Below are 72,089 nucleotides of genomic sequence, written 5' to 3'. Positions count from 1 at the left end.
TAACAATGCACTTAGTTTGTTTAATACCCAGGAGCAGAGAAGAAGATTTTCAAAGAAATAGTGCAATCTAACTATAAGATCTAAATAGCATCGCCCTACCACCCGAAACTTTGTCCCTTGGGACACAAATTTCACTATTTTTGAAGAGGAACTCTTCCATAATAACTTCATCATAACCTTCGATACAATTACATTGTCAGTAAATACAACCTATCATTAAGGTCAAGATCTAGTAAATGAAAGGTGCCTTCAGATTTCTCAAATTTGAGAGACAAGTTCTTTCAATGATCCTTTAAAAATATAGTTTGGCGAAATTAGGTGTATCGGGGCATAATTTTTATGTAAACTCAACGAAAAAAGATACTTTAAACTGTTATTTTCAATGAAAAATGAAGGAACTCAGGAATATATATGGGATTTTTTTTCCTTCTCAGGAAAAGAAAATGTATCAATATTGCCTACAGTCTCTTAGAAAACAGTTTTTCATATCTTCTTGACCTCTTCTTTAAAATGATATTAATTTGAATATACATGTAGGTATCGGGGATAATTTTGACATGATTTCAAATTGAATTCCATTAAATGTTTCATTTTCTACATAATTCAATAATAGCTGTAAAGTACGGGAAAAATTAAGTTTAAATCAATTATGACGTCATAATGGATCTGGCACCAAAAAGACAGTCTAAACTCATTTAGTAGATCTTGACCTTAAGTCAAATGCTGACTGACGTTTTTCATACTAATTGTTAGGCCATTATTTACACACTGAATTGTTTACGAATTTTTCCGTTTTTCCCGATCATGACAAGGAGCACATGGCGAGTGTGACCGGTCGGCAGGGATGCTCACTCCTCCATGGCACCTGATTCCACATCTGGTGTTTTTGGAGGTCTGTGTTAGCTCTGTTCCCGTTTTGTATTGTTTTTCGGACTTTGAGCTTGAATTCTGTTCGTTATTTCCATATTTCATTGATCAACATAGCCATGCACTTAAGGTATTCAATGTATAACGACCATATTTTGTACCTAATAAATCAATGGTCCAATATTTCGAATCATGGTAGCATTTTGAAGGTGTTATCAAATAAAAATACTCCACAAAGGAATATACAAAATTTTGATTATTGTCCAATTAATTGCACCGTGAATTTTACATTGAAGTCTATGGGCAGCATATGCATAATTAAGATATTATAAAAAGTAATTTGAACTTCATACAAATTTCTCGGTGAAAATATGCATAATCTCTCTCTTTATTAAAATATGAAATAAAATTAATCTTTTACCATAGATGTTTTGACAAAATTAAAATCTTTTCATCAAGGGCAGATAGCTCTTCAAAAAAGTTTAAGGTGCTTCTTACATGTTATCAGTCATGTGAATTTGGTTCATTTCACTTTCATCATTATTTAGCAATGCATATTTAACTAGTTTAAAATTATTCAAAATTGTTCAATATCCCTACGTTATACATTGAATTCAGAATACCTTAATTTATTTGATAAATACCCAGGAGCTGAGAGAAAAATTAATGTATTTTCATTATGTAATCAGTAGAGCCCTGCCCGAACATCAGGGGCCATGAATTTCACAATTAATGCATTTTCACTATATAATTAGTAGAGCCCTGCCCGAACACCAGGAGCCATAAATTTCACAATTTTGGGTAGAGGCAGCCTTGCTCATCAAAACGATATATTTGGTTTGTTTGATTAATAGACAGGAGCAGAAGAAGATTTTCAAAGAAATGCATTTTCACTTTGTAATCAATAGAGCCCCCCCCCCTTTCCCGCAGAAACCGTGACCCTAGGGACACAATTTTGGAAGAGGAACGCTTGATCATCATAACTATGCACCTAGTTTATCTGTTATATATACAGTGGAGAGAAGATTTTTAAAGAATTTATGCATTTTCACTATATGATCATTAGAACCCCGCCATAACTCCAGAACCTCTGACCCTGGGGCCAGAGGACTTAATTCTTATTACGATCATGCCAACAGTTGGACTGCTTGATGTCAAGGAGTAAAGAAGAAGGTTTTTAAAGATGTTACTAATTTTGATGTGTTAAGCCCCACGCCTAAGGCCCTCGGGAACAGGGACAATGAAATTCACAATTTTGTGTTCCCCTTCACTCATTAAACATTTTCCAGAAAGCAGCAGTGAATGCCTTATGCAAATCTTTAATTTTGATCTTGGTAATGGTTCATTTCAAAACCATGGAGCAGATGATCAATATACGCTACATATTGTTTCTTTAAACCAATGACATTCTAACAAATATACAATGTGGTTTATATATATATATATATATATATATATATATATATATATATATATATATATATATATATATATATATATATATATATATATATATAAAACCCGTAGTACAACCGACCAGCCAGTAAGACAGGAAACCAACATTCGAGATGTCTTTGTTAAGAAAAAAGTGGATGCCGTATCCATATTTTTCAATGTAGAAAAAGCGTACGGAATTACAATGAAATATGGCATATTACGAAATTTTCAAAAAATTATTTTGGACTCCAACAACAAAATTGTATGACAAATGAGACTTTCGCTTTTCCATTGTCAACTTTCCTTATTTATGCAGTAACATTCCGCTTTCACATGTACTTGCATATTGTGTTTACGTCTTCCAACTTATTCCATACTCAGGAACATGCTCCGAGTACGATCATTTTTTAAATCGAGGCAGGCTACTGACAGATAAGTTGATGTTACAGGGAATTAAACAACCTCGTTTAAAGTAAACATTTCGTTAATTCTATGGTCTCTTTTTTGACCCTTTTAACAAAATATTTATATAACCTATCCTATATTTTGGCTCACCTATTTCATACAAATTGTTCTTGTTTGTTTGTTTAAAATCCCTTTCGAAAATTTTCCACTCGTATTGAGACGCCACAAACTGCCGTTTGAGGGCTTCAGATTTAAATCTATGCTTTGCACTCCTGGCCATTAAGCAGTGAGGGATCTTTTTCGTGCGAAGATCTACTACGACTCGGGACCTCGGTTTATACGGTCTCATCCAAAGGACCGTCCGGTCTCCACGTCCTCCAGTGGGATTCGATCCCGCAAAGCAAAGATCAACTCCTTACTCGGCGACACTAAAGCAAATGCTCTTACCACTGCGCCACGCGGGCAACCATACCCTTGTTGTGTTTCCTACAGAGCAGAGCGACACTTTGGGATCGCTTGCCCGGCTTCTGTCTGTCACAACTTATATTTCGAGAACTGTAAGAGTTATGGATTTGATAATTTGCACATATATTGTTTGGCATTACTCCTTCTGAAATACCATGAAATCGCGGAAATTAACCCAACTGTAAATAAATCCTTAGCCGAACAAAAGAAAACAAAAACATATCCACACATTTTCAAACAGAAAGTAGCCGAAAAAAAATTATAGTCTAAACATCCTACAATACACAAATTTATACAGAAGGTTTGAAAGACAAAAATAAAGTCTCTGCCGTTTCAGTGGTTCATTTTTTTTTCTGTAATGGATATATGCCAAATACTGTTCTATATGTAAAATTATCTGACTGTTTGAGGCCAAATAGGGCCGAAAACAGTCTGATAATTTTACATATAGAATTGTACGAGGCATATATCTTATTTAAAACATTGCCATTTAAATGTCCAAAAGTTACCTGCATGGATTTATTAACTGTATATTGTTTTACGTCCCGTTCAAGAATTTTTCACTCATATAGAGACGTCACCAAGGGCTTCAAATTTAGACTTTTACTCGCCACTCAGGGCCATTGAGCATTGAGGGCTCCTTATCGTGCCAACGCCTACCGTGACACGGGTCCTCAGTTTTTTAAGGTCTCACTCGAAGGACCGGCAACTTTCACTTTAAAGTGCCGAGCGCTTGGCGAATGAACAGTTGCAACCTATTTCTTTATCGATTTAGGTCAGTAGCGGCCGTGATTCGAACACACGACCTTCCGATCACGGAGCGAGCGCTCTTCTGACTGAGCTACCGTGACGGTCTCAATTCTTTGAATTTGGTTGCTTAGACATTACAAGTTAAACTTTTTATTTTTTTTTTTTTTCAATTTAAAGTCAATCGGATGGGACATAGAATGGTGCCCCCTGTCGAGGATTACAATTCCCTTGGCAGCAAAAAAAAAAAAAAAAAAAAAAAAAAAAAAAGAAAGAAAAATTCGCTGGTTTTCGAAGATTGGTAGGATCCCGGGAGGCCGCCAGAGAAACCCGAAAACTTTCAAAACCTACGTAATAGAGTAGGATTTCCCCCACAGCCACCTTTCTTCCCGGAAACTCTAGAGTAGGATTTCCCCTCGGGGGAAATCACACACCTGAGCCAAATCCCCCCTCTTTCTTTCCCAAAGTAGGATTCCCCCTACCTTGTACTTATTATATAAATTATGTACATTAACCTCTGATAGCAAAAGTAATTTGGCTTAAAGTTGAAATGAAAGTTAACAGTTATATTAAATGGGAAAAAATTCAATTATAGTGTGAATCGTAAAACATGTTTCGAACCATGTAGTTTCAACCCAAAATTTTAAGGAGTAGTCCACACCAAAAGCTTACTTACGGGACCTTCATTTTGTAAATTGTGATTTCAGCATTGAAGACCGAGATAAGCTCTTGATTATTTCTTCTTCTTATTATCATCATTTTTTAATATTTTATTTATCGGGGAAAATGTAAATATTGTTTTGCTGCAAATAAGACACCAAAGAGCTGTTAATTTATTCATAATACAAATATCTCAATAAACATGCCAAGAAGAATCAGATGGACATTTTACTGTTTTTCAAATTATAAATTAATAAGGGAAACTAATTTAACATTTGTGAATGTTTTGTTTATCCAATAAATGCCAGTTAAAGAAAAGAAATATTAAACATATTTAAAAAGAAGTTGAAATTAAATTGCTTGATTTATAAGAGATATCATTTTAATATTTAAAGCATGAATTTTATCCAATCTGGTTTGAAAGAAAAACGTTTTCAATTTAAAAAAAGAAAAATAATTGAATTCATACCTAGAAGCAAATTTGAAAGAACCTATATTCTAAGTGGGGGAAATCGCACTCTATAACTAAAAAAACAGAGCAGGATTTCCCCCCAGAAAATTGAATAGGTGCGGGATTTCCGTAGAGGAAATTCTGGGGGAAATCCTACTCAGGAGCCAATTTTCAGGGGTGGGTGGGTGAATCCTGCTCGAGAGTTAGTTTTCCGGGGGGAAAGATTTGAGAGGGAAAGCCTACTCTACAAGACCAGTAATAGATATTACAGACATTTTTACCGCCGGATAATGCCTGAAATATTTCCAACTCGATGTAAAACAATAAAATACTAAAGTGTCCATCAAGACCCACGGGCATAATTGTGTGTGAGATGGGGTTGGGATGTGGAAGTAGGTCGTGAAAAGGTGGTAGAAATTTATAAAACAAGAGAACAATAGTTACATGTAAAACTTGCAGTTTATTGCTAAAATTATTGTTTTAGCAACTTGTTTCTCTACATGTTACAACCATGTTAGAATTTTTCCTAAATGAGGCTCTTGAGTCATATGCAGATCTACAGAACATCATTTTCTTTAGCGCCCTAGTAAAATTACGACCACTTAGACAATAAAGTATGAAATTGATAGAATGATTAAGGTACATAAGCAACTCGCAAATTGTCCTTGCTAGAAAAAGAGTTGCCAATCTAGAAGGAGTGACATTTTCATTGAACAAAACGCCTGTCATCATTAATATAGCCATAGGAGAGGTAGATATGCAAAATGTCACGGATACAGTTAGTAGCATAATTGTCAGTTTAGTATTCTTGTCTGAACGACTGTTGCCCTCGAATCTTTTGTTCTGCTTTTGTTGCATAGATCGCCTCCGCCTTGATGCTGTGGCGACTTTGATAATGATTACCGCATTGAGCAATGATATGACGAGAAGAGGAAAAGCATAATTGATAATGGCGTCCATCCATGGCCAAACTTCTGTTAAGAAATATCGATATCTTTCCAAAGCGTCGCACTGGGTTATTCCATACTGGTCAACTATTCCAGTTGTTAGCAGAAAATGTCCATTAAAACCGATGCTGAAAATAATGAAACACATTATAAGGATATGTGCTTTCTTCTGGTTGCATAGTTGTTGTGCTAAAAGAGGACGACAAACGACGATAAATCGTTCGGTAGTTATTATTACGATCAGCCATACAGAAAACATGCTAAACACGTAAGCAAAAAAATTCCAGGTTTTACAAAGCACATTTACACTTCGGAAAACATCTTTTCCACTGACTTCGTAAATCCAAGTGGAAAGCAATCCGAAAATCAAAACCCCAGAGTCTGCCAAAGCAAGGGCGGATAAATATGTATTTACAGTGTTTCTCTTCGTGCGTCTGTACCTCAAAATTACAATTGTTAGAATATTTCCTATTATCCCTATCAGTAATAAAAAAGGAGGAATGTAAACTTTAAGGTTGTGTTGCAATTTCTGGATCCAGGTTTGGAAGACTATGTCGTTGGATCCTGAAATTTCCTTCATATCTAACACTTCCTGCCACTTGTTATTAATATTTTCCAACACAGAAGACGATACATTATTGTTTTCTATGTAATCATGTAGACGTTGTAAAATTACAGACGTATTCTTGTAATCATAAAGAATGTAGTTTTCTATTGAAGCCATCCTGCAAAGAAAATAAACCTCAAATAATTGACTTGAAGTTCAATCAAGGATCAGTTAAATACTTTTTCCCCAATATTATAAGCTCAGTAATTTACATATATACTAGGAATGGCAATTTGTAAACGGTTCACCTAATACTCGGTCGGAACGATGGTAAACGGTTAGAATATCTCTAATCGGTAATTGGGAAAAAAATAAAATATATGAAAATTTGAACGTAATTCTTCAACTTAATTTAAAAAAAGAACTCTGTGATAATTTAGCGTTTTCACATGCATATCTATTTAAGCTGATCTGAAGGTAACTATGGATCGTAACTATGGATTAAAATCGAGGGGTAATTGGTCAGTTTGTGGAGCGTTAATCACTGTTAAACAATACCATGTCATTACACCGATTGTCTTGAAATTCTTTAATGATATTAAATAAATTACCCGTTGAGCACTGTGAATTGGTATGCCCATCTTAGGCCGTTATCTATTAAATTATTTTATTAGGCAAATATTGTAAATTAAGTGAAAGATCAGACATAGTTTTGATTATGATGACCATGCAGAACGAACTTGTGTGACGTCTGTTCTGGAAAATTAATGATGCCTAATTTCTCAAGCATGTTTCATGGTTTTCTTACTTTTTTCTTGTTTATTGAAATTGAAATTAAATATATGTACAGTTTACTGATAAACAGAATATTTTTAACTTCCAACGTCTTTTTAGTTTTTTCGTGTCGTGTATATGAATAGAACTACTTGAAAAAAAAAATCAAGAAAATGTATATTTTTATCGATTAATCCGTCGGAATGCGGTTAATCGATTAGCAATTCTGTATTCAATTGCCATCCTTAGTATATACATAGTTTTATTATCAGGCATAAATTTTTAAAAAAAAAATCGCATCTCATGCTCTTAAATTTCTCACTGCCTTTAATATTAAATTAATACAAAAGGTAATTGCAAAGTACTTTATAAGATTTAACATTAATCGTGATATGTAAATCCATATTTTGCAAATACTACAAGTTCATTGTCCGTTTTTATGAAGAGAAACAAAATAAAATATCCGTTACATAATAAATCATGTTTGAACCTACCTACTGTTGTTCATCTTGCATGTTTGTTGATCTGTTTTCACGTTTATTTTTATATTCAATCTAAAGTCACATTCTAATTGGTTGACTGGAAACTTTACTTCTTGACATTCTCCACGAAGTCAAACAACATCATGTTAATGAAAAATAAGTAATGATACTCAATTATTCAATCAGACATTTATGGTATTTAATTTAATCCTGTAATTCCCCATCACATGAACATCATGAAACAGCTGCTTGGGACTAATCTACAGAGGTGAGGTTGGAATTTTCCTCCCAAAGTACTAGATGAATTTATCCTACTTCTAGATTCGAATAAAGTTTATTTTATTCCACATTTTTTTAAATATCAAATACTGATTCTATCAACCAGCACTCTGTGGAAATTAATGTAGACGATACGAAATTGTTCATTTCAGGGAAAGAGGATTGAAATAGTGTGAAGAAAATTTTAGACCATGATGATCTAGCGGGTCTATAAAAATGAAAATTGCTGCATCCATTTTGACATCCATTTCATAAACTACTGTTCAAATACAAGTCTACAAATGTACATCTCAGTGACTGGTCATCTTCAGAACTGCTAGAAAAATAAAACATAATACAAAACATAAATATGGTCACAACATTACCAACTTTATAAAAAATTATTCCTTCGGATTGCTATTAAAGGGTTGTTTTTAATTAAAAGAAAATAAAAAGAAGGCTATCCACCGAACAAAACTGGTTCAGTCTTAGTTGACGAAAGGAATATTCTGTATGTAATGAGTCTCCTGCATACCACATAAATTCTGTATAGTTTAACAATTTTATTAACGGACTAAAAGATGTAAGCTAATTAACATTATGATTTAAAAAATAAGGATGTCAAAACAAGAATATTCTGTGATTTCAAAGCATGAATAGAAAACAAAAAGAACAAGCATTCTGAGAGTATTGCATTAGCAATACTAGTCCCCTACCGGCAAGTGTATTCTGGTTCCGTTCCCGTTAAGAATTGAAAATGCCATAATTCCGTCAAAAATTAATGAAGCGGGACGAAATGCAAACTTGATCTATAACTAATCAAGGTAAAGCCACATACCAAAAATCAGCTCAATATCTACAAGCGTTTAGAAGAAAATTGCGGAAAACCCAAAAAATTGAAAAGGCCGTAATTCCGTCAAAAATCAATGAAGTGGAACGAAATGCAAACTTGATCATCAAGATACACTCACATACCAAAAATCAGCTCAATATCTGCAAGCGTTTAGGAAAAAAGTGCGGAAAACCAAGTGGGACAGACTGACAGAGGGACAGACAGACAGACGGACTCAGAGAAAACCTATAGTCCCCTCCGGTTTCACCGGTAGGGGACTAAAAACAAAAACAAATAAACAGGACGAGCTGATATTTGTCAAGTAAAAAAAAAAATACTTTATGAGCAATAAATGGGATCCCGTAACAAGGTATATGTATGTACATGTATGCCACAAAACACCAATTTGGATTCTTGGTCAACAAGTATCCTTTTTTATCTTCCAAAATGTACCACATTTCTTCTATCTTAAATGCATTCAATTTTAATCGCCGTGATATGGCTGAAATACAGCCGACACGGCGTTAATCAACAATCAATCATTCAATTTGAAAATAAAAAGTTGGCGAGAGAAACAAAGAACTATGGGTTCTTTAGTTTAATAGAAAGAAATTGACATGAACACATCATGAATTTACATGTAAGGATGCCTTATAAATTGTACATTTATAAAAATCCACAACTTTTAAAATATGTGCAGCATCTCAGGTATAATTTTCCTAACTTTTAACTATTTTGTTATGCAACATTCTCCGAATTTCAGTGATATGCATAAAAATCCTACATGTAGCAACTCAGTATCAGTTAAAACAAATGTTAATAATTAAATATAAAAATGATAAAAAGAAAGAAGAAAACAGAAAAAATGAAAACCAATTTAAAACTTTAGCGTATGACATTTTTGTGTCGCCCGCAGAGCAAAGCGCACTTAGAGATCACTTTACCCGGCGTCTGTCTGTCACACCTAATATCTCGAGAAGTGTAAGAGATATGGATTTAATATTTTGCACGTATATTGCTTGGTACTATGGCTTTTTTAAATTACCATAGTTAGACCTTGACCTTTGACCTATTTTTCAAAATAGCTCATAGTGCCGATATACAGCATAATTTTGACATTTAAGAGGTAAGTCGATGCTATTTACCATGTGCATTGTTTATCATAAGACATTATGAAAATACCAGCATTACAATCCACTTGACCTTGAATTTTGAACTTCTTTGCAAAAAATACCCCGAACCGTTTAATTTAACTTGTGACTTCTGAAGAGAGTCAGGATTTTGATAATTAGCATCCATATATGTTTATTAGCTCATGATACTGTACTTTGAAACTGTATCACTATGATATTCTGTTACCTCACAAACTTATATTTAAATACGATGAAAATACATCGGGATCGGTATTCCAAAAAGGATCGTGTAGACTGACAACTGCAGTAAAGACAGACTGAAATCTCTATTGAAGGATTGTTGGAAACTGATACAGTATGACACTCAGTTACTGCACAAACTTATATTTAAATACTATGAAAATACATAAGGATCGGTATTCCACAATGGATCGTGCATGTATATGTAGGCTGACAACTGCTGTAAAGATAGACTTAAATCTAGATTTATTTTCATCTTTAATGAAGCAACAAAGCAGGCGACGCATGCGTTCCTTGGAACACTAGTTTATGTATAATGTCTCAATGCAGCATCTCTCATTTTACAACCCAACCGCCATCCCAAAATCAATCTGCAAAACAGAATTCTGTTTGTGAGGAGCAATATCCTCCATAAAAGGTTAAAAGCGCATTGCTCTTACGATGTTATATTTTTAAAACTTCTTAACAGAATGGATTAAATTGCATGATAAACAAAGCACATGTACGTGATAACTTTCTTGAAAATTAGTGTTAAATGAAATCAGGTTAAAATGTGAAGAGGGGGTGGTTCGCCTCTTTCTTGCGTCCCCAGGCGTTCTCGCACGTATCACTATTTATGGATTCGGTAAACATGTATATCTGCATAAACCACGCGTGGTTTGATTGTGGTTTAGTGTGTCTGGCGATGTCAATACAGTATTTAAATAAGGTGCAAAGTCATTGTTTTAATTTTTTGGTCAAAATGAAAAGATATATATGATCAATTTTGCACTGTCTATCGCATTTAAACTGATTAAAGTTTAAACGGTGCAGTTAACGGGTCGGGGGTGAGGGCCTATCCCCACATGGGCAGGTAACTTGCTGTGCTTGAATAATCATACAAAAGGGACAAAGGAACCAATGTCGGACAGAATTTACAGCGGTCGATCGCAAAAATACTCTTTTTAAAGAAAATATATAATGCTACGTTCCCACTGTCGTGCGGTCTGTTACGAATCCACGATTGATCATTCGTAGTTGATCGCAGAATTTTTATTGATTTTCATGCCAAGATACGAATAGATGCGTTTTCATGCGATTCGTTTCGCTTTGATGTGGTATGGTCACGATGGATAAATTTCATGTGACGATCTCTGACAATCTGACTACCCTTTCAGATAAGATGGATTACATTCCAATAGGATTATCAAGATTTAGCTGACAAAAGAACCTCGATCTGTTACGAATATCACGACCCGAGTCCCCGATTTTGAACGATCTTCTACGTTTAATTACGTACTCTTACGATATAATACGTTCATCACACCCCGTTGCGCTAATTTGCAATAGAACAACACGTTAATTGCAATGTCTATCACGATCAGTATCAAGATGAAACACGGTTTGAGCTACGATTGTACCCCGACAGATATATATTTTTTTTATATATAATCTGATTACATTCAGTCCATTATATTTTATTTATTAAAAAAGTAAACACAACAAAAACATACAATCAATACGAATGGCAGGAGTTGAGGTTGATGACAACGTGGTATTTGCAGTGCTACTATGTTCATATGTTATTGCTATCGAAGAAGAGGAAGAGAAACAGATAGACCATGTACAACACCATCAAAGAAGGGTTAAAAGAGCTGATTGAACGGGTTCAGGTTCAGCAGGAGATGGGATCGCCCGCCTTTTTCCTTTTTTTGCCCCTGTTTCCCTTTGGTGGCATCTTCAAAATATTTTGCAAAACTGGTATCTTCGGTGAAGGAAACGCATTAAATTTTGTCCGTTCTTTAAGTGAGTTTAAGAACGCGTAAGCGTCCGTGACAAAACGTCAGCACTCGTATCTAATCGCGTTTAGTCTAGTCTGTCCCTATCAAATCGTATCTGAGCGGAAATAATTCGTGTCAGCTCGTGAGCAGTAGGACCACGCATAGCGTCACAGGTAGTGACAGAACGTAAGACATCCCTACGAATCGCAAACCAGCGGGATGTTTGTCCTCTCCGAGGTCGATCCCGATGACCACGATATGAATTATAATGAAAGCCAGATTAGATGCGCTTACTTACGATGCAGTTCAGTTTAGTGACGATGTAATACAGTCTGACGCGATGATAACGATTAGAATCTGATTGTGTTAATTGTAGAAAAAATTTTTGACAGTCAAGAAAAATTTCACGATCAACACGAGTGAACACAAGATTTGTTATACGGTGTGATACGATCGCTACGATTTGTCCACTTTTGAGTCCCCGATTTCAATCGTGGTGCCAATTGCGATGGTGAGAACGTAGGATAACAGTTAATGAAATAATAACTTGACTCATACTACCATAATTGTTCTTTGATAATTAAAGTGTAACCACTTTCATTAATGAAGCGTTAAAGTTGGTATATACTTATTCGATATCCATTGGTGTCGATTTACTTAGCTTGCCGTCTTTAGCAACAAACTTAAACAGTTAACTGTCATTCATATCAGGAAATATAATTTTTAGTAGTCCTTGGCTTTGTATTTCGTCAACAGATTTTAAAGACATAAGCCCAACCATAAAAAAGACAAAGGAAAAAAAAACAGAATTAACATAAATTTAATGTTTTGCATGCAATTTAAATGTTTACATTCACTTTCTGTTAATCATGAAAATAAAGAACACCTTTAAATAGTTGCTATAAAAAAATAAAGTGTCAGTTTCATGGATTGCGATTTTTTTTTTGTTCGTCTTGTCGATTTTCATCAAATTTTAAAATCTAGAAAAATTGTTAAGTCGTACAAAAATTAGATTAAAAATTAACAAAAATTAGATCAAGAGAAAATTACCCTCCTTGCCTTGAGGAGCTTTTCGAATTTTTCCACTTCATGCATTTTCTACCAATCACAAAAGAGAGGAAGTGCATTGTAAGAATCACTACTGTAATGATTTTCCCCTTAGATTCCAAAAAATCCCCTGACGTTCCCCTGTCTGTCCCTGACATTTTCCTGTCTCCCCCTGACTTTCTCCTATGATCCCCTGTCGTTGTCCCTGACTACCCTGTCTACTCCCTGACGTCCCCTGACTTTGCCCCTGTTACCACTGTCTAACCCCTGATGTCCCCTGACATTCCCTGACGTCCCTGTCAACTCCCTGATGTCCCCTGACTAAGTCCCTGACCACCCTGCAAACCCCCTGTCGTCCCCTGACATTCATTTTGACCAGGAAAAAGGGTTAAAATATGTTTTGTTGCTATTTACTTGTGAGAAATACGTTACTCTTGGCAATTCTTAAGTTTTGTGAAAATATATATTTAGTCAATTGTTTTTTGTTTGAATATCTTGAGTAATTTATTTCTTAATATGATTGTATTTGATTGTTTTAGTTTACTACATGTAGCTTAAGATAATTTTTTAGGAGAATAAATGCCAGTTACTTTGAAAAGAATGAATTACAAATTTATTGTGTCTTGTTATGAATGGCAAGTAAATATATTTATATTTATTTATATGTTTATCTATATATCCACATGTATTTATTTATTTGTTTTATTTATTTATTGACTAATTTATTAATTAAATCTGTTCATATATTTCTTTTTAGATATATTTTCCTTATTGAATTATTAATTAATTGATAAATATTATATATTTATTTAGTTTTTAATTCATTTTCTTTTAATTAATTAATTCTATTTTATTCAATTTATTTGTGAGTTTCGCATAAACAGTCGTAAGGTAAAACAAAATATGCTTCAAAGTATCTTTTAAGCATATTTACATTTCTTTTAATTCTTTTAATTTCATGATGGGTATCAAAATAATTTTCTTATTACACACAATCTGAATTCGGAATTTATTTTATTGCTTCTTTTACCTTGGTAAAAAAAATTAAAAATTTTCCTCAAAAACTGTCATGGCTGTGAGAGTAGTTCCGAGCTGTTGATGGTTGACCAGTGACTCTGGGTACACAGATCAGACACCTATTGTTCTTTTGACTGACCACTATACACTGTTTATTCTGTGGCAGCACGACCGTATCCACTCTGCAGGTGTTCTTTCTTTCACAACCGTGACAAGTTTTTGAGGAAATTTTTATTTTACCAAAGTAAAAGAGAACAATAAAACAAATTCCAGATTCAGATTGTGCATAAGGAGACGATGATTTTGATACCCATCATGAAAATATAAGAATTAAAAGTAATTTGAATATGCTTAAAAAATAGTTTGAAGCTAATTTGTTTTACCCGGAGACTGTTAATGAATAACTACACAAATTGAATTAAATAAAAATTAATCAATAAATTAAAATAAAGGAAATAAATAAAATAAAATAAATAAAAAAAATTAAATTAATATATTAATTTATTAAAAAATACATGTAAATAAAACAATTTCGTAAAAAAATAAATTTGATAAATAAAATTAATAAATGAATGAAAAAATAAATAGATAAATAAACGGACAAAGAAATAAATAAAAAAATATACATCAATAAATCAAATTCAATTAAATTGATAAATTTACTAAAGAACTTCAAACACATTATTACATGTATGTACAAAATCAATATTTTTATTTATTTCTTTTTTTACTTATTTATTTGTATATTTTTCTATTTATTTATTTTTTATCTATCTGTTTATTTATTTATTTAATATATTCATTTCTTTGCTTTTAAATATTTGTTTTATTCAATTATTAATTAATTAATGTTATTTCTTTTCTTTCTTTCTTTATTTTGTTATTCATTTTATTTTAATTAATTAATTTTTTCAATTCCTATTTATTTTTGTAGTTCCCCATAAACAGTCTATGGAAAAACAAACGATGCTTCAAACTATTTTTAGGCATATTTACATTTCTTTTAATTCTTTTAATTTCATGATGGGTATCAAAATAATTGTCTTATTACACACAATCTGAATTCGGAATTTGTTGGCTTCTTTTACTTTGTTACGAAAAATAGAAATGTTCCTCAAAAACTGTTCGGTTGTGAAAGTAATTCTGAGCTGTTGATGGTTGACCAGTGACTCTGGGTACACAGATCAGACACCTATTGTTCTTTTGACTGACCACTATACACTGTTTATTCTGTGGCAGCACGACCGTATCCACTATGCAGGTGTTCTTTCTTTCACAACCGTGACAAGTTTTTGAGGAATTTTTTTATTTTACCAAAGTAAAAGGGAACAATAAAACAAATTCCAGATTCAGATTGTGTGTAATAAGACGATGATTTTGATACCCATCATGAAATTATAAGAATTAAAAAGTAATTTGAATATGCTTAATAAATAGTTTGAAGCAAATTTGTTTTACCCGGACACTGTATATGAAGAACTACACAAAATGAATTAAATTTAATTAATCAATAAATTAAAATAATTGAATAAAATAAAATAAAATAAATAAATAAAAAATTTAAATAAATCCATTTGTTTATTGATAATTAAATAAAACAAATAAATAAATCAAATAGATAGATTGAATAAAAAAATAAATATACAATGGAGAAAAAAGAATAGATAAATAAGCAGACAAATTAATAAATAAACAGGTACATGAATTAATAAAATCAATAAACAAACAAATAAATAAATAAACAGATAAATAAATAAATATATATATATATTTACATGTCATTCGTGCTACACAAGACGCAATAAATTAGTAATTTATTTTTTTTTAAGTAACGGCATTTATCCTTATTAAGATTTATCTGAAAAGCTAGTAACAATCAATAAAATAATATTTTGAAAGATTCGCTAAAGATATTTCAAACAGAAAAACTAATGATTAAATCTACATTTTCACAAAACTTGAAAATTGCTAGGAGTAAGGTATCGATTTTCTCACAAATAAATAGCAACAAAACATATTTTAACCCTTTTTCCTGGTCAAAATGAATGTCAGGGGACGACAGGGGGTTTGCAGGGTGGTCAGGGACTTAGTCAGGGGACATCAGGGAGTTGACAGGGACGTCAGGGAATGTCAGGGGACATCAGGGGTTAGACAGTGGTAACAGGGGCAAAGTCAGGGGACGTCAGGGAGTAGACAGGGTAGTCAGGGACAACGACAGGGGATCATAGGAGAAAGTCAGGGGGAGACAGGAAAATGTCAGGGACAGACAGGGGAACGTCAGAGGATTTTTTGGAATCTAAGGGGAAAATCATTACAGTAGTGAATGTAAAATACTTCAACTCTTGTATACCTTCATCCAAGAAAGACACTCTTTTGTTAAAGTGCAAATATATTAGCTCATTGCCTGACGCCACGTGCGTCAGGCAGTATTAGGATTAATTTTTTCAAGATCCGAAACTAAGCGATCATTCTTAATGAACTAGATTTTCTGGAAGCTGATTTACACTGGAATTTGTTACCTGCATTTAAACAAATACAGTTTGCAGAAGAAATAATCGTATTACTGATGCAAAATAATGATGTGTTTAATTCCTTCAGTTTTTTTGGCATGCACATGTTTATTCTTTGCGATTCTTTGTACGGGCATGTCCGTGTAACATTTTTTCTGCGTTTCTAAACTACTGGATCAGTTCATTTGCCTTCTACGAAAGGGGTGACACAATCATTTCGCGCCAAAGGTCACATGTAAATCATCTTCACGCCTTTTTCTTGGATTTTTCTATTGAATGGGTGTAATAACTTCTATGGAAATAAATAATGTCATTATCTCATAAAAGAACACATTGTATATGGGCAGGCAACACTAACGCAATGGATTTTCTGATTATTCTTACTATTTATCCCATAGGCGAACTAGTCCAATCATAAACAAGCTCCCTCGACCTAGTAAATGGGACATCCCTTCTTGATTCAGTCCGTTTCTCAACTTTTCTTTCAATATTACATTTATTAATAATGTACGTTACAAAGTTAGGTTTTTGAAAAAAGCTTAGAAAGTCAGCCAGTAGCATATTATTTCATGCTTTATGATGAACATGGATAGTGACAATAGTAGGTCAGTACCCATAGAGGAATGGGCTTAACTCCCGTAAGGTTCTAAGCAAAGAATCGGCAAAATGAAGAAGACATCATGATCTGTACTATAGTTTTCATTTCATATAAAAGCACGTTATTATAATTATGAGAAAGGTCCTGAAACCGATTGAAAAGAAAAGCTAAAAAATTTTAAAACTGCACATAAAGATGTATTTTTCAACTCATTTATAATACATGTATATGGTAAGACCATCAGCCCGTGAGTTTCGTCCGGGGGGGGGGGGGGGGGATTAGTATCTTGTTTTGCTCTAGCTATAAAGTGTACAGTGTACAATTTTGTCTCAAACACTTCAAGAAAAGGCATTTAAAACTGTTCATAATTTACTTCAACGTCGAGAACGACGGAAAACAGACCAGTCTATAAAAAGAGGCCATCTCATCAATCTATCACTGACCAGAGAAGCGCGCCCTCTAGTAAGAGAGTACATGTAATATGAATTTCTTTAGAATCATCTTATTATTTTCCCCAAAATTATAATCTACGCTATCGCACTTAGAGTTTCATCCCAACGTAACTTGTCAGCCCATGGGCTAACTAATAAATGATTGAATAGTGGCATGTCTTAGATATTCGTTAATCTGCAGTATTTGGTTATGAGATTTGAGAAAGTTATTGTACATCTTGTGTAATGAAGTATCGCAACTATGTCGTTCCTTGATGACGGAAACGTTTAGCACCTCCCTTGCTTATACGTTCCATAGATATTGATTGATTACTCAGGCAAGCTTTTTGAAAAGCTATTACTTGTTTAATTTAACATTTGATAATAATCCAAACTTTTTATCCATTTATGTTTGAATCTTGCGTTGTTATTATGCCCCCGGATCGAAAGATCCCGGGGGTATATTGTTTTTGTCCTGTCTGTCTGTTTGTTTGTCTGTTTGTCTGTCTGTCTGTTGTCAACTTTAACCTTGCCCATAACTTTTGATTGGTTGGAGCTATGACTTTCATATTTCACATGTGTATTCCTTGTGACAAGACCTTTCTTTGGGTACCATCAGATTTGACCTTGACCTTGGAGTTTGACCCACTTTTGCAAAATTTTATGAGACTTTAACCTTGGCCATAACTTCTGAACAGTTGGAGCTTGGGGTTTCAAACTTCACATGTGTATTCTTTGTGACAAGGCCTTCTTTTGGATACCAACAACTTTCACCTTTTGACCTTGACCTTGGATTTTGACCTACTTTTGAAAAACTTTAACCTTGGCCATAACTTTTGAACAGTTGGTGCTTGGGTTTCAAACTTCACATGTGTATTCCTTGTGACAAGACCTTCCTCTGGATATCAACCACTTTGACCCTTTTGACCTTGACCTAGGAGTTTGACCTACTTTTGAAAAACTTTAACCTTGGCCATAACTTTTGAATGGTCGGAGCTAGGGCTTTCATACTTCACATATGTAATCCTTGTGACAAGACCTTCCTTTGGATACCAACGACTTTGACCTTTTGACCTTGACCTAGGAGTTTGACCTACTTTTGAAAAACTTTAACCTTAGCCATAACTTTTGAATGGTTTATGATAGGGCTTTCATACTTCACATATGTAATCCTTGTGACAAGACCTTCCTTTGGATACCAACCACTTTGACCATTTGACCTTGACCTAGGAGTTTGACCCACTTTTGAAAAACTTTAACCTTGGCCATAACTTTTGAATGGTTGGTGCCAGGGCTTTCATACTTCACATATGTAATCCTTGTGACAAGATCTTCCTTTGGATACCAACCACCTTGACCTTGACGTTTGACTTTTATTTAAAAAACTTTAACCTTCGCCATAAATTTTGAACAGTTGTATCTAGGTCTTTCAAATTTCACAGGTGTTTTCCTCAAGACAAGATCTTTCTTTGGGTATCAACATTTTATATCTTTTGGCCTGGATTTTGACTTGCATTTGAGAAACTTTAACCTTCGGCATAAGCTGCCATACGGGGGCATCAGTGTTTCACAAACACATCTTGTTTTTTATGCCCCCGGATCGAAAGATCCCGGGGGTATATTGTTTTTGTCCTGTCTGTCTGTATGTTTGTCTGTCTGTCTGTTGTCAACTTTAACCTTGCCCATAACTTTTGATTGGTTGGAGCTATAACTTTCATATTTCACATGTGTATTCCTTGTGACAAGACCTTTCTTTGGGTACCATCATATTTGACCTTTTGACCTTGACCTTGGAGTTTGACCCACTTTTGCAAAATTTTATGAGACTTTAACCTTGGCCATAACTTCTGAACAGTTAGAGCTTGGGGTTTCAAACTTCACATGTGTATTCTTTGTGACAAGGCCTTCTTTTGGATACCAACCACTTTGACCTTGACCTTGGACTTTGACCTACTTTTGAAAAACTTTAACCTTGGCCATAACTTTTGAATGGTCGGAGCTAGGGCTTTCATACTTCACATATGTAATCCTTGTGACAAGACCTTCCTTTGAATACCAACGACTTTGACCTTTTGACCTTGACCTAGGAGTTTGACGTACTTTTGAAAAACTTTAACCTAAGCCATAACTTATGAATAGTTGATGCTAGGACTTTCATACTTCACATATGTAATCCATATGACAAGACCTTCCTTTGGATACCAACCACTTTGACCCTTTGACCTTGACCTAGGAGTTTGACCTACTTTTGAAAAACTTTAACCTTGGCCATAACTTTTGAATGGTTGGTGCTAAGGCTTTAATACTTCATATATGTAATCCTTGTGACGAGATCTTCCTTTTGATACCAACCACTTTGACCTTGACCTTGACGTTTGACTTTTATTTAAAAAACTTTAACCTTCACCATAACTTTTGAACAGTTGTATCTAGGTCTTTCAAATTTCACAGGTGTTTTCCTCGAGACAAGATCTTTCTTTGGGTATCAAGATTTTTTATCTTTTGGCCTGGATTTTGACTTGCATTTGAGAAACTTTAACCTTCGATATAAGCTACCATACGGGGGCATAGTGTTTCACAAACACATCTTGTTTCTTTTAAAACATCGGCTATATTCATGGCTTAACAAAGAAATAATCAAAGAAAACGACAGAAAAAAGAAATCAAAGAAAAGGAAGATACTTCATAGATCAATAATTATATAGGGTTTGGTGGTGTAATTTCGACTCCTGGCTAATTCGACCGTCGATCCGTCACATGATATTTTAGCATTCCATTGATATATGGGTTCCTGTAAAAAAGGAAAGTGAAATATTTTTTGTGTCTTGATTTGCTAAAATATGTCTTGAACTATTGCTAGATGAGTCATTTGGTACAAAATATAACATTTTTAAATACGATTTTCTAAACACTATCTCTGGATCACCTCTCCATGATTTTAACATGTAATTTAGGAGTATATTTTAATTCAAAGAAAAACACAAACATTTGTATAAAATGGAGAGAAGACACAGAGACCATAAAAATGAACCCTTTTCCTTTAAAAAAAAGTTATGTAAATGCGGTGCCTCAGTCTCGTTTTAAATGTAGCGATGCCAGCACGTAGTGTGTGTTACCAGTCCAAGGCAATGAGAAATCGATGTTTTTTTGGTTCGATCCTCGCACGCTTTTTTTTCTTTTCTTTTTTTATGAACAGTCGTCTGTCCGTTTTATTTCACTCACTGATTTATTAAAATTTTAAGATACTATAAATTTTGGTTCAGTTGCAAGGAGAGCGAAAACTTTTTCCACAACCTAGTGAAATTTTAACTCTTTTATAATAGCTGTTTATTATTTATGTGAAGTGTTACTATGTTAACAGTTAATGTAACTTAAATATTCCAAATTGACAAAGTATTTCAATGTAAAAATAACATTTTCTAGAGTGTGTGAAGTCTGTCCAGCTGTGGTCAGCTACCGACCAAATTGTCTGCTTGACTGGACATTTAAGGAGGTTCATTTCACCCACAGTTTATTTTAGACTAGATGAAATCCCGCGCAAGCGCGGGAAATTGAATTTTTACCACTACCGACAGAAAATATATTGTAGTTTCTACTGACTCCCTACAGGCTTTTAGCAGGAAGAAATACTTTGTTCAAAATCCCGCATGAAGTAGATGAACATCTCCACCCTCTCCTGTTTTGTAAAAACTTGAAAAATAATAATTTCATTAATTGACGTTTATTGTGAAATCTGTTATACTATGTAATTGATATTGTACTTCAGATGCTCTTATTTCATTTCCGTCAAGGAAAAAAGCAGCGAATATGCACATTTTACTGATAAATTGATTTGGGGGGGGGGGTGTAAAAATTCATAGGTACTTGGGTATTGGTGTATAAATATGTATGTACCTTATTGATATGTAAAAAATGTACTTTACTTTTTTTTACATATCAATAATGTACATACATATTTATAAATCAAGATCTAAGTATAGGATTTGTGTATAAATAAGCTTTTAACGCCTTATGAATAGGCCGAGTATTTGATACAAAAGACTGTATTCAGAAAAAAAATGAAGCGTATTGATTAAAGCACAAAATTTTACAGCTTTAATTTGAACAATGTTTATTCATTAATTTTCTCTTTTCATGTAAATAAGGTTTATTACGAAGCACAAATTGTACTTCGGATTCGTTGCCACGGTGCTCTCACTAAGGAATACATGTATATACAAATTTTACCGATAAATTTATTAGGAACACCTACTACATATATGTAATAGTCTTTCGATATATAAATATATTCACAACTTATAGTGTTTTACCATTATTTCAATGACCATTCACACAAAAGCTTTTTTATTATGTTCATGCAGCTATTTCTTTTTAACATCGGGCTCGATGCTATATGATGTTCTAGAAACTTCCGTCAATATTAAGATCGGTGAATGACGAAAATAATTTGCACATTTCCCTTTTTAATCGGTTATCACAACTTATTTCTTTTGTATCATTTAAATCAAGTTTTGATAGAATAATTCAGTGATGACGTTTTATGAAATAAATAAACGATTGCTTGTCAGTTTCATTAAAAATTGCCAGTAACTTAGATCCGCCAACCGGAAACGCCACCGTACTCACGTTTTTGCAATTTCATGGCTGTTTATAGAAAATGAAAGTAGACTTTGAATTTAATGTACGATACTTACTATGCGAGTGAAATCTAAATATAGTTTACGGACATCATCTTGTATATAGTGTACACTGCTTGAAAAAACACCTTTACAAAACTTTACTTGCCAAGTAAATCTCTTTAAAGGTGCTCAAAAAAGCAAGGTCATCTTTGTATTAACTTTACAAAAAGTAAAGGTGAAAAGGTAACCTTTACTTAAACGAAAAGGTAATTAAATTTAACCTTTCACCTTTAATGCTGCATTAAAGTTGAGATATATATATATGAAACTTTTTTAAATCCTTATTTAAATACTGGCCTTTGTTTAATACACTCTACTTAAAGATTTCAACAAATGGTTTTTGACTTTTAAAATAAATAGGTGCCTGGTGTGTCTATTGTGATACCCCAAGGTCATTTTTGTTAAACTCGATCTTACTAAAAATGCACAAATTTTCAAGCGTTATATCAATTTCCAGTTGTATTTAGTATTAGAGATTGTCATCTATAAAATATAAAAATTATACTATTTTTGTATACTATAAATGGACAATCAAAAATGTAAAAATGGTATCAGATATCAGATTATAGATATAATAAACTTTAAAATTCCCTATGACGCTGATATCTGATAGATGGAGAACTCTTTTTTATTTGCTTTTAGTGTAGATATATTGAAACCTTTTCTGTTATAATTTCTGCTTCATAAATATCTACCAAAAACAGTTACAAGCATTACAAGATTACATCTTTTACTTGAACAGGCAATAAAATGACAAAGAATAAAATTAAAAAGGTTAAAATACAATACAATATTATTTATCCTTTATGGTGGATGTACATGTGTTAAAACTTTGCAGTTTAAATGGAACTAAAAATGCCATACTCAGTTATTACTCAAGATCACTGACGAGTAACTACACAACATAAATCAGGCAAAGTACTAGCATTTCCAGCTTAAACTATTAAAGGCTATCTAATAAGTATTTATGTACAGGTTAATAATGTTGACATCTTGTAAGCATAATGGTGCAATTTACATATTCACAAAATAAACAAAATTGCTTAAACGCCTATTAGAATATAGGTTCAGATGTAGTTTTGCAAGATGAATAAGTAAATGCGTGTGTCCAGCTTGACGCAGTGAGCCTGTTTGAGCTTGACTTTATACTTGGACTAAATGTTACGTGTATTGTGTCTGTGGTAGGAGATTATGTTTGCATACGTGTTCATCTTCACACGCCTTGGAAAATATGTAACTAGTTGTGGTAGATGCTTGAGTGTTTGCATATGTGTCCAGCTTCACACATTTTCATGTATGTGCTCGACTTCACACGCCTTGGAAAATATGTAATTGGTTGTGATAGATGCTTGTGTGCTTGCATATGTGTCCAGCTTCACACATTTTCACGTATGTGCTCGACTTCACACGCCCTGGAAAATATGTAATTGGTTGTGATAGATGCTTGTGTGTTTGCATATGTGTCCAGCTTCACACATTTTCATGTATGTGCTCGACTTCACACGCCTTGGAAAATATGTAATTGGTTGTGATAGATGCTTGTGTGTTTGCATATGTGTCCAGCTTCACACATTTTCACATATGTGCTCGACTTCACACGCCTTGGAAAATATGTAATTGGTTGTGATAGATGCTTGTGTGTTTGCATATGTGTCCAGCTTCACACATTTTCATGTATGTGCTCGACTTCACATGCCTTGGAAAATATGTAATTGGTTGTGATAGATGCTTGTGTGTTTGCATATGTGTCCAGCTTCACACATTTTCATGTATGTGCTCGACTTCACACGCCCTGGAAAATATGTAATTGGTTGTGATAGATGCTTGTGTGTTTGCATATGTGTCCAGCTTCACACATTTTCATGTATGTGCTCGACTTCACACGCCCTGGAAAATATGTAATTGGTTGTGATAGATGCTTGTGTGTTTGCATATGTGTCCAGCTTCACACATTTTCATGTATGTGCTTGACTTCACACACCTTGGAAAATATGTAATTGGTTGTGATAGATGCTTGTGTGTTTGCATATGTGTCCAGCTTCACACATTTTCATGTATGTGCTCGACTTCACACGCCCTGGAAAATATGTAACTGTGGTTGTGGTAAATGCTGGAGTGTATGCAAACGTGTCATGTTTCACACAGAGAGAAAAGTTTTGTGTTGTCTTTTCTAGAAGATAATGATTATTTAAGTATACTCCAAATAAATCCTCTAAAGAAATGGATAATCATAATGAGTTACATACTAAGTTCCTCAGTGCACAATATACATAATTTTACTGAAAATTAAACTTGTGCAAAAACTCTCTTGCTGAATAACTTTCATTATTATAAATGCTTGAATGTTCATCTATATATTTTCAGATATTTTCTAGTCAGTGTATATATTCTTGATCAAGATGGCATCCACATTTGATTCCCCTCTCTGTCATCTTTTCTTGGTCACTAATTAATTCAACAGTAGGCTGGGTACTCAGATCTCTCAGGTGTTGGACAAAAGGAGTGCTAATAAAAAACATAATCTCCGAAATTATAGAGAATAACATCCATTTCTTTTCCAGGTTTGCATTAATTAGTTATCTTTTGAAATTAAAGCACATCTGCAATATCCTTGAAAATTTGCCAAGATACCTAAAATGTTTGTAGCATGCTTTAACTACTTTAATTTTATTTTTGGAAGTTTAGAATAATAGAAAAGTGAGTTCAAATATAAAAATAAGATGTAAAAGATCTTAATAATGAAGATTCATTTACACAATGTGATAAACATTGAAGTCAACTCCTCACCTGACTTGCTTGTAATTTATCTTCAAAATGGAGTTGATTCTGTGATGATCACTTTCAATCATTTGAAAAAAACTTCTTCATCTCAAACTATCTGAAGGTCATCCATCTTCCCAACTGCCACTCACCCAAAGTGTACCGAGACTTCTGACCTGTATAATACCCAAATTCAAGATTAAAATTAAAAAAAAATCTCTTCACTATATTGGTCTCTAAAAAATGTGAGAAAATAATTTTAAATACTTTTCTAAAGATGGAATAATGTAGTGAGTATCTAACAATGTTTAAAAATATTTTGATCTCTGTACAATGATAACATGAAAAAGTCATGTCCCTTATATTTGAAAAAAAACTTCCATTCTTAAGGACATTACCCAACATGGAAATAATGTACATTTGTCTCTGGCACAACCAATCCACAAGAGACCTCTCCATACTTAGCACCATGCATTAGTTCTCCACTCTTTGTTTCTACAAAAGATAAATTATGAAAAGGTAATTTTTTGACAGCTAAGTCAGATTAATTATTTTCCAGCCAGTGATGAACAGAATATTTGATTTCCTTAAAAATCAGGGACAGATTATTCATGTTCATCTATAATGAACAAAGTTTGACACCCCCCCCCCCCCCATTGCCACTACAAAAGGAAAAAATAAACTGACTCAGAAACTCTTATTGCAGTGAGGAAAAGGCAATAATGGAATCAGACAAGGAAAGATTATTATTCATTTTTTCAGTTGAGATGAGATTATATCTTTTAAACATTTTTACATTTTTGAGGTTAATATATCTTTAACCCCCCCCCCCCTCCCCGCATCAAACAAAAAATAGTCGCCCCTTTATTTAGCTGTCCTAAATCTATAACAAATTTTTTATTATGATGATATTTTTTCATTTTAATTTATTATATCCTGACACTGATACACAGTGGTAGTAGATGCAACAAATTAAGAGGTGACCCCTCTTCTTCCCTCCCTCCCCTAGATGTTTCGTCTGAAATGTTAAACGACTCTTGTTCAATATCTTGAAAGACAGAAAACAGTTATACACAACAAATAAGCACATTTTCATTACCTTGCAGTCAGTGTCGAGTGACACACGTAAACAACATCCCGCAATCTCTTTCAGTCTTTATTTATTCTTGGCGGAATTTTGTAGCCTTGTAGACTGGTTCCCATACATTGCAAGTGCCCTGAATAAGTCATACGCTTATAAGTTTTGTTTATAAGAGGTAATATCAGTAATATGTCCCGTTCATTTGACAACCTTTACTTTAAAATACTGAATTATATATTATCGTATTATACAGATGTTTCCACCTCAGTATTGTGTAATCCTCTTCATCCAAGTCTTCTCGAATACAAAAAGAACGATCTACTTTTAATAGTAACCCAAATATGGCACTGTGTATTCGGTTGCAGGTTGCACAACAGTATTAAATTTCGCTATATATTCTTACCAAAAATGCGCAACTTTGAGTAGGTGGTATTAATTGAAAACAAACTTTTGAGAAGTTTCCTTTTCAGATCTTGTAAAACAATTCTTTATAAAGATTTTAGTACCAAAAAATACATAGCCATCCAGCAAGGCACGCAAGTTTGTTTCGGTCGAAGTCGAGCAGGTGCTTGAAAATCAAGTCCAGGGCCTAATCACTCCCCACTCAAATACAGTATATAGAAAAGTCAGCACGCCCTAAATTATAATGAATCTAGTCAATACAGGAAGTTTACATATTGTTTTTCATCTCATAAAAAAATTCAGCTCCAGTCTCGTGTTAAAATGTCCGAATCGGAAGGGAAGATTCAGGAATTATTTTGCGTCAGCCATGATTTGACGTGAACATCAAGTGAAATACTGTTATGACACCTGCAATAAAACTTAAAATTTTTGCTTGCAACTATAATGCTATTTTCCCGAACTGTAATGAATATTCAATGTAATAAAGCAAGTTTCATAAAAATCCGTCTCAAGGTAGGAAAAATATTGGCGACACTCGGTGACAGGGGTGTTCGCGGTGAACACGGATTTCTAAAAATATGGCAAAAGTTGAACTGTATGTCATGATCTTGCGCCTTGAACTTTTGTTATTTTTTCGTCTCAAATTTTTAATTAATGCATGCTGATTCGCATAAGGATTAAAAATTATTTAAAACATGTTTGCTTTTTATAACAGGGCGAAAGAAGTAGTCTTTGTCATAAGGAAGGGGGGTGGGGTTAAAAAGAGCATTAAAATAATGCATATTATTGAAATACCATGGCGTTTTCTGCTTAATTACGATTGTTTTGCCTAAATAATTCTTTTTTCTACCCAGATTTCTGTATCTGTTACCACTGTGTTCCAAATTTACCGATATTTACACAAATTCAGAATTTTTATTTTGCTCCGGGTTTAGTCTAAATTCTTTAAATTTATAGAATTTGAAATTGTTTGTGAGTAAATAATGTTAACGAGTGTGATGGCAAGGTATTTGTTAAAGTGTCTTCTAATTTTCATGCATTTCTCTAAACCCGATACATCGAAATCAGGCCCTTGTGTGGTCAAGATAAATTATTTTAGAGGAAATCTGGACTAATTTTCTATGCCCCATTAAACGCGAACGGACAGCAATGACGGCCAAAAAATGCCATTATTTCTCATTTTCCGTCTAAACTCACGAAATTAAACCTTAAATTATAGACTACAATATTTCTAAGTATAAAATCTGGTTTTACTGCAGGTTGCACAACAGTATTAAATTTCGCTATATATTCTTACCAAAAATGCGCAACTTTGAGTAGGTGGTATTAATTGAAAACAAACTTTTGAGAAGTTTCCTTTTCAGATCTTGTAAAACAATTCTTTATAAAGATTTTAGTACCAAAAAATACATAGCCATCCAGCAAGGCACGCAAGTTTGTTTCGGTCGAAGTCGAGCAGGTGCTTGAAAATCAAGTCCAGGGCCTAATCACTCCCCACTCAAATACAGTATATAGAAAAGTCAGCACGCCCTAAATTATAATGAATCTAGTCAATACAGGAAGTTTACATATTGTTTTTCATCTCATAAAAAAATTCAGCTCCAGTCTCGTGTTAAAATGTCCGAATCGGAAGGGAAGATTCAGGAATTATTTTGCGTCAGCCATGATTTGACGTGAACATCAAGTGAAATACTGTTATGACACCTGAATAGCCAATCATTTCAAATTAAGTTGAGCGGGTCTCATCGGATTTTCTGATATTTTTGACGAAAATATGCAACCAGTGATCAGTTGACTTGATACCTTTTCATCTACCGGTAGAATTAAGGAGGTTATTGCTTGGAAAACTGCTCGAGCTCCGGGGCTGGCATGCACTGCAGGTTTGTTTACGTTTTCCATCTGTTTTCAGCATACATTGTGGAACATTGAAACAGATGAAAGTCAGGAAAAACTACGCTAAATATGTATTTTAGATAAGTTACTTGATAAATTGGGGATGATGTTCCATTTTTTTCTGTAAAGGATCGTGGATTAAACAAGACCAAGAAAAACAATTCTAGGTCACAGTTTTAGAATGTTTAGCAGTTTACCTGTTTACATTAGTGCTAGAAAAAAAATAGAAGCCAGGGTAGGGGCAATGTTCTTAATAGAGGGCAAGTTAGTTTATATTTTATAGATATAATTTTGTATTCTAAACCATGTCCATTTTTCAAAAACAGGTACAGTGAAATCAATTATGCAGGTTCTTGAAGAAAGTCATGGATGACAACAATGTATGATTTACCAGACCAAGGGATACCAATGTTTTTTGACAGTACTTGTACGTATTAGTTTTTTAAAAAAATCAATAAATAGTATCATAAAAATGTTACTTAAACAATTATTTACATTATCAATTACTTGACTTGTTCAGGAGTCAGTATAATTATACATTTCTGTTTTCAAAAAATGTGTTATGACTTTTTCCAGGCTCCAGCTACTCAGCTTACTGTGAGAGAGTTAACACCTTATTGACAGATCTTTCATGAAGAAGAAACACTTGAGAAGGGTTCAATAGTTTAATTTTATAGATGGCAAGTATTGCTTGGACCTAAAGTATTCTTTAATTGTGAAGAAAACAAACGTAAGGGTGTTCGGCAATTCATAACTATTGACTGTGATTGTATTGTGTATTTTTAAAATCATTCTTTGGCATGCTTCAAACTCAAATGTATTTATGAAAACATTGACTATATTTCTCCAGATGTATGAAATGTTTATCAAAGTATGAATTCCATTTTAGCATGTTATCTTCAAAATGAGGGACCTCTCAAATTTACAATTCCAAGATCAGGAAATAATTCATGAGCAGCAACATGCTACTGGGAGAAAGGTACATATATCATAAACCATAACTTGAGTATCATACTATAGCTGAATAAGCAGCAACTATTGGTCCTTTTGTTACCTGATTACTAAGAAGGAAAATGGAGTTAATTATATGTGTTCAGAAATTATGCATAGATACTGATGCCAGTACTTTTTCACAAATTATCTTGCAAGTAAGACAACCATTTTCCAATTCTGCAAAAGTATTTTAGCTACAGAAGGTCACGAGAAATCTTATATTACTCCTGCATTAGTATATTTTGTAAATAATCCTTTCAAAAGAAAAATTAGGTAATGATAAACAAAGAAATTACAGTTATTAAATATTAATCTTACGGGTAAGATAAGGGCTAGTGGCCCAGTCCATTTATATCATAAAATAAGTTAATAACAACATGTTCATCTGTTTGTATCTGTCTTATTTAATAAGATTAACATTGTCTTTTTGGTAAAAATAAAGGCTGACATTAATGGTTCAAAATATTTTCTTTTTGAGGTTAAAGGTCATGTATGAAATTTTTATCTATTAATGTGGTTGCATCTTGTTTCAATTTTGATTAGTCATGATACTGTGAATACTGATATCACAGTTTATTTGAATTTATAACACAGATGCCTATGAAAATATTCATATTCATGTCACTGAAAATATATATTTTTTTTCTTTTAAGGAAAATAGTAGAAGACTGCCTGCATGAGAATAAAAGTTTTGGACTCTGGAAAGGAAGATGTGACAAAATATATATTTGGACAGTTGTTGATTTCCACAGAAACACATGTCCAGTAACAAGAAAGTGGAGCACAGTTTCATGTCAGTTCAAATCTTTAAATTCAAGGATGAACAATTGGTTCTTTATAAAACAAAATGACATGTTTGAAAAGGATTTTGGTGAAATGTACTCTGTCCTGGATACTTATTTATGTGTATGGGATTTGCAGGATAGACTATGAACAACAGATACTGTCACGAAATTTGATGTTTTTGATTATATGTTTGTATAAAAATGTTTGGTATAGTAATAAACAAAGTTTAATTCAATTTGTTGTTACTTAGTATATTAAGGAAGGAAAAGCTTATTTATCATATGCACAAGCTTTATTCAGAAGAATGGAAAACAGTAATTATTAACTTTTGTGGCTATTAAAGATGGTATTTAATTAAATTTAATATTTGTAATTATCAGATTTAATGTACCCCAAATACTGTGTTTATTGTTTGTAAATATTAACTTTACTTTTTTGTAAAGTCAAGAAAAAGTGGGACATTACATCATATTTAAGTGCATGTAAAGTTAATGTAAAGGTTACCTTTTCCAACTTTGACTTTTTTCAGAAAAGCCAATTAAAGGCATTGTAAATATTAAATTTACATCATCTTTACTTGTTTTGTAAAGCCAAATTTTCATGCAGTGGTATTGTTAGAGGAGTAAGTAACAACCCTGGTGCACGCGTTTCGGAGTTTATTTGCAAAATTTATTAATTAATAAGTATAGATATGTATGTCATGAAGTCTAATATGATTTATTTCATTTGATAGAACTGAATGTTTCAGAGATCTATGTGATACTTCGTTACCTGCAGAACTGTAGCGTCATGGTTTTATATTTTTGTCTTTGACCATAACGCTACATATTCCGTAATGCAAATATGGTGCAATTTACGGCGCATGATTTTCTGCGCACGGTTTGGGGATGTATTTGTCCACTTTCCAACATTGGTCGATCAACTACCTTTCATTCTCTAGTTCTAGAAATATTCTTTTACCAACCTGTATATTTTATCCACCTCCTAACCCTCTATAGTCATCTCTACAGACCAATAAAATCACTTGTTTTGAATTTTCTGCCAAACGAAGAAACGTTATTATTAATAACGAATTCAAAAATATTTTTGATAGGTCCTAAATGGGCTTCCGTATTGATCCATATATTCATCTGCAGAGTTTTGAAGCTAAACATGTATATATTACTAAATTACCCTGTCATTTCTTTTTCCTTTGCAGCAGCAGCTGAACAGCTAGTCTGGACAACAATTTCACTTGCACATCCTTTTTTTCTCTCTCTCCTTTAGAGTCGGGGGGGGGGGGTATTAAGTGTAGACAATAAATTCGACATCTTCCTTTCACCAATGCCACCATGTAAAATACCTGAATCAAACACAGTTTATATGAGCCATGTTTTTATGTCATGATTTCGTAATGCATTTGTATTCAAATAGTAGATGTTTGTAGATTAATTTATCAGTTGACATAAATTATGAGTGATTTAAAAAGTAATATAACTTTTCATTGTATTATTTACACGGATCATATCATAAAACAAAGCTTTAATAACTTTTACCTAAAGCTAACTTGGTGTTTACATCCCAAACTCTTTTTCCGCTTGAAGACTCATTGATCTCATGTCTTTTTCCTGTCGGTACAATGTTGATGCCATCACACAATGTACACCTTATATGTATAAAAGAGAGCGTAACCCATATAGCGTCTCTCATTCACAATATCTGTGATATTCAATGGAAAGACTCACGATTATTCCCTATATTGAGAAGGACATTGAAATACCCACGACGCATGAAGAGTTATGTCTAAATATACAAAAAGCTACGTAGATGAGTGTGTTTACGGCGGGTATTTCCAGCTAGATATAGCAAAACTTTACATTTTACGTTTATTTCATGCATAGTTTTTCCTAACGTAGGAACCGAATGGCGACTTTTTAGTGAACGTTAACCTTTTTATTTTATCTATTTTACATGTATGAGTCACTGTTGCCGTTTTGTACGAGAAAGGCTTGAACAATAAAAAGAACATGCAATGGCCAGTGCACCTTGCACAGCATTTTGAAAGATATACGGTGAATATTTTTTTAAATAAATAAAACTGTTCCCATAATCACACTGTTTATGCTACATCCAAGACATTCCATTTGTTTCAAATCAAATCTTGGCCACTGAATAACAGACCAAAAATAATCAAAATGAGTAAACTATGTGAAAAATAAATTATTTAAAAACAATATTTTCCAAGACATCGCCTTTCAACTAAATAATAGCATTATGTCATTAGTTTTAGGTCACAGTATCAAGGAAGACAATTTAAATCTGCATGCGTTTAAAATATTACTCATTAACTTCTTGACACTCTCTCTCTCACTCTCTTTCCCTCGCTCTCTTAAAGGTGCTTGGACACAGATTTGAAATTAATATTTTCTCAAATTTTCTGTATAATTTCATGACTTATATGTTGCTATAGCATTTCATACTAGAATATAATAAAAATGTTTCTTCATCTCGAAGTTATTAAAACTTCGAATTTCTGGACGCGTTGGATTGACACATCCTTGCGGTTTCAAATATTTTAATTTTATTCTTAATGCTTAAGAAAAGTGGCAATTTTGTTGTGTATTAATGAAAAATATTAAAACTATAACCCAGAAAATTCAGAGTAGAAATGTTCGAAAGCAAAACCCACTCACAGTATTGTAAGTCCGTGCTCAGTGGTGTGTGCAGAGTTTTGAACAATTGAACACACCCGGTGAATCGTAAACATTAACAATAACAGAGCTCGTGCACTGCTTACAAAAACAGTTTACGTTTCACGGGTGTGTTCAATTTGTTAAACTCTGTACACATCACATATCACGGACTGACAATACTTGTGAGTTGGTTTTGCTTTCGAACATTTCTACTCTGAATTTTCTGGATTATAGATGTAATATTTTTCATTAATACGTAACAAAATCGCTTCTTTTCTTAAATATTAAGGATGAAGTTAAAATTTGTGTAAGTGCAAAGATGTGTTAATCAAACGCGTCCCGGAATTCGTAGTTCCAATAATTTCCAGATAAAATAAGTTTTTAATTATACTTTCGAGTGAAATGCTATTGCAATATATAAGTCGTGATATTATACAGAAAATTTGAGAAAATATTAAGTTCAATCTGTGTCTAAGCACCTTTAAGATAGATATTTTATTGCACTTCCATATATGAAAAAAGTGAAGGAAAAAAAATGCAAAAATGACCCATTCCAGGATTCGAACCCATTCTCAGGTAAAATAATTCGTTAGGAGTCCACCAGCATAACTACTAGACCATTTCAGACACTCTTTAATTTTGCGGGGTTTTTTATGTACATATTTTGCATTTCGTATGTACAACGTATAATAATTTTTATTCAATTTTTGTGTTTTTCATAAATATGCCTCTTTGAAACAAAAATCGGAAATGGCAGTTTTGGAGAAAATTCCTGTCTCTTTGTGCATATATCAAATTCATTCCGTTTCAAGGAGGTAATTTATCAGAACAACGGGGATTCCCTATTTTAAAAAACAGAAAATCTTATATATTTTGATATGTAACTAATTTACACTTCATTTAATGGCAAATTGGAAGTCAATATGCAGCTTCTAAATATTATTCTACATTGTGCTGTATATATCTGAAAAAATTAACATCGTTTTCAGTAACTTAAATTTCTCCTTTTCATCTGCTACACATTTAGGGAAAATAACAAAAGAACTGCAACACCCTCTTTGGAATGACAGACAGAACAACCCTCTAACAGTTTATCAACTAAGAATCCCAGTTCGACTGTTCTTCTACCTTGCCTCCAACTAATCACTGTCGAACTGTCCTTGTTTTCACCTACATCTTCTTCACTGCTAAAAATGTGTCCGTCACGGAAAGCAGAAAAGTCATTTGACGAGGCACGGTCTGGTGTTTCAGGCACACGTCCTGCACTATCATTACCTGTTTCAACATCATTGCGCTTACCAGCATAACTGTGATCAATATTGATATGCTGACTGTCTCTCCCCTGGACACAGCGTTCAACAAAGTCATCGTTGCTTTTCTTTCTTGCTGTTGAAACGAATCTATTGAGGATGATCTCGCTCGCTTCATGTTTTAATAAGTAACATACTCTTTTCTGATTTTCACTGTTAAGAGAGTTCTAAAACGGGAGATCACTCATGAATAATTTTACTAGGGGCATATTACGCGAAATGATTGTTTTATAAGTGAAAAAATCCATGATTTAATCCTTTTTCTCCGGATAACCGTGACTTGCCAATGTCCTTACGTTTTTAGACCTTGTGCCCAATTCCAATGTATGAATTTATTGCAATAAAATATGTTCTAATCAAATCAACCGTGAAAAGCTATGCATGTATTTCACGAATTTTAAAAATTTAATTTCTTATCGTCTAACATTATTTTTTCATTGAAACGTTTTATTGCATAAGGCATATCTTACATTAACAAATAGCCATCCAGAAACGTTCATGTACAAGTTCATGAAATATAATTTTCAAATATTTTAAAAAGTCATTATGTTTCTTGGAAAATTTAAAATGACGGGTCAATTAAAAAGTTTTTGATAAGTATACACATGTAATTACTTTAAGAATAGTGTTACAAAAATTAATAAATATTGTTTATTCATTGTAAATAAAGCCACTTTTTCCATTTATAACAAATTTTCAATTTGTTATAACAAATTAGTAATTTGTTATAACAAATTAGTAGTTTGTTATAACAAATTATTAATTTTTTACAACAAATTAGTAATTTGTTATAACAAATTACTAATTTGTTATAACAAATTATTAATTTGTTATAACAAATTGATAATTTATTATAACAAATTGATAATTTGTTAAAACAAATTAATAATTTGTTTAAACAAATTAAAAAAAAAGATACCGCTGCGGCCCTAATACGCTTCCGTACAGCGGGCCCTGTCTATGTCCCGAAAAGTTCTATGACATCCCTGCGTTTCTTTATGTGATTTCAGAAATATCAGAATCGACTTAAGTATAGGGAATATAAAGTTTAAATATTAACATACCCAGTAGTGTGACGTCTTTAATTTTAACCATTTTTATTATACAATAATGATCGTCCCTGTAAATCACCACATTGAGCATGTGGTTCCTTTAACGACATGTATATAGTCTACTCATCTTCAACATTTTGTAATGATTGGCAGAGAATAATATACAAATGTTAAACTGAATGCACTGACAATCAGGTAGAGGAAATGATGGCAAACTTCGGGCTCAATTTACGTGCTCTGAACCGTGTGATTTCAGCTGTATGTAAGAGCACCGATTCATCGCTTCTGAATTCCTTTTAAATATATTATTTGCCTTTTAACAAAAACTTATAGAAATCGAGTCAGGAACTTTTCAATTACAATCGATCGAATATGATGAGCTATTACGCATTTATATATGTTTAAAACATTTTGATGATTTTATATTTGATCCTAAATTTCAACAACTAAAATGGCCGAGAAAATTAATTTTTTCAGGTGTAAACTTGTTTTGATAGTATTTTTCTGTGTTATACATATCATCAATGGTAAGTTCTTAATTCATTACAGAATCGGTAATCAAATTTTAGATAAGAAACGTTGTTTGCTTATATATTATGTCTTTATTAACAATGAAATTTGTCTTGCATTAATACTGGTACGTGCTAACGCAGTGTTCTTTAATCAGCATTCAAACTATGCCACATCAAAAAAAAAGGCATTAATAATTTCAATCAAATTATATGTAACGATCTGACTTAAAATAGTCAAATTCTTTTCTATTTTATTCACATGCATGCATATGAATGCTGATTAAAATGTTGGTGTATAAAAAAATGTTAATATTGTACTTGGAGAATAGTGAGCTGTTTTTATGCCAAAAAAAAAACAATAATCCTTCAAGACGTTTTCTGTCGAAAATATATAATTTTATGTTCTCTCCTTCTGTGTTAATGAGTCCTAATTGTAGGCGTTCAAAGTGTGAAAGTCAACCATAAACAATCTTATTTTTCAAAAGGTGTTGTAGTTATGTACCTTTTGACTTACCTAAATGAAAGTTCGTTTGATTTAGCAGAAAAAAATTGGAACTTACGTATATGCAAGGAAAATATACTATCTTTTGTAATAACAGGAACAACATGTGCTTCAGATAGTAATGTATGAAGGTGAAAGTCCTGTATGTCAAAGAGTCATTCTCGACAAAACATTTGTATACAGTGAATTAAATATGTCAATCTTTAAATAAAATGTTTGATCAGCTAGTGAACTATCGCCTTCTTATAGTATGTAATAAATAGAGGATATAAATAATAATAAATAAACCACAGTATTTCACTGTTAAAAATGTAATAAATACTGTAATTTTTATATGGGTGATAATAAATCGTAAGTGTAAAAACCGCTAGGTTAGAACATTACGTATCGACATTGAAGATTAGTATACATAACACGATTTATTACATTTTCAACAGTGAAATACTGTGATTTATTTATTGAATAAAAGTGATATTCTCTCACAGTGTGAAAGGATATCAAAGTAAGTAAAAATAATTTATGGCTTGTCATAAGATAGTGATAGTAACTATATATAAAAGCGTCTTGATAGAGACTGCCAATTTCTTCCTAAATATGCTGCAATAATCCATATTACGTTTTCAATCACACAATATGCTAAACTGCATGTATGATGTGTCAACCGCTCAACTATGGCGTCACTGTCTGCGGCACCGTGTTAAGAAAAGACAGGGGCAAAGGGAAAATCAAAGAAAATGTAATATTAAAACAGAAAAATCAATATTTTGTATTGGATTTGGAATTTATTTCACTCGTGAGACAGGATTTTTTAAAAATCTTTTCACTCGTGTTTCGCACTCGTGAAAATATATATAAAAAAATCCTGTCCCACTCGTGCAATAAATTCCATATCCAACTAAAAATACTGAATATCCTCTATTTATGTACAGTTTGTAATATGTATACATAGTATTCTGAGATTATAGCATGCAGTTTGTAAAATGGGTTTTTGAGTGAAACATCTCTCTCTCTCCCTCCATCCATACTATTTATTTTGAAATCTTTGTTTGAAGCATTAACAATCAGCAACTTACCAACAGCCGTAGACCTTCGTGAGGACACCTCGGCGGAGACCCTCCTCCACACCGTGTCTTACACCGGTGTGACCACGGGGGACACTGTGACCTGTAGTATGAACACGGTGACAAATTTCTTTATGAAAATTGTGACCGGCACAAGTAAGTGTAATAAAATAAAGTGTAGAATCAAAGCAATATGCGGAGAACATTTATACTATTATATAAGTATTAACTTTAATTAAATTGTTAGCGTATAGTTATATAATATCTATAGATCTACGAGTACTAGACATTTCTTTTCATTAAATACGGTACGTTTGATATTACATCGCAAAAATTGCATTTGAAATGCACCATCATTGTCTTTTTTCTTAATGGCATGTCCAGTGTTTACTAGTACTTAGATGCCAAAAGGGTACTTTTAGAAATTTGGCACTTCAGTTCAATAGCATTTCATTTTATCTTTCCCAGGTTAATGACATAAAGACAAGAGTAGCATTAAAGAAGTATATACATCTTTATCCATCCTCATGAGTTTCATCATAATGACGAAATTAAAGTGATTGGGAAAGGGGGGGGGGTTCCATATGAACAAGCAAAGGAGAAAGATAAAAGTTGTGGGGGTAAAAGATCGCTAAAGCTAAAAAGCAGTCTTACTAACTTTTATTCTGATTCTTTTCTTTTCAGCAAATTATGGTGTGTATGTCGTTGCAAACCCCGCGGGACTTGCCTACCCCAGTAGCTACACCATCTCGGTGACATGCACGGGGTCCCCCTCTAGTGCCACTGACACAAAGAATCTGGAAGTCCATATCACCCAAAATTCACCTCCCTCTATCACCAATGTTCCTGGTAAGGCTTCTTAAAATGAACATACTTATCTGCTTTTCATAATAATCAGATGTATATATCTACTTCTCATTTGCATTCAAAAGGAATCAGGTGAAGATAACGAACAGTGATCGATTTCATAAAACCTACGAACAATACAAATCCGTGAACAGGGCATAGAACACGGATCCATGGAAATTCCAGAGGTTGGATTAGGTGCAAAAGAGAAATCAGTTTAAAAAAAATGAAGTAAAAAAAATTAAACTTTATACTTTTTTTCTTTTATAAATGTCTCTGTTTCGTAGAAAAGCTTTATTTAGGAAAGAATCTCATACATTTTTACTGGATTTCATAAATATCTTTGGATAAAGGTTACAGTTGAATTTTTTCAATGGATCACCTTTAAAGAGTAAGAGGTGGAATATTTTGTAAATCCGGGAAAATAAAATTAGTGCAAAACTCAGATTAATCCTTTATATTTATGTCCATAATTCCAATGTTCCAAAATTTAAATCATTCGTAGTTTTAGTCTAATTTGGACTCGCTTTCAATGTACATTGGTCAAACCCTTTCTTTAGGGGGGAAGTCTGCTCTAAAATGAAAGTTTCGTATCTTCATCTGTAAATGTTTTAAAATAGATATTATTTAAAAAATAATTGGACTCGGAGCACCACTGCCCCCTTAGGGGGAGTGGGGTCTAAAAATGACACCTATAAAGTTATACTTAAATTTGTTAATTGGAATTATTTTTTCTTTACCAAGGTACACATTCTTCCTGTTGTCAACACAGGAAATCCTCATACATCGAACCTAATGATGTTTAAAAGCAATCTGATACAGAGTTGTATATACCAAATGTTCTAGTTAACCCTTATTCGGCTATAGGAATAGCTCATTTGGTTAACAAAGTGCTGCAAACACTTTTTTAAGGAGATTTTTTTTTTTTTAAATTCTGGTAAGAATCCCTCTGGATCTATAAAATACAATGACCTAGTTAAAATTCTATCTTTTTTATTATCATAACTTTTCGAGCAACACAGGAAGTAAAAAATCTGAAAAGCGGGTTTTTTGGATTATTTTGCTACACATGAATGGAAATGGGAATCAACTACATGAAATGAGAGAAAAAAAGTTTTTGCAGAGTTGTATAAATTGATGAAAAAAAAAGAATTTGAATATGTTTCGCTTTCAAATTTAGGAAAATGCAAAAACACTTTTCTTTGCTGCTTGACCTACAGATAAAGCATTAAAATCATTTCCTACAGATCAGGCCTGTCCATTTTTTGTCCAAGTGATCCTTTTTTTAAATTTAAATAAATTTTATTTGTATAGCTTGTAATCAACTGTATTTCCTTATGGAAATGAAAAAAAGGACGACCAGTATAGTTATGAATGATCAGGTATTGCACATCTTCTTGGTTTTATTACACTGAAAAAAAACCCATGTATATTAACATAAAAGTGTCTTAGGATCAAACATATGTTACCACAATGATACATTGATCCAAAGATCATCCACAGAATACATAGACGTATTTGTATATTTTCAATATCAAACAATTAATGCTTTGTAATGATTGAACTGTTACAAATGTTACCACAGTATTAGGGAAATAACCTTATCTGATCGATATTAAAGACACATGAATTGATTACTTCATGCATAATTACTTCCCGGTCTTTTATTTGTGTGTGTGTGTGTGTGTGTTTGTGTATGTGTGTAAACTATTTTCAGACAACTGAGAAATAAAAGAGGTCATGTTTTTGTAAAAAATGTTGAGAAATAATAAAAAAAGAAATGAATTAAAAGTATTCACCTTAAGATATTAATTTATTGTTCACTGAATATTACAGCGTCTATCAGTGTTGATAGTACAACCACCGGAAGTGGTGTTACCATATTTACCATTCAGGCTACAGACGCCGAGGGTGATCAATTGTATTTTGAAATCGTATGTGACCCCACTGGCTGTCCTTTCGAAGTATTTGCCTGTAAGTTTTACAGCAATAGCCAAAGAACAAAAGCAAAGAGATATATTTTTTAAGTGTAAGGGTTCGCATATAATTCATATTGCGAACTTTCACATCCACATGACAATTTAAGAACTGTGTGATTGTCATTTATGTTGAGTACCAGTTATTAAGAATATACTATACTTGCATTATTCATAAACTTATGATTGCTTTATCAACAGCGGGTGCCATTTTGACGACAGCCTCCCTGGAGGGAACACAGGTTGGCGGATATGACATCAATGTTTATGTCAACGATAGCAGGTCTAAGGTCGGACCAAAAGTTCTGTCGGTCGCCATCACGAGTAAGTCTTCTAAAATTGGACATTTATTACTATGTACAACCACAAGAAACATGATTTGTCTTAAAACTTTATTCATTGCCAGGTAATATTAGTTCTCCCTCGACCCTACTCCCAGCTATAAATGTACATGAAATATATTGCACTAAAGTCCATAAGATGCCAACACCAGTCCTAACTTTATTTGTGTCGTGTTTCTTCACTCAGGGTCAGAAGACTTGGTAATAAAACCATTGAGTGGTGTGCTCGTGTTCTTAGTTTCACCACCAGTAGCTAAATAAAATTTATTGTCACTTAATCCAGCATTAATATTTAGCGGTGTGGAACTATCTGCAGTAAATTGTGCTCGGTTACATAGTTTGTGACCATCATCCTGCATACAGAAGCAGTCCCCAAACTTTGCCGAACGGATTTCACAATGACTAGCACCATCTCGCCGGAAATCTTCAACAAAGGAGTACACTCCCTTAAGCAATTCGCCATTTGTGATCGTTTTCATTGTTGCCATATGAAACCAATCTGGTGAACAACTGTTTTTAATGTAGCAAGAATAAGCTGTCCAAAGTTCATCGAGGTTTTCGGCTTCCAATTTGAATTGTACAGGTTCGCCGACTACCCATTCGTAAGGCATCATGGTTTTACCACCCGTTCCTTCATTACCAAATCGAGAAACCTCAACTCCCTCTCCACTGTATATGACCTGTACTCTTTTATCCTCAGAAGGGTCGGTATTCGTCTCGCTGTCCCAGACAGAAAAGATCGCCATCTTCTTTCCATCATAGAGTTCCTGTATGCCGCTATATCCGCGACTGAATCCTATGACGCAGAAATAAGTCCCCTTTTGAGATTCAGTGACACAGACTTCATTACAAACACATTTTGCGTTCTGTGGTAAATCAAACCACAAGTGAACAGAGCGAGCTGCGGGATGCGACATGTAGGTGTACTTTATCTGAAGAAATAATATTTTTTATTATTTTTATTTTAATTTGACGAAAATGTATAGAATCAGAAAACTAGTATATAAAGTACAAGTAAAATTACCGTAGGCTTTTAAAACAATAGCACTAGATTTTACGAAAGTAATTAGGAAAATTTGTTATAAAATAAAATGAACAAATACTGTGTAGAGCCATTTAATTTGTTCGAGGATAACCCACGAAAGCTAAAGCAAGCTATAAATATTCGAGGAATGTGTCGTCAGTCCGTAAAATATTTACTGTTCGTTTTAAAAGAAATAACAAAAAGTTCATAGGTGCCGATAGTCCAACCCTAGGCTGTACCCCTTCGTTAGGGGAAATATATTTCGTATTTTCTGGATTTAGATTTCAAAGTTAGGTTTGTCATTTAAAATGCTTTACAAAGCAGTCCCGCTCAAAATAAAAGTCCAATAAGATATTTTCTTTTGTTTCACTCTGTATACGACGGGAACGGTTGTAGTTTACACAGTATAACTGTGATTTAAACGATTTGATTTATAGTGCACCACTTTACAGGTAGCGTACTAATTCACAAAACTAAACTGATGAAAATTATTTTAGGGATCCCAAAAGAATTATTTTACAGAACATTCAACATTACCTTGGTTGTTGATTCATGGCCGCTTCCGAATAAAGAGTACAGAGTTGAACGAAAGTACTGCACACGATGCGCAGATTAAGTTATAGCCAAAACTTTATTTATCCCTTTTAAACTAAGGTTTCAGCGTTGAAAGACTAAAATTATCTCTTAATTATTTACGTCAGATTTTTTTTTTTTTTTTTTTTTTTTTTTTTGTATTTTTCCGGAGAGAATGTTAAAAATTGTTTTATTTGCAAAAAAAATGTTTTATAGGGTTTTTAAATGCATAGTATGAATATGTAATAAAAATGTCAAGAAAAATCGGAAAAACTTTAAGTTTTTAATTTTAAAAATATTTAAGAAAATAATATAATACAAAGTATTTATGAATACTCTTTAAACTTACGGATATATCTTCAGGAAACAAGTAACAAGCAAGGAAGGATATGTAACTTAGACAAACATATTTTAAAAGAAGCAAAATTTTATGGAAATTAAATATTTTTAATTTTTAATCTACATCCGTTCCAGAGCTAAATGCGGGATTTTGAAAAAAGTATTTCTTCCTGCTACATGTATAAGCATGTAGGCTGTCAGTAGAAACTACAATATATATTAGAATTTTCTGTCGGTAGTGGTATAAATTCAATTCCCCACGCTCGCGTGGCATTTCATCTAGTTTTACAAAATCTGAATGATAAGAACTCTGAAATATTTAAAGCCTCGTTTACTTTTGTTGCCCTTCTTCTGTTGATATTAAGATTATATGACGTCAACGATCAGATTATTGAGATATGTTGTCTGGAATGGTTTTCGTTCATATTTTTTTTTTTAAATTCTTCATTGCATGTTATTCAATTATTTGAAATAATACATGAGCTTTATTACACATAATATTTGTTTTGTGTGTATGTTGTTTAACGTCCCTCTCGAGAATTTTTCACTCATATGGAGACGCCACCACTTGCCGGTAGAGAGCTGCAAATTTTGTCCTATACTTGGCACTTACGACCATTGAGCAGTGAGGGATCTTTTTCGTGCCAGCACCTACTGCAACATGGGACCTCGGTTTATACGGTCTCATCCGAAGGACCGGTCTCCACGTCCCACAGTGGGATTCCAACCCGCGACGTAAGGATCAACTCCTTACTTCGCGACTCTAGAGCAGACACTCTAACCACTGCGCCACGCGGGTGACCGTAATATGTAAAATGATGTTTAAAAACACATATAATCTTGACTTTGTGAATGATATTGCAAGAAAAAAGTTTTGTGACAAAAATTAAAAAAAAAAAAAATAGTCCAAATTTCCTCTGCACCACCATATATTTACTTTTGTTCTTGCATATTTTCTTCAGATAATAAAATCTTAGATTTTAAAACTGATATTGAGTTCACACTTTGTTTTCTTGTCTATTTCTACACTTTTCGATTTAACTTATCGTACTTCATAGCATTCCGTTTCTGTAATCTGAAACTCTGAGTAAACGTCATCCTTCAGTGATATCATTCAGCAGAACTTTTAAGCTAAGATTCTGACATAACCCTCAAAGGGATGGGACACTTCCTAGTTCTTTGGGTAGATATGCTCATATATATTTCAAATATTTCATACCCGAATTTTTCATATATTGACAAATGGCCTATTGATATGTCCTTTACAAGTATGACGATAAATTCCTAGTACATGACATATCTATCTATCTATCTATCTTTATACTGTATAGGGGGAAAATAACTCGCGGTGTTAATATTCGCTATATTCACGGTGTTAATAAATCCGTGAATTCAAGAAACAGTGAATAAGTTTTAAATATTAAACCTCAATGTTTTATTTGGAAATTTGAGAATATACTACGATTGGTATATATACATGTACGTACAATACATGGTCATTCAGTAATTATGAGTAGTACTTGTCAATTATCTTAATTATCACGCTTTACGTTAATTCAAATAAGCAACTAATAACCTGTGCTTATAGTTAAAAAGCTGTTTTAATAAATATATGTTTCATCAAACAAAACACTTGGGTCATGGGTTTTGATTACCCGTGCGTAACGTTACCACGTGTACTTGTTACCTGCATTAGCATTATGCGTATAAGTTTTAATGGAAATTTTGGATTAAAAAAATATCATTCGAATAACTATCGAACTTGCTGAAGATACGGAAGGATATTATTACGTCTACCCACATAAATACATTTATTAGCGTCCAGTTTTTTTCACTGCGATGTGTTATACATTCAGAAAGATGTGTACACATGACTCATCGTAATTTAAGCATATAGGAAAGTTATTTGACGTTTATAGTAAAAAAAATAATTATAATGGCACTTGTTTTGATTAATTATTAATTAATTAATTAACTACTAAATCTAATCATTTTATATAAACCTACCCTGTTGATCGTGAAGTGAATACATAACACTGATAAATATCGTTTGTAGCTATACCATGGAACACACATGGATAAAGACAAGGGAGGTAACTTTTATTATATACCGAATTCAACAAACCGCGATCGTGTCCGAGGAGAGAATAACGTGAAAATTACAACCCGTGAAATTAATCCCCTATACAGTATATATATATTTTTCAAAATTTTTGTAAAAGGTACTATATCGACGTAAGATTAAAGTATAATTAGCAGAGTGATAATTTAAGAGAATCCATGAAGTCTCACATATGTCGAACTACCAACAAAACTAGTTAAAGTTGTTTGTTCTTGAGCTTTTGGAGCAGATTTTTGTCTTGACCTCTATTTAAAAATCTGCATAATGTTTTAGTTCTTACAATAAATTTGAATTCTACAATGCTAATAAAACTATATTCTATCAAAACCCCATGATTAAATTCCTTACCGAAAGCATTAAGTGAGGAACTATATTTTGTGGCGGAAGATTTTATAGAAGAAAATTATCAGTTTTTCTCTTTCGAAGTATTTACAGTATTGTTATGTCTGTGTTCCTATTTTTACATGCAGCATGCACACAGAGTTATTTTGTGCAATGAAGTGTTTTATGCTGGTCCTAAATTATGTATTAAGTTAACTGTCATGGATTCTATCATCATATTTAACAAATATAGCTAATATATTGTGAAAGTCCTCGAAAAAAAAAAAAATAGCCCAATTTAACGAGGCCGAGTCTAAATTATTTCTACCTTACAGATTTTGATAAATTTTCTTGAATTAATTTTTACTATTATATTTATTGTTTTAAGATTAAAAATTCGAATGTTTACCGTCCCGATTTCTTAGGGGTCCATCTCAAACGTTGTCAAATTTTACTATTAGAGCCTACGGGAATTTGTTGGAAAAGCGCCAAATTATCACATTTTTTCCATATTTTTTGCATTTTTGCCCTACCTATAATTACATATTATTCATAATGGTCAAGAGAGTCAGACTGGTTGATTGTTTCTATCATGTAATTGACTGAATTGATTAAAACACATTGTCATAAAAATATTGGCATAGATTTATTTTTTTATTCGTAGTTACGAAATGCTGCTTCCTTCATACAACCTAAGAACTGATCTCAGTCGGTCTACCTTTCAGCATATGTCACATCATAGCCTTTCCCAGTATACCAAGCATATGTTCTATGGTAAATGACGATCTGCTGGCTCTTTGTCCCCTAAATACAATGTACAACAAAGCCATTACTACTTTTAGTTCTTGCTGTATAGATGATTCTACCCGTTGAAGGAAGTACACGTGCTTTTGTTTACTTCTGTATCATACGCTTTATTGGTTTTCACCGCTTAGAAAATTCTACACGGGAGATCACTCTCAATCACTTTTTCATAAGTCAAAAAACCCATTAATTAAACCTTTTTTTTGTCCGGAAAACCCTGACATGCCAATTTTAGTAATATCTGAAAATTAACATCACAGACCCACACTTTTAATTTTTTTTTCTGAATTTATAAGATAATTTTAACCATTCTGCTTAAATTCAGAAAAATGTCATTACTTTCAAATGATTTTATTGCTGTTAAATTTTTTATGCCAGAAAAATAACATTTTTTGAGTGCAGAAAAAGTCAAATAATTGAATAAGCGGAGTAATTTGAAACTTTTTTGTTGTCACAAATTCTAATGTGACTATTCAAGATGAAAAATAGACTGTGTTTGTTTCCATGATTTATTTGGATAAAAAATATTTGAGGAAAACATTTTAAAAAAAAGTTTCGAATCGGGAAACAAAATTCAAGCTCCTGTCTCTGTTTTATCATTCATGCATTTGTATTCTAAAGCAAACGGTGTCTTCAGTAGACTTGGATAAAATCAATAAAAAATGAGGAAAATTCGGTCTTTGTTGAATTCCTTATTAACTTTTCCAATCACCTTGTAAACTCTGAAAATGATTTTCCCCATTCAAAAATCTTCAAATTTGATCTTGAATTTTTTTATATTTTTGATGAAATCAAAGTGAACTCGATGGGATTGAGAAAATATCTTCAAGATATCGTAGGATTTTATGTTATACTGAGATGGGGTAATGATGTATAATACATTAAAGGGTGGCTTAGATTTCCAGGTTCTATGGTATTTGAGATGTCGATGTTCGAAGTAATGAATTTCAACATATATATTGCTGCACCACTTCCTTATGAATCCCTTTAGTCTATGTGTACGTATCTGTGTTACAGATGTAAATTCGCCTCCCACGATTACTAACAAACTGACGACTCCTGTATCCGTGTCGGAGAACGTTGCAGTGGGAACCACTGTACGACAATATACTACCACTGATGTTAATGGGGGAGTACTGACCTACTCTGCTACCTACAGCCCCGCCTCCGGAGGAACATACTTCACCATTGAGTCGTCAAGTAAGGCAATTTCAATGTTACTTCTACTTGGTTATGAAATGTGCCTTGCAGATGTATGTAACCAATTTGAAATATAAAGCACAGTGACTCAATGCCAAAATTATTTAAGATCGTAATTTAGGCTGTATCATTGTACATGTTCTCTATATTATGATATTATTTGTAAATATATATATCGTTTTATTCGTTTTCGCAATCAACATACTGTTAAGACTGTATGAGTAAAAAAGAATAATGACACTGTTTGTTTTTTGTTCTTCTTTACACGTCGCAGCATGCAAAAACGGATCTTACCTTGTTTACTGTTCTTTTAATATACAGGTGGAATTGTGAAGACTGCAAGTTCTATAAATTATGAGACCCTATCTGTAGCTGAGCGAACAGTTTTGATAACAGTCACTGTCAGAGATGCAGCCGCAGCCTCTGACACTACAACCCTCACCGTCAGTATTATAGACCAAAACGAGGCTCCCGCGTTTCCTAAAGATTCTTACACTCTCATAACGAACGAGGCTGGGGTAATGATGTAAAATTTTATTACTTTATTTAATGTCAATTTGAAATTGATGACTTGCTATGACGGATAAATACAGTAAGAGCTCTGATGAGTAAATTTCATTTTCTTTTTATATTGTCTAGGCAGGGGCCTCCATTGGTAATCCAAATTTTCAGGCTACTGATCCCGACGCTTCATCAACGTTAACATATAGCACAACATGTACCGACATAACAATAGACTCTGCCACAGGGGCTGCGAGCTTTACGTCTGCTTACGATATGGACGAAGCGGGAAAGTCTGGTACCATTACGTGTCCAGTCACGGTCAGTGACGGATCCTTGACGGATACCGCCACGCTTACCATCACCGTGAACAACATAAATGACAATACACCTTCGTTCGGCCAGTCTGCGTACACCTTTACAACCGCAAATACAGTGGCAGTGGGAACTAGATTAGGCTCTATAGCAGCCACAGACGGAGATCTAAGCACCTCTTTATTCGGTTCTTAGCATTTATTTCTCTGTGTTTAGAAACTTAACTTGTCAGTAATCTTTGATAATAGTTTTATGAGAGATATGATGTTAATAGAGCCTCGATTGCTGCAAGATAGCGTTTTTTTAAAGTGTACTAAAATGAAATGATTGTAAATTTCTGATTCCAGCTGAAAAATGAGGGTACACAAAATTGCCTGATAAAATTGATATACATGTTTTTGTGAAGTTTTACATATTTCTTAATTACAGGAACTATTACATACGAACTGAATCAACTGACTCTAGGCGGTGATTATTTTGGAGTTACTAGCACTGGGTCGTTATACGTCAAAGCAGCTATTACGTCACTCTCTTCCGGCTCAACTTACACCATAACTGCAACGGCACGAGACGGTGGCCTGTTGTCAGACACAGCTTCCATTACCATCATCATACCATCAACCACTACCACCACAACAACCACCACAGACAGGGCTCAGACGTTCTTTGAGGATCCACGGAATATCGCGTGGTTCACGGCGGCCATGATTGTTCTTGCTCTAACGATTGGGTTAATTACATACATGTGTATACGTTACGGATTCCAATTCAAGAAGTATCAGTATGTATGTAATGGAGACACATTTAAGAACAATATTTTTCATACTTAAGGGGGTCGACTGGGGTTTCCACTGCGAATATGTTGCATATAAGAGTTTCCTGAACAAAGTAAAGAGTTTCTCTATTGTAGTTTTTACACAATAAAATCCCATTCGACTCCTTTGAATGATTATAATGACCATAAAACTGGTGCATCGAAATTGGTACCGTATTATGACCCCTGGGTCCAGCCCTCTGCTGGTGGACTGTTAGTCGCCGAGGGTCTCTACAGCTCAGTTGCTAAGTACTTCGGCACTAGCTTGAAAATACGAATATATTTTTAATTGTTGTGGTAAAATTTAGAAATTTATTTCAAAATTAAGGATTATCTCCCTCATGCTTAGCTCTGATCCTTCGATGTATTTGGCTCCAGTCTTTGGCAGCTTTTCAGTTCTTCAAAGTCTTTTTTTTTTTTTTTAAATATTTTGGATTTCCAAAGTTTCGGCTTGAGCATCACTGAAGAGACATAATTTGTCGAAGTGCGCATCTGATGCATCAAAATTGGTACCGTATATGATTTACATACATTATAGTAAATACTTTATCTACACTCTAACCTACCTCCTATCTCGGATGGTAAAAGGCCTAGGTTGGCTGTACGCAGTCTAAGAAGTGATAAAACAAACATTTCTTACATGAAAACTTCAGTGTTTTTAAATGTACAACAGAGGTTCAGTTTAAGGAATCCTGGGACGTGGAAACCACAAAAAAGGGCCTTTAATAGTTTCATTCTGAATTTTCTCTGTTCTTTACAAGTCAGTCTATACAATTATATAATGTGATCGATTTTGTTTGTTTGTTTTATTGTTTGTTTGTTTTATTTAATGTCCCTCTCGAGAATTTTTTCACTCCTATGGAGACGCAACCACTTGCCGGTTTATGGCTGCAAATTTATATCTGTACTCGGCTCTTAGGGTCATTGATCATTGAGGGATCTTTTTCGTGCCAACATCTGAGACATGGGACCTCGGTTTTTATGGTCTCATCCGAAGGACCGGTCTCCACGTCTTGCAGTGGATTCGAACCCGCGACATAAGGATCGGCTCCTTACTTCGCGACTCCAGAGCAGACGCTCTAACCACTGCGCCACGCGGGCGTCATAATATGATCGAGGGTGTGACGTTTCTCTGTCTTTTAAAATTATCTTCCGAACTTACATCATTTATCATATTTCAGTTGGATTTCCATTTTGGAGTGAAAAGAGAAAAATATGATCGAGGGCGTGACGTTTCTCTGTCTTTTAAAATTATCTTCCGAACTTACATCATTTATCAAATTTCAGTTGGATTTCCATTTTGGAGTGAAAAGAGAAAAGGCCTCGATATATATTTTCTTGTAAATTTTTCTTATTTTCATCCTTCGAATTCGTACTAAGTCTTGATCGCCTATTTCAATTTCTGTTATTAGATTATTAATATCTGTTCGCAAGGAATTTATGATAGCCAGAAGATTATGTGTCAGTAATCATAGACAGTTATGCCAGGCCTAGGTTGTGAAGAGTCAAGACTGTGATAGTAAATTGAAAGCATCGAACACACGGCAGGGGATGTTCACTTCTCCACTGCACCTCATTCCACCTCTGATGTTAAGGGGGTCCGTGTTTGCTCTGCTCCTGATTTGGATAGTTTGAATGAAAAATTAAGCTTGAATGCTGTTTGTTATCTCGGTATTTAATTTGATCTAATCAGATCAACCCACCGGGGTCCCATAGGCTTCGGCCTCTCTGGGTCCCTTACTTAAGGGGCCAGCTCCTAGCATGGTGAAAGATAGGACAATTGCAGTTAGCATAATCGATTATAAATTAAAGAATAGACACGCGTCATTTTAAAGATCCACATTTCGAACATAACTCAGTTTTCCATTCAATCAGCAATTGCTAAATATTCTATTATGTGCTTCTTTTATTTTATGTTCACGGTCACTTGAGATTGTTATTGCTAGCGCTTTACTGGTATACGTGGAAGGGTATTCTGAGAAAAAGATACCTTGTGAGTTTTGCTTATCATCTGAATTGTTTGCTTTTGTTTGTTTGTTATTTAACGTCCCTCTCGAGAATTTTTTACTCATATGGAGACGCCATCTGATTACTTGATATCGCGATTACTTATCTTTATGGATCTCTTTTGCGGTGATGGTAGGAAACGTCTGTTAGCTGGGGGCAATGTGCTGTTACATACAACGCGAGATCGAGCATTGTGGATTTTTAAAGGACAAATATGAAAGAAGTCCTGGTGAAATATATTGCGGAACATTCGCTGAACTATGCTTATAAATTTAAGAGAATCCAGTCCCAAGTGTTACATTTTTATTGATACTTTTTCAGGAAGCCAACTCTTTTAATTAAATTCTACCATTTCTTTCTGATTATCGTTACTTTTGGAAGGTGATAAAAAAAACTCTAAACATTCCAAATGAAAGAAAAAGTGAGCAAGCTCACATACATGTACCCCACGCTCCCCCAAAACTCGACAGTGCAACATGTAATGAATGGCACAGTGCATATTAAATACACAGTATAATTCAAAAAGGGGCATTACTTGCAAAAAATCATTACATCAAAACTTCTTGCATAGAAGGACATTCAAATCTTTGTATGTTACAAATTTTAATGGGCTGAAGTTTCTAGATAAATAATGAAATCAAAATTTCTTGGTAATATACAAATCTGTACATTATGTCTGAAATACCTACAAAGTTTCAGGAAATTCAGTGCAGGAGGTAAGCTGACAAACTGTTATTTAAATTCCTCAGTGATTTCGATTTGTTAATGAGTGTAAGTCCATGTCCAACATATGACAATTTACACATTTAAGGAGGCTGGGGGTCAACAAATTAACCACAAATTAACCACCAGATTTAACTTAATTTTTTAGATATGATATCAGAAGCTGTCAACTATCATTTGGCAAAGAAAAATTTCAAAAATTTTAGTTTTAAAATTTGATCATTTTCTATATCTTCATATGGAGCTCTTCTTCTAAAGGAGATCAATATAGTCTAAAAATGGCCACAACCCCCCAGCCTCTTTAAATAATTGATGGAAACAAAATTATGAAGTAGTAATATGAATTTGTTTATATACTGTACTTATGAAATTATTTAAGGCAAAGCACCAATTTGGGGGGGAATTTCATTACAAAAGCTGATTCCAGTGGATTTCCTTATTACCTAGCTGGAATGTTTCTTCAATAATAGGCAAAACTCTTAAGGCAAAAATAATGGAATCGGAATTTGCTGGTAATATGCACATCTACACACTGTGTACTAAATATATGCAAAGTATGTCCAAATTCTGTGCAGCGGTTTATGAGGAGTTGCGCTGACAAAAAAACAGGACTGACGGACTGACACACTGACTGACTGACGGACGGGACAAAAACATTATACCCCCCCCCCCGTAACTTGTTGCGTGGGATATAATAAGACAACCTACTAATTAAAGTTCAACCCTTTGCAATACATTGTGCTTTCGGCATATTAATTGTTCGAATCATTCGATTGTCACTAGCATAAGTAATTCATGCCCCGGAAATCTCGCGATATTTAGAGTTTCCTCGACTTCGCCGCAAAAGAGCGGCATTAAGTTAGATAACTTTGAGATAATCGCGATACGAAGTATTTACATTATCTGAAGTTTCGTCATTAGTCGTCTCACTTGTAAAAGAAAGTACATTGCAGTAATTTAGGCTCTGTTATGCCAAAACTGCTAATTTAAGGTCATTTAAATGATTTCTAACATTGATATTAAAACCCCCATATGTACCTTCCCGGGCCTTTCCGACAAACCTCAAGTATGTTACGCTAACATCTATGAAATTCTCTTTTCACAAATATTATCAATGAATGCCGGGGGTATCTATGTAGAGTTTAGAGGTAAACCTCGTTGCATGCAACGTACGATATAACCTAAAATATACCACATAAGAAACAACTCTGTCTAGCCAGTGCTTTAATTGATGGGAAGGGACTCCATTTTGTAAGATAAAAATAACATCCAGTAACTCAAGTGAGCTTTTCTAATCGCCCTTTGTCTTTCGTCCTCCCGTCTGTAAACTTTTCACATTTTCAACTTCTTCTCAAGAACCACTGGGCCACATTTAACGAGACTTCGTACAAAGCATCCTTGGGTGAAGAAGAGTTTAAAATTAAAATGAAGGACCAAGTCACCTAACGAGAGGAGATAATCAAGAAAAGACAGAAATAGGGCGGGGTCATTAAAAAATCTTTGGAGCATTGTTTTTTTAAATTAATCAATAATTAATCGATTCATTAAAATTATTTCTGCTTTAAGCTCTACTGGTCAGAGACCAGAAGAGCTTATGCGATAATATGGTGTCTGTCTGTCTAGCTGTGTGTCCGTCCGTCTGTAAACAATTTTTCAAAAAGCTTTTATAGGTTTTTGATGAATGATGCTGCCATGGTTACTAAAATCGAAATTTCAGTAAAATTCTTTTAAAAGACTACTCCAGCTAGAGTTTTAGTCTTATTGCAATAAATCTTGCCACTAAAAGAACCAGTAGAGCTACAGTCTCGTCAGAGACTTCTGGCTATAATGGTTACAGCGTTAGCTCACCTATCTTTTTGAAATAAGCTTGCTGACGGTTCTAGAAACAAAAACGAAAAAAAGATTGATTGATTGTAGTTTAACCTCCCATTCGAGAATTTTTCACTCCTACAGACGTTACCATGTATACCGGTGAAGGCTTATACTCGGCACTCAGACTTATACTCGGCACTCAGGGCCATTAGGCAGTGAGAGTTCTTTATCGTGCCAACGCCTGTCGTGACACGTGACCTCAGTTTTTAAGGTCTCATTCGAAAGACCCGTAACTTTCACCTCTAGTGCAGGACGCTTGGAGAAGGAACAGTCACTACCTGTGTTTACGTCTTAGGTTTGACGCGGCGCGGCAAACGAGAATCGAACCCCGGCCTACCGACCACAAAGCGAACGCCCTACCACTAGGCTACCGTGACCGATACGGAAAAATGAGAACATTTGATTAATATAGAACTGAAAAAAGCGGGTTAAGTTCAGAAGTTCACTAACTGTTAGGCCATTATTTACACACTGAATTGTCGAAGTATATTTCCGTTGTTTCCTGATCATGACAAGGAGCACATGGCGGGTGTGGCCGGTCGGCAGGGGATGCTCACTTCTCCATGGCACCTGATCCCACCTCTGATGTCTTAGAGGTCCGTGTTTGCTCTACTCCTATTTTGTAATGTTTCATGGACTTTTGAGCTCGAATACTGTTCGTTATCTCCACATATTTCATGCGAAGGGAGCGAAGCGACCAAGTCCTTTTTTAATCGCTAAAGCTTTAATTTGTTTAATATGATCTAATTATTGCTTAAAGAACAAGGTTCACTTATGGCCTTTTATGGCCCTGTGAATTCTGAAAATTAATAGTGCCCAGTTTTAGTTGAAAATACATTCAATTCTGCTCGGATCCTTGGTGATGGCATACCTATTAAAAATGACGTAATTTTCTCCCTACACTGTAGTTTATGCATTATGACGTCATGAATTGCGTCATTATCCTTCAAATCATCAAAATTTCTTTAAAAATTGCCAAAAATGTAAGCAGTTTTTCAATAATTTGCGTAGACCCCAACCTCTGATCTAAAACGTTTAATTGTATAATGAAAGTATTGTTTTAAAAGATAATAAACCATGTATTTTTTTTTCTTCGCGGGTGGGCTCATAGTTTTGTTCTTTGTTGAAGGTGCTCAAATACACCATTTTTCTTCAAAATTTAATAACATTGCAATTTTAAAAAGTCTGTCTTTCAATACATGGACTCTTGGAGGAAACTTTTTTTTAATAGGAAGTGAAAGCACTAAGTCTCTACTTAATATTGATGTTTGAAATAGGACTTTCGGACTTGGTCGGGAGTAGGGACAGGGCCATTTTATAACTTAAGTAAACCGTGCCCTTTGTATACTGTTGAGACAAGTCGTCTATTTCCATGAATCTATATATCGAAGTGAATTGTTTGCCTCTCACGGCGTCTTTATAACCTCGACAAAAGTGTGTAATTAAGTTTTCTTAAACTTTGCCAATTATTGAAATTTCATTTAAATTTCTTTCTCTTCGACAACGATGTGAAACATTTGCAAATGGAAAATAAATCATTAACTTTTAGACCGCTATGGAAACTTCTATCTAAAAATGAATAAAGAAACATTTAATTTTTCCAGGCTTAAAAAATCTATTAGAAGTAGAATCTAGGATATATCTGAAAATATTCTTATTCTTAAAGGGAATATAAATATTGCAATGCAAATATATATAATATAATAATGCAAATATTGTTGTTGTTTTTTTTTTTAGGAAAACCTACCGATCTCGGCGAGTGGACCAAGACAGGGAAAGATTGGAAGGTATAACCAACCAACCAGATATCTATTATGTAAACTGTAAAAGAAAAAAAAATCCTCCTCTCTCTCTCCTTTCTTTTCATTGAATTTTGATAATTATAACACTTTAATGATTTTTTTTTTCTAAAGCAAACCGTTAATGATAGTAAGTGATATAATTGTTGTGATGCATACATTTGTTGACAGAATATATTGAAGGGAATTGGAGGCCTTGGAAGGTGTGGGACAAACGATGACCTCACTATTTATTGAACCCTACCTTGGTAAAAAAATTTGATACTGACATACAGATAACAAATACGAAATAAATTAACTAAATATTTCCTTTGTAATTATTATTTTTTCTTTCTTTTTCAGATTATTGAGGGAAAATACATTTTTCCTATTACTTTTTTTTAATCTGCAGCAAGAACTATGAAAACTATAATAGTACGCCAGTCTATTGTTCGTGTTACTTTAATAAAGTATTTGTTATCAGACGTTAAATTTATTTTGAATATATTTACATAATGGATTTATCTGATTACTTTTTGATTGAAAATTTTAAATATGATTTCGAAAATGGCATAACACGAACGTGCATTAACTGCAATGACATGGGCTTCCCCAAGTTACTGACATTTTCGAAGAGCAACAACCGATGCATTTAATATTTCAGTTCGCCCAAGGTTTGTGGTTGGATATGATTTTTATCCCAATATTATGTGTTTTCTATCTCCGAGCCTTGGAGAGGGGCTGAAAACGCAACGAATTTTATAAAAATTGTATCTAACCACAAACCATTAAAGATTCTTTTTATCATGTTTTACATAGCTAGAGCATGTCATGTTTTGCAGTATTTTTATACACTGTAGATGAATTCACTTTATTCTGTATCACTTTCACACAAAAACCATTGTGACATCACAATAATTGATATGGAAACGATATGATATGTCCGATATCAACTTCTTTTCCACTTTTGATTAAACTGTTGAATTGTATAACTTTAATGTGCTCTTAACACGTAAGTGACAAGAATTATAGTGTAAAATATGTTATATAAAATTCCTGATTATTTAATGAAAGGTTATTGATTTTGAAGGTGAAAAAATAAATCTCAATGATAAAGTTTGATTTGATATTTCATCTAACATTAAAGTATATTTTATGTAAAATCTCCACGATACGCAAAAATCTCACAAAGATTGAAATTATTTGCCTATGAAATATATTGTAGCATAGTGTGTAGACACATGCACTATAAATGGCATAATAGAACATTTTCTCATAACACAATTTTTCACAAACCATGAAAATACATACGATTCATGTTTTTGTGTATGTAAGTCAAATAAATAAAATTCATTATGTAATGTTTTATCTATACTACTATATTAAAACAAGAAAACATTGATGTAACCATCAATTGTCGCCCGGGAAATAAATAAAGTAAACAATGGAAATGAGTCTTGATCATCAAACCGCTTCGATATTTGTGAAAAACGCATGCGTCTAAATGATGGAGACAATAGTAGAGACTATTTTGAAAACTTATAGTCGGATGAAAATCGAACAAAAACGATATCCTTTTAAACTTTATCAATTCCTCAAGTAAATGTTGGCTGCACAAAATATAATTTTAAACCAGACACATGCATCACCTATTTTCAAAAATGTCTTTCACTTTAAGATTATAAAACAGGAACTGTGTAAAGTACGTTTTTACGTTTTTATGCGATAAGTAAAATTCGATGTTCTAAAAAAAGGGACCTGTCGTTTTTTCGATAGTAAATGATAAGCAACTTTATATATTAAATATGAAAAACATATATATTTTTACAGATTCACTTTATGGAAGTAAAATTATTGTGTATCTCGTAATTTATAAAGGGAAAGAACATTCTGATTAACAATCTTTTTAATGTTTAGAAAACCTTTAATTCTGAATAACTTCTCCCACCTCAATCCCCATATACCAACACTTAAACTTATATGTATAGAGCAGCCCGGTCCTCCGGGCTGCAATAATAGACTCGAATTTTTGGCCTTTAATACCGATAAATCGGAAGAGTACCGTCTTTTGTTTGATATATTTTAAACATCATTGGTACTTGAAGATTACCAATTTGTTTTTATTTTTTCTCAATTAAGCTTCGCTAATTAATAATCAACGAAAATTCCTCGAAAAATTCCGGAAATCATCTGGATTTTTTGGATTTTACAATCTTGCGCGTGCGCATTACATTCACGCTAAGTCACGGTGTTCAAATCAATCTCCCTTGCAGAGTTGTCGTTCGTTTCTCTCTTATACACGAATGTATGAGCCGTTGGTCGAGAGTGTGTTCAAATCAGAGACAAAGTAAATACTAAGTAGATATATATTTGTTATTGTATAATTTCTCTAATTAAGAAATCATTAATGTATATGAACAGAATATATAACAAATTTCCAATGAAAATTTACACGTATTTGTCATAGGCGTCGGAACCGGGGGGGGGGGGGGGGGGCTACGGGGGCTTAGCCCCCCCTTTTTTTTTGCAAAGATAGGCATAATATAGGCATTGAAAACTGGGGCTTACCTTTTTTCGTTGGTTTAGCTCCCCCCCCCCCACTTTCAAATAGCCACCCCACTTTCAATTTGCTTCTGACGTCTATGTTTGAATTATCGTAATCGTTTCTGAGTTTATATTGTGGCCACGTGGGTAATCATTCGCCATCTCGGAGACACATTTATTATATGTTATTTATATCTCTGGCCATTTCAAAGGAGGCAAAAAGCTCATGATCGTAGAAGCAACATAAATGTAACTACCCGATTTATTTTATCCTTCCTTTCTTTTATGTTTTTTTGAGGGGAAGTGAAGGGGGGGGGGGGTGTTACAACTCCAGTTAGAATCACATCTTAGTGAAGTAGGCATTCTTTTTTCGCCAAAAATTACGATAGCTACTATATAAAAATTATAGACTCGAATTTTTGGCCTTTAATACCGATAAATCGGGAAAATACTGTCTTTTGTTTTATGTATTTTAAACATCATTTGTACTTGAAGATTACCAATTTGTTTTTATTTTTTCTCAATTAAGCTTCTATTTTTATTACTTTCTCTATGTTCTAATTCAAGGATATTACATTAATTTTTATCAAAACAGACAGTCTTTTACAGATTATATACCTGTCTATTACCTGTGTATATATAAAGTATATGTATTAGCAGTGCTTAACTCTTTTATTGTTGAGGTCATATTTTGAAAAAGTTGAGACCTGCAGTGTTAAAATTGTTACAAAATTTTTTACACCTTTACTTTAATAACTGATTGTGTAAAAATACCAGCTTAGCACATTTCTTCATTTTCATTACTTTGCTTGATATGTATCAGCAGTGTGCTCAACTCTTTGCTGTTGTCATATTTTCAATGAACATCCATAATTTCTTTTATTAAATTTGTTTGGAAAGGTGAAATTTATGTAAGCTCCGGCGTGATTCGAACTCAAGACTTGATTTATAGCTAACTGGTGGTCAAACCCATTCTGCGCTACGCCGTTACGCAACAATTTAAAAAAAAAACAAACAAAAACAAAACAAACACAAAAAAAAAAACAGAATTATATTAACATTCATTGTTTATTTCAAAAATACCGTACAATATGAATGTGTCGATGTATCTATTTTGTAAATGTCCGATATGTACATGGATGCATTCATAACAATGTCAACCCGTGCACGCACGGGTCAAAGTCTAGTTTTTATGTAAGATTTCTCAGTAGAGTTTCATCAAGCGATGAAAAATTGTACATATTTATAATGGAAATGGCAGAAAGTGAACACTTGAAGCATTGTAGAAACTTTACAATTTCTTATCATGGGAATTCAATATATGCATTGTTTACAACTAATTAAAACAAATCATAAGATATATACAAGGACACATGTGTCCTTAATATCTTAGTAGTGGTGGGTATAAATTGCAAATGTCAGTAATGACTTTAATTGTTTCATCCAAATGATTAAAAGTGTAATTGGCATTTCATTTTTGATAATGTGAAACTGCTTCATACGGCGTATTGCCTGTTCCACATGTATGCGCCTGTTTGTTAATGTTTTGTAACATCAGAGGCAGACATTTGAGAAACCCCGCATCTACCTGAGGAAATCAAGAGATCAGCCACTAACAAGGTGAGCTCTTCTCTTATATATAGGGAACCCCTTATAAGCCATAACCTTGTCATATGGCTCTATAATATTCAGAAATCCAGTATTAAAAGTCACAAACTTATCACTGGCACGACCAGTCCATGCTTCTGAATAAAGTTAATCATTCCAGCATGAGTAATGCAGAGATTTTTGCGGTATGGTTTTTAGTCACTGCAAATTATTCGATGTTTCAGTAAAAATCTCTGTGCAGTCAATAATATGTAGGACATTTCTGATTGTTTGTTTGTATGTTGTTTAACGTCCCTCTCGAGAATTTTTCACTCATATGGAGACGCCACCACCCGCCGGTGGAGAGCTGCAAATTTTGTCCTATACTCGGCACTGACGGCCATTGAGCAGTGAGGGATCTTTTTCGTGCCAGCACCTACTGCGACACGGGACCTCGGTTTATACGGTCTCATCCGAAGGACCGGTCTCCACGTCCCACAGTGGGATTCGAACCCGCGACGTAAGGATCAACTCCTTACTCCGCGACTCTAGAGCAGACTCTCTAACCACTAGGACATTTCTGTAAGTGTTGCTTTGGAAAGAAAGTTCGACATAGCTTGGTAATTATAGCATTGTTTATGTGTTTCCCATTGTAACACCGTTTATCTTAGATACAAATAATTTTAATTATACTCTCTTATTAATTGGGGGTATGGCGGGAAGGTGGTCCTACTGATAAAGAATCTCAGTGTTGATTGCATTCTTGTATACACATAATCAAAATTCTGGTATAAGGTCAACTGTAGTTTGATAGGCAATTAATAATCTGAAGATGACCAGGTGTATAATTTTTGTATGTGCCTCTAATAATATCTGTATGAACATTCTTGTGATTATAACATTATAGAATACTAGACTCTCATGATTTGTTTACCACATATTTCTATAGAATTAAACATTTTCAACAAAGGAATAATCCATGATATTGGAAAAAGAAAAGGTATTGTTCATCCTGCAATTTCTTTCATTTCTTTTGACCTATGCATATACGATTACCAATATAATGAGTGTTTTCAGTAATTTATTAAATCTCTATCAGCTCTACTTGCCAATCATTATGGTATTCACACAGTATGTTATATATATATATATATATATATATATATATATATATATATATATATATATATATATATATATATATATACCCTACTGTTGATACTACACTGATTGATACTACACTGATAACTGGCACGCTTTTCTGGTGACACGTGAAAAAAAGTCGTCGCCCTTTCTACATTTTTAGTGGTTACTGTACATTTGAAAAACGTCATGTTTTATTAATTCAAAACATACACGTCATTATTATAAAATCGTTTAATAAAATTAATAAAGTTTATAATTAATTTATGTACTTTTCTCCTTTGTAGTTTTATTGCTGGGTAGTTTTTGTTCTATGACGTGTGTATCATTAGTGTGACTGACATTTCCCTGTTTACGTCAATATTGCACACAAGCTAAACCTTTTCGCCTTTTTCTTACAGCTCCTTCGTATTCTACTGAAAAATGGCTTTTTCGGACTTATTCAATGAAATGTGAATATAGCGAACATCAGTCATGCCCAAAAGTGCAATCAAACAAACAAGGACCCTTAGAGTATGAATATGATTTTTGAAAGTTTTAAAGCTGCATGATGTCTTTTTAAACATGGCTTTTTTATCTCATGAACTTTATCCATAATAAAATTTAGACAACCAACCATGCAGGAAGGAGTATTCTGAACATGTCAAAGCTTGAATGTTTAGTGTAGAATATGGATTTAAATATGTAAAGTTTTGCTTCATATATTTATTTATCGTTGGTGTTCTGTTTCAATAAAATAACCCTCAAACCTATTTTAACAGTACATTTATATTGACAAATTAAATATCACAATTGAAGAGAGACAAAAAAATCATAATTATTTCATTAAAGTGGAATATACATGTACTTGCATCATATCTGTGTCGTTTAATTTTCATTTAATCTTATTTTGAATTACTTTATGCACCCCCCCCCTTTCATATCGTTTACAAATGTGCATATAAATTAAAAAAATAAAAATAAAACAACACTGAACGTTCTTATTCGAAATGTATTTTTAAAAATGGAAATGGGTTTGCAAATGTAAATAAGAAATAATATAAAATTTGTAATAAATAGAAATGCAATTACTGTAATAATAAATTGAAATTTTCTTCCTAGCACAGATACATTTATTTATTTTTTTTACACCTTGTGTGAAAACAACTTATTTTCAAAGTCGTGGAGGTGGCGGTTTCTCTTCAGTGGCGCTTGTGGCAGTTTCCGATTTTTCCAGGATAAAGTAAGCATTGTATTCATCAGGAACCAATGGATAACTGGTTGGAAAGTTTGTGTTTGGAAAATTATCTACAGACGCTGTATTCACCATTAAATATTTTTCATCGATTTCAAATGGAATTTCCTCATTATTTGCAATACCTTGAATGCTTCTGCAAGATGAGAACCTTCTTGAATAAAAATCATTGTTGGGGTTTGCAAGTCCCTCAGATTCATCATCATTAGAATAGATGATAGAATAGAAATTATTTTCTCTTCATTTTACTAAATATGAATAGAAGATTCCTCTGATAATCATTGTTCATATATATAGCATCATTTCAAAATCAACTGAACGTAAATATAAGTAGACACATTTAAGAGGCTTGTTGAACGATAGCATAAACAAGCATTCTGAGAGTATTGCATTAGCAATACTAGTCCCCTACCGGCAAGTGTAATCTGGTTCCCGTTAAGAATTGAAAATGCCATAATTCCGTCAAAAATTAATGAAGCGGGACGAAATGCAAACTTGATATATAACTAATCAAGGTAAAGCCACATACCAAAAATCAGCTCAATATCTACAAGCGTTTAGAAGAAAATTGCGGAAAACCCGTAAAAATTGAAAAGGCCGTAATTCCGTCAAAAATCAATGAAGCGGAACGAAATGCAAACTTGATCTGTAACTCATCAAGGTACACTCTCATACCAAAAATCAGCTCAATATCTGCAAGCGTTTAGGAAAAAAGTGCGGAAAACCAAGTGGGACAGACTGACAGACAGAGGGACAGACAGACGGACGGACAGACGCAGAGGAAACCTATAGTCCCATCCGGTTTCACGGTAGGGGACTAATAACAGCTCCCTTTCGATCGAATTTTGCATTGTGGGCTTTCATTGTGATCCAGCAATAACCATGAATCATTATTAGTCCCCTACCGGTGAAACCGGAGGGGACTATAGGTTTCCTCTGAGTCTGTCCGTCCGTCCGTCTGTCTGTCTGTCTGTCTGTCCCTCTGTCAGTCTGTCCCACTTGGTTTAATTTTCCGCACTTTTTTCCCAAACGCTTGCAGATATTGAGCTGATTTTTGGTATGCGAGTGTATCTTGATGAGTTACTGATCAAGTTTGCATTTCGTTCCGCTTCATTGACTTTTGACGGAATTACGGTCTTTTCAATTTTTACGGGTTTTCCGCAATTTTCTTCTAAACGCTTGTAGATATTGAGCTGATTTTTGGTATGTGGCTTTACCTGGATTAGTTACAGATCAAGTTTGCATTTCGTCCCGCTTCATTAATTTTTGACGGAATTATTGCATTTTCAATTCTTAACGGGAACGGAACCAGATTACACTTGCCGGTAGGGGACTAGTATTGCTAATGCAATACTCTCAGAATGCTTGTTTCAATTTAATTCTAACCTAGGCTTATGCAATGACAATTTCTTGGGTATGCTTGCATGACCAATTCCATCCCTGTTCTTCTGTAAGACAAACCTTTTTTAAAAGATTGGTCCGTAACAGTTCTCTGTAAAACCTCTATGACCTTATTTCAACTCCACCTTTTATTAGGAGTTTTTGAAGTACATAAGAAAGTTTTTGACTTAGTCAACCTGTTTGGTAATTTTAATGATGCAAATAGATTTAGATAGAATTTATAAAAGAAAATTCTACATGTTATACTGTAGTGATCTTTTGCCCTGTTCATTTTGTTAATAATTTATATATTAGTATATCAACGAGGTTGTATCAATAAATAAAGGAATTTCATTCATATGCCGATATTTACATTTCCAAATAGGTTTCCTTAAGATTCTTTGCAAATTAGAAAAATTTCACGTTCTCATGAACTACCGTGGGATGAGTAAGAATATTTCCATTGTGATGTAATTGAAGGAAAAAAAAATAGCGCAAACTTTTTTTTTCAAAAAAGATCGTTTAAAGACAAAAATGTGGCAAGTCATCAGAAAAATAATGTAAATATAAGACATATAAATTTAATTTTTGAGAATTCATGAGGTATATGAACTATGACGCTTCACGCCTGCATACTGGTATTTATCATGAAGAGATAATTATAACGCGCTTCGCGAAATATGCCGTGTATGTTTAGTGACTATAGATGTAAGTGCAAACTGAAATCTAATTTGACGACAAACGTGATGACTTCATTTTTTTTCCATTATCATTTTCCCCTATTCATGCAATTATAATAAACCAATATCAGCTGCATATAATATGCATGGCCGTAGCCCCCCCCCCCCCCTCCCCAATAATTTTGCCGATATATAGAAAACGTAGCTACTCAATGCTTGTGCCCCTTCAATAATAACATCTGATGACATTTTTTCTTGCTTGTGAAGGAATTTTTTGTTTTGAACTTTTGGTAGTGCCCCCCCCCCCCCCCGTGAAAATATTTGGTTGCCTCCCCCCAACTGAAATTGCTTCCTGCGAGCTTGTGGTATGTATCTCTCCAAGCAAGAGCAAGGGAATACTCACAAATAAACGATTTTACAGGGCTTTCATGTCTTTTTAATGAGGTTCGCTCCTGAGCTTTTGAGCAGATTTTTATCTTAAGCTATATTTTAAAAAAAATCTGCATATTGTTTTAATTCTTACAATAAATTTGGATTCTACAATGCCAATTAAACTATATTCAGTTAAAACTCCATGATTAAATTCCATACCAAAAGCATTAAGTGAAGAACTATATTTTGTGGCGGAAAGTTTTTTTTTTAGAAGAAAATAATCATTTCTTTCTCATTCAAAGTATTTAAAGTATGTTAAGTGTGGATTCCTATTTCTACATGCAGTCTGCACAGAGTTATTTTGTGCAGTGAACTGTTTTATACTGGTTCTAAATTATATATTAAATAAAATAAGGTCAAATAATTGAACATGCGGAGTAATTTGAAAATTTTTTCGTTGTCACAAATTTTAATGTGTCTATTCAAGATGAAATAAAACTGTGTTTGTTCCCATGATTTATTTGAATAAAAAATATTGGAGGAAAAACTTTAAAAATTGATTTATGTGTAAGACGTATTTACAGTGCAAAAAGGTCAAACTAAATGCTCTGTAGCTCCAACAGAAGCAATTTGACCCCCATTTTTTTGTTTTGATTTGTAATTAAACTATGTGTATAAATTCTAAAAATATACTTGATAAAAAAATTATCATTACTTTTGATGGCAGGATCCAACCTCCTTAAGTAAATATTTTTCAAATTCTATGGTTGGTACATGATATAACCTCGTTTGCTAATACAACCTATTCGTATTTTGACTGACGTTTCATACCAATTTGAAGTTCATGATCATTGTTTTGACCCTAATTTTGATGAATCATAGTGGTTTCGCCCCATCTCCTGTTTCCCTGAGTTGATTCGCCCCTCGTAGTTTTCCTCAAACATACAGCGTACTTGATTTTTATGTCGGCAAAGATCGTTTGATCAATGGGTGTTTAAATTAACATAATTAATGAGCACTCTTAGTTAATTTAATAATAAGTTGCAGATTAATATCAAATAATTATTTTCGATTTTAAGAACAGATGATATAAGCAAACCTTTTTTTCTTCAAAAATCATGAAAATAACAATTTCATCTATGTTTATATTAATAACACAAATAAGTTTTACCGCATAAAATTCCAACAATTTCCATCTTTCTCTGAAATGTTGAACAAGATTTAAAAAAAAAGATTCTATGTTTAAAACGGTAATCAAGTAAAAGTATCATTGTATGGATGGATTTGGATACACCTTAAACCCCCCCCCCCCCCCGCCCAGCTCAAACTCAAAAACAGAAGTATAAAACTTTGACACCTTTAATTACATGTATCAATTACAGGTATAGTCGGGGCGAAACCACTCAAGGCGAATATGTAATCGAGGCGAACCCACTGATTACCATTTTGACTAAGGATTACACACCAAACACCTGATCAATAAGTAGTGACCGGTCGACAAGGGATGCTGACTCCTCCTAGGCATATGATCCTACCTCTGGGGTTTCCATGGCTCCATACCCGTGTTTTTGCCCTCTTCTCAGTTGGTATTATTAACAGTATTTAAAACATCAATCACTGTTCGTTTTCTTCATTTTTTTTTTCTTTACAATTTTTATACTACACGAGGTGTGTGTGTGTGTGGGGGGGGGGGGGGTATAAAGGAATCACCTTGTCCTTATAGCTGTCCGCCTGTCCGTTCACTCTTGTCCAGATTAAAAGTTTGTGATGTAGAATCATTGAAAGCTCACACTTAGTACAAAGATTGTTTATGACATGAGAGTGCGTCACGACTTTATGAAGGTCATTTTAGTTAAGTTCAAGATCCTTGACAAAAAATATATAATTCGTGTCTGGACTATAACTTTGTAACGGAGAATCATTGAAAGCCAATACTGGTACAAAGATCGTTTAAGTCCTGAGACTGTGATATGACTTTGACCCAAGGTTATTTCCTCAAGTTCAAAGTAACTTGCAGAAGAAAATCTTGTCCATTCTATAACTTTGTAATTGAGAATCATTAGAAGCTCAAAATAGGTTTAAAAAAAGAGAGAGAGAGATTATATATGACCTGAGAGTGTCATAAACTTGATCCAATGTAATGTTGGCAAGTTCAAGGTCACTGAAAAGAAATTGCGAAATTCATGACGGGTCTATACTTTTCTAATGGAGAAATATTGGATGTCAATTTTTCACTCGAAGATTACTCATGGCCAGAGGATGTGTAATTTTCTAAACCAAAATCGTTTTGGAAAGGTCAAAGTTACATTTACAAATAGGCACTTTTAAACAATTTCGGGCGGGGGGGGGGGGGGTGCGGGTTAGCTCGCTCACACTACCTCTAGTCTTCTCTTGAATCATTGGTTTATTCAACCATTTTAAAATGTCATCCCCCATTTCCATTATCTCCTAATGATCTCAGTTGAAAAGGGGTCGCATATTCCTTCAACAATATCAATATGATAGGATTGAATTTTGAGAATATATTTTTTTTTCCATAGGCTAGGAAAAGTATCAAAAATTCACTTCACTGATTTGTGATGAATTTGTTTTCCATGAGTTGTTCCTATTTATCCGAGAAAAATTCCTGGAAAAAATATGAAGAGTTTTTAAGAGTAAATCAATGGCTTATAATTTTTGCGTTCGTAGTAATAAATACATGTATAGCCAAAATAACGTTCAATGTACAGCATCGAATCTAAAATTTTTATCATCGCTGTTGAATATGTAATGACGATCGAGGAAATGTAAAATTATAGGTTCCAAAGGTGTAATACACGTACCGTGTCCTGCATATTGCAATAAATGTGCAGAGAAACAAAATAGTTCCTGTTACTAGGAAGGAGGAAATCCACAGAGATGGTGACGGAAGGTCGAAGCCATTTCCTGTAGTCTCTGTGAACAGAAATGTGAATTATTTTTCAAATTCAAAACATGAACATGTTTAATATTTCCTGAACACGGCGAAATACAAGTCATAAGAAATTACACAATATATTTATCGGTCTGTGTATTAAAGTATTTGCGTCCTGATACTTTTTACAGAAGTTCAAATAAAGAATCTCTACTTCAGTGTATGAAAATGGCATACATATAGATTGATTGATTGTATGTTGTTTAACGTCCCATTCGAGAATTTTTCACTTATATAGAGACGTCACCATATACCGGTGAAGGGCTTCAAATTTTGACCTTTACTCGGCACTCAGGGCCATTGAGCAGTGAGGGATCTTTATCGTGCCAACGCCTGCCGTGACACGGGGCCTCGGTTTTTAAGGTCTCATCCGAAGGGCCCGCAACTTTCACTTCAAAGTGCCGAGCGCATGGCGAAGGAACAGTTGCTACCCATTTTTTATCGACTTAGGTCAGTCGCGGCCGAGATTCGAACTCACGACCTCCCGATCACGGAGCGAGCGCTCTACCGACTGAGCTACCGTGAACGGTACAGACATACAGATGATTTTCAGTAAATAATTCTAGAACACTCTTACATTAAGAAGTAAATCCCATTTTGATTAGAGAATGGTTATATAGATGATGCAAGATTAAAAGTTAATAATGAAATCGAAAAAATTACGATTACCGTGTTGATATTTAGGTACGTATTGGGTAAAAGAAACAGATCTACAGTTTTATAATCAAGGAGTACCAACCCTATTCAGCATTGTGGATAAGAAAGCAACCGAACAGTTAAAGTGATTTTATTGGTTCTAAGTGATCAGGTAGACGGAACATATCATAGTAAAACAAAGGCCTAAAATTCGTACAAAGCACTGGTTGTCTGCTGACTGTATATTTGATGAATTGTTAATGTCTCGAAGGAGAATCTAAGGGGCACCAACCGTTTTGTCAGAGCCTGTGCCTCTTATAGACTACAGATTGAAACCTTTTTTTGTACTGGACATGTCCAGAGCATTGTGTAGTCAAATAAAGGTATAAAACAAAAGCCTTACAATTTGTATGAAACACTTCAGCCAAAATACAACCAAATGACAGGTTATGTTTGTTAAGACGGTCATTATAACAACCATTGAATTAATGAAATGCTGAATTTAAACAGGGTTGCTGAAATCCCTGTAATATCAACTTATCTGTCAGTAGCTTGTAAAATTGATCGTACTCAGAGCATGCTCTTGAGTATTGGATACGTTGGGGACGTTAACACGATATGGAGGTGCAAGAAAAAAATGCTAAAGATTAATGAATGTAAAAAGAAATATAAACAGATGTAAAATTAAAAATATTATGTATTCCAATTATCTGATTTTATGTTTTTTTTAAATAAAAATATTTTTGATCTCTTCTCTTATCAATGGATTTTAAATCTTTTTTTTCAAATGCAAATAAAAATCCTGAAGGACGAATACATGTACAATGATAAACAAGGAAAGAAACTAGTAATGATGATATCTAGATGAGATCTCGTTGCAAGCACCGAGTAGGTATTTTTTGTCAATTTTACAATAAAAGATTTGATTTTGACCCACTGAGATATTCGTTTATATATAATTCGAGATATTAAGTTAAAACCTCAAAGAAAAGCGTCCCCGCGTGGCGCAGTGGTTAAAGCGTCTGCTCTAGAGTCGCGGAGTAAGGAGTTGATCCTTACGTCGCGGGTTCGAATCCCACTGCGGGACGTGGAGACCAGTCCTTCGGATGAGACCGTATAAACCGAGGTCCCGTGTCGCAGTAGGTAGCTGGCACGAAAAAGATCCCTCACTGCTCCATGGCCCTGAGTGCCAATGCAAGTAAAGGTAAGAATTTGTAGCCCTCCACCGGCAAGTGGTGGCGTCTCCACATGAGTGGAAAATTCTCGAGAGGGACGTTAAACAACAGTCAATCAATCAATCAAAGATAAGCAATTTGGCCCCTTATGACCCTAATAGCTTAACATATGATGCAGGGCAAAAATATCATATATATATATATATATATATATATATATATATATATATATATATATATATATATATATATATATATATATATACCGTTCAATAATCTGATAAAAATATCAGCAAAGATAAATCATCCAAAGTGTTGAAAGTTTTCATGGCATTTTCATAAATCACACATGTACATAAAATATATATAACGATGTAATCTTTAAGTAATCTGTATATAGAAACATTTTTGTTGTTGATTTATTTTTAAGAAAAATATTTTTGCGAATGCAATGCATGCGCAAATTTGCTAAAAATTTATCTACAGCAAAAATTTCCAGATTTACGGTATGAAATTGCAGATGGTTAAGATGAACATTTTATTTCAGTAAAATGTTTAACAAAATCTTGATGGTCGACGAGTTACAATTGAGATATGTGACCAGTCATGACATTCTGGGTCCAAATGAGGGATTTTTCAAAAATGAGATTTTTGCCTAATTATTAGCTTATGTGTCCAAATATGCTACAATGAAGTTTTACTCTCGTAGGCATACTATTTTTAAAAATATGACGTCACAAAGACGGTTACATTAATTAGGTTATGTGCTGTTTTTGTACAACACTGCCGTTTTTGAGATGTAACAGTTCCTTCTAAAGCTGACAGGTGTGACAAAGGTCAGTTGCAGGTTTCATTATTAAGATATTTGGGCATTGCTCAAGCCAAATCGTTTTGAACCGTAATAAGCCGATTTTTCTCAATGGCATCTCATCAGCAAGTGTCCTGTTTTTTTTGGTGAATTTCTGCATTCGTCTTGTCAGAGGGCAGTGAAACAGTTTTCTCATTCCTAAAATAAGGTAACATGCCCAGCAAAGGAAGTCCATATTTGTTGGCATAGCTTAGAAGAAACTGCTCAACTGTCTTTACATCTTCCATTGTTAAAGCATGTTTTAACAAGGTAATTTATCTTTGTTGTAACGTCTCCTTGCACCAAGCCCATCTTGATGGGATCTAGCAATGGAATCAACCATTTTCCTACTAATCCCAAGGGCAAACGCAAACGTCTTTCTACAGACCTGGACTCCACTGAAATGATACTAGTACCCCTGTCTCACCCTTTCCCTGTCTTTAGTCTTGTATTTTTTAGCAGATGTTTCTGTGGTGAAAGAGCTGAACCTTTATTAGCATATCTAATTTTCTGCTTTATCTGTCTCTAAATACACATTCCTATAATCACTCAAAACACACCTGTCAACAACAGAGCTACAAGGCCTACCGTACAGTCTTGTGCATCTACATGTGGTTGCAAAAACATTCTGCACATTCAGAGCTTCCCTTCTGTCTGAATCTGATACTTCAAAGTCATTATTGTTTATTTCGTTATCACATCTATCATTAGGGTCACTATTGCTTTCATCAGAGAAACTGGTTATAGCTGAAAATTCAAATCCTTCATGTAATTCCACATTTCCAAAAAATAAATTATTAACCTTTGAAATTTCCTCGTTAAACTCGTCGTCGTCGTCCTGGTCTATTATTGAAGGGGGATGGTACTTGCACTCGACAAAACACTGCTCTGGCTCATGCTGTCATTTAATATGTACATAAGAAAATCACAGTCGGCAAAATATCGAACAGGAGATCGTTTACGTTCACAACGGAAGTGACGCTTTGACAAGGGAGATAATATTTGTACTTTCATTTTCGATGCATTTACTAAATACACGAACACGAGTTTACTTACCACTGTAAACTAGTTTTATGAGAGAAAGCAAAAACTGAAATAACTACCTACTTGGGTTTTATTATCCCCTTTTTTCATTACGGGAAAAATTAATTGATATTTAATATTTTTCTCGTAATCTAAGATGACGTGGGGAAAAATGGGAGGAACATGAGGGAAAAAATCGTGCGATGTTTATGACGTCAATTCATTGTTTTACAAATACCGCACTTAGACCCAAAGTCTCATGACACGTCACATATCTTTATCCCTCTTAGCCCTAATTCGAGGGACAGGTTCTATTTTCTTGATACCACACTAGATGAAATCCCGCGCAAGCGCGGGGAATTGAATTTATACCACTAACGACAGAAAATATATAACTGTAGTTTCTACTGACAGCCTACAGGTTTATAGCAGGAAGAAATACTTCGTTCAATGATGAATGTCTCCATCCCCCCCCCCCCCCCGCCCCTTTCTGTAAAAACTTGAAAAATGACAATTTCGTTAATTGGCGTTTATTGTGAAATCTGTTATACCATGTTATGGATATTGTACTTCAGATGCTCTTATTTCATTTCCGTCAAGGATAAAAGCAGCGAATATGCACATTTTACTGATAAACTGCATGATTTTTTTTTCGGGGGGGGGGGGGGGGGGATTCACAAATACTTGGGTCTTGGTTTATAAATATGTATGTACCTTATTAATATGTAAAAAATGTCGTTTACTTCTGTGTAAAAATTAGTTTTTAACGCCCTATAAATAGGCCGAGTATTTGATACAAAAGACTGTATTCAGAAAAAAAACTGAAATGTATTGATTAAAGCACAACATTTTACACAGCTTTAATTGTATTTGAACAATACCTTATTCATTAATTTTCTCTTTTCATGTTAGCATGTTTATTACGAAGTACAAATTGTACTTCGGGTTCGTTGCCACGATGCTCTCAGTAAGGAATACATGTACATGTATATACAAATTTTACCGATAAATTTATTAGAAAAACCTACTACATACATGAAATAGTCTTTCGATATATATAAATATATTCAAAACTTATAGTGTTCTCAATTATTTACCATTATTTCAATAACCATTCATACAAAAACTTTTTTTTTCCATTTAACATCGGGCTCGATGCTATGTGATGTTCTAGAAGCTTCCGTCAATATTAAGATCGGTGAATGACGAAAATAATTTGCAAATTTTCCTCTTTAGTCGGTTATCACAACTTATTTCTTTTATATCATTTAAATCAAGTTTTGATTGAATAATTCAGTGATGACGTTTAATAAAATAAATAAATGATTGCTTGTTGTCAGTTTCATTAAAAATTGCCAGTATCTTAGATCCGCCAACCGGAAACGCCACCGTACTCACGTTTTTGCTATTTCATGGCTGTTTATAGAAAATAAAAGTAGACTTTTAATTTAATGTACGATACTGACTATGCGAGTGAAATCTAAGTATAGTTTACGGACATCATCTTGTATACAGTGTATTCTTAGAAGATTAAGTAAGAACTCTGGTGCAGCCGTTTCGGAGTTTATTTGCAAAATTTATTAATTTATAAGCATAGATACATGTTTGATTATAAACTCTCTGATTAACAACTATTCATAAATTAATT

General features: G+C 33.7%; 2 protein-coding genes and 2 long non-coding RNA genes across 4 annotated transcripts; 2 read left to right on the top strand and 2 right to left on the bottom strand.

The window, feature by feature from the left end:
* Window positions 1–23,262: 23,262 nt before the first annotated feature.
* LOC133179481 (uncharacterized) lies at window positions 23,263–26,204 on the bottom strand. Its single transcript, XR_009720133.1, has 4 exons — window positions 26,147–26,204; window positions 25,446–25,542; window positions 25,075–25,223; window positions 23,263–24,792 (listed from the first exon to the last, which is right to left on the bottom strand). It is a non-coding gene; the product is annotated as an uncharacterized LOC133179481 (long non-coding RNA).
* Window positions 26,205–28,297: 2,093 nt separating this feature from the next.
* LOC133179474 (uncharacterized) lies at window positions 28,298–29,114 on the top strand. Its single transcript, XR_009720130.1, has 3 exons — window positions 28,298–28,410; window positions 28,750–28,850; window positions 29,000–29,114. It is a non-coding gene; the product is annotated as an uncharacterized LOC133179474 (long non-coding RNA).
* A 6,417-nt stretch (window positions 29,115–35,531) lies between these two features.
* Window positions 35,532–55,308, top strand: LOC133191761 (protocadherin Fat 4-like). Its single transcript, XM_061327500.1, has 12 exons — window positions 35,532–35,763; window positions 37,303–37,467; window positions 37,996–38,160; window positions 39,994–40,131; window positions 40,335–40,457; window positions 46,675–46,857; window positions 47,179–47,375; window positions 47,497–47,860; window positions 48,103–48,454; window positions 54,827–54,876; window positions 55,060–55,136; window positions 55,231–55,308. Exons 1-11 carry the CDS (start codon window positions 35,688–35,690, stop codon window positions 55,107–55,109), a joined length of 1,863 nt encoding a protein of 620 aa, XP_061183484.1. The 5' UTR covers window positions 35,532–35,687; the 3' UTR covers window positions 55,110–55,136; window positions 55,231–55,308.
* LOC133191772 (uncharacterized) lies at window positions 40,512–42,078 on the bottom strand. Its single transcript, XM_061327512.1, has 2 exons — window positions 42,036–42,078; window positions 40,512–41,406 (listed from the first exon to the last, which is right to left on the bottom strand). The coding sequence occupies exon 2, from the start codon at window positions 41,389–41,391 to the stop codon at window positions 40,654–40,656; it is 738 nt and encodes a 245-aa protein (XP_061183496.1). The 5' UTR covers window positions 41,392–41,406; window positions 42,036–42,078; the 3' UTR covers window positions 40,512–40,653.
* Window positions 55,309–72,089: the final 16,781 nt, after the last annotated feature.

This window comes from Saccostrea echinata, unplaced genomic scaffold, assembly GCF_033153115.1.
Source record: "Saccostrea echinata isolate AGI-Se365-2 ecotype Australia unplaced genomic scaffold, CSIRO_AGI_Sech_v1 ptg000001l, whole genome shotgun sequence".
Taxonomy (NCBI): domain Eukaryota; kingdom Metazoa; phylum Mollusca; class Bivalvia; order Ostreida; family Ostreidae; genus Saccostrea; species Saccostrea echinata.
Note: the sequence above shows the minus strand (reverse complement) of the source record. Positions and strands in the feature narration are given on the sequence as shown.

What these genes read in the sequence shown, in the direction of transcription:
- LOC133191772 (XM_061327512.1), bottom strand. Translation starts at nt 41,391, where the DNA reads ATGTCGCATCCCGCAGCTCGCTCTGTTCACTTGTGGTTTGATTTACCA.
- LOC133191761 (XM_061327500.1), top strand. Translation starts at nt 35,688, where the DNA reads ATGGCCGAGAAAATTAATTTTTTCAGGTGTAAACTTGTTTTGATAGTA. An exon ending in TGTTATACATATCATCAATG is followed by an intron (nt 35,764 to 37,302) that starts GTAAGTTCTTAA and finishes CTTTGTTTGAAG; the next exon opens with CATTAACAATCAGCAACTTA. An exon ending in CTCTATCACCAATGTTCCTG is followed by an intron (nt 38,161 to 39,993) that starts GTAAGGCTTCTT and finishes TGAATATTACAG; the next exon opens with CGTCTATCAGTGTTGATAGT.